The following is a 58,675-nucleotide window of genomic DNA, read 5'->3' as shown; positions in this document are numbered from 1 at the left end:
CCCTCCGTTTTCTTCTAAAGCCTGTCATTTTTGACATATGACACAAACATATGTTTTTTTAAATGGAAACCATAGTTGGCCATGACTTCATAAAAAGCGACATTTTTAAAGCTTTTCAGCGATATAAGCTATAATATGTTTTATTCGAAAAATTACAGAGTTATAGCCAATTCTTATCATTTTTAAACAATTTGACTTAGTTAGCCATGGAAACAATAAGTTTAATCGTCTTTGCTCTCAGAAATGTGAAGCTCACACATCCAAATTTTGTAAATTAAAATAAACAAAAATTGTAAATATGAATTTTTCAAATGAAGAAAAGATTATTTATTCATTTTTCAAATGAATCAATAATCTTCAGTAAATATGTAGTATTAAAAACTCTGATATACCCTTGGAGAAATGAAGCCTTCAATTTTTTACTGCAATTTCACAAAATTGAAAATATTTCAAAAACGGTAAAGTTTAAGTATGATAAACCTTTATCAAATTTACCTTTATTTTAATCGTAGAATCTAAAAATAGAATAATATACAGGGTATTCCATTTAAAAAAATACTTAAAATATTCAGTGAAGAATTTTTTCAAAAATAAAATTAGGTGTATTTAAAACAAATTTGTTTAAAATTGGGATGAAAGGGAAAATTAAAGTGTTTAAAAAATAACGTATAAATAATAAAACAGACCTATGTTCAACTTATAGTTTATCAATCATAGAGTCCTCTGATAGTGACAGAGTTGTCTGTCATTTTAATATTCAAATTTAAATTTTTGATGTCGTCTGTTCAAATTATGTCATGGGACATAATTTGAACCCTCCTGTCATGGGACAGACTTTATCCAGTGTTTACAATAAATGTAGTACGTACTATATTAAAACTCAAAATTTTGTTACACAAACTTGAAATTTCTAATTTAGAATTTAGTAAGCCTAAAGAAGTGAGAATTCCAGTCCTAAAACATTCTCTAAAAATCTGCATCTGGGTACCTACAGATAAAACTTTTTTACAGAAGCCTCAGTAAAATTTCGTTTCGGTACAACTATGGGACATAATTTGAACCCTCCTGTCATGGGACAGACTTTATCCAGTGTTTACAATAAATGTAGTACGTACTATATTAAAACTCAAAATTTTGTTACACAAACTTGAAATTTCTAATTTAGAATTTAGTAAGCCTAAAAGAAGTGAGAATTCAGTCCTAAAACATTCTCTAAAAATCTGCATCTGGGTACCTACAGATAAAACTTTTTACAGAAGCCTCAGTAAAATTTCGTTTCAGTACAACTATGGGACATAATTTGAACCCTCCTGTCATGGGACAGACTTTATCCAGTGTTTACAATAAATGTAGTACGTACTATATTAAAACTCAAAATTTTGTTACACAAACTTGAAATTCTAATTTAGAATTTAGTAAGCCTAAAGAAGTGAGAATTCCAGTCTAAAACATTCTCTAAAAATCTGCATCTGGGTACCTACAGATAAAACTTTTTACAGAAGCCTCAGTAAAATTTCGTTTCGGTACAACTATGGGACATAATTTGAACCCTCCTGTCATGGGACAGACTTTATCCAGTGTTTACAATAAATGTAGTACGTACTATATTAAAACTCAAAATTTTGTTACACAAACTTGAAATTTCTAATTTAGAATTTAGTAAGCCTAAAGAAGTGAGAATTCCAGTCCTAAAACATTCTCTAAAAATCTGCATCTGGGTACCTACAGATAAAACTTTTTTACAGAAGCCTCAGTAAAATTTCGTTTCGGTACAACTATGGGACATAATTTGAACCCTCCTGTCATGGGACAGACTTTATCCAGTGTTTACAATAAATGTAGTACGTACTATATTAAAACTCAAAATTTTGTTACACAAACTTGAAATTTCTAATTTAGAATTTAGTAAGCCTAAAGAAGTGAGAATTCCAGTCCTAAAACATTCTCTAAAAATCTGCATCTGGGTACCTACAGATAAAACTTTTTTACAGAAGCCTCAGTAAAATTTCGTTTCGGTACAACTGTTTATGGAATTTATAAAACCGTTATCTGAATAATCAAAACATAAACACGTAATATTAGAAAGATATTTAAATAATTTGATAATCTAAAAGAGTTAATTGAGACATTGTCAATACAAAATAACATAACTTGTTCAAACTGTCGAAGATAAACGATTTCAAGTGCCACTACTATGTACTATGTCTTGTAGATTACGATTGTTTTGATAAAAATAGTTTTGTAGATTATCCTTTAATTCAGAATTCTCAGAAACTGAACAGATTTAACATTTTTCCTCTCAGAAATTCTATTAATAAATTTAGACTATTTTCTCTTCAAAACATGTACACGATAAGGTACTGAAACATCTAAATATATCTCGCCAAATCCCTTTACATATAATGCGATTATTTTGGATAGATGAAATCACTGGTATGATGCATGCACAACATAATTTGGAGTTGTCAATATGACCTGATCTATTATTTATAATTTTATTGTAGATTAGTTTGACAAGTATTCTTAAATAAGTGATGTATCGTCTTGGTCCGATACATATACAGTGGCGGTACTATAGGTTATGTACAATCCGTAATGAAAGTTGATAATTTTGTAAACAAATCAACGTTGTTTATAACATTAAACTCATTATTATTATCGAAAATAAGTATTTTAATTATTTTATTTTGAATGTGGTAGACCCGAAAAGAAGAGAGTAAAGAAACCAAGAAACAACCTAACACATCTCCATCAACGGGCAAGAGATGGAGCGAGAACCTCTCACCTCTTCTCTGATAGGGAGAGAAAAAAGCCAGGATGGAAAGCCGTCAAACACCGGGAGGCAAACAGGGACGTCCCAAGCAGCATTTGGACGTCGGGACAACGTTGTGTCACGCGACCAAACGTCGGGGCGCAACGTCGGCACAACCTCGTGCCAACCCTAGTCTGCACTAGTTTGGAGAATAATTTTTGGGTCGAAACGACGTTGGATACCGACGTTGGCTAGAAGCCTAATTTAGTACAAACTGCAACGTTGTTTAAAATCACGCATTCACAGGAAGTACAAAACTAATATGTCTAAGTCGCGTTTTATCCTAAGTTGGGATAATTATAGTAAAAATATTATTTTTATGATTTAGGTAGAAACATATGTCAACTGGCAGTGAAGGAAATACAAAACAAAAGTATTTAAGTGTGGAGGATGTTTGAAGATCATAATTATTGAAACACGTTAACCGACTCTGTAACTCGTTACCCAAGGCAAAAAAGTTAAACGCAAACAACTTTATTGATAAATGTCTTGTTTCTACTTTTGAAAATACTAATGGGCCTTAAAATTAAAGTAAGTTTTAAAATTTTTCTTGATTTTTTTTTAGTAAAATGAGAATAATTTATTCGCAGTCGAAAAATTGTTTCTCTGCGTAATATTTAGGGTCAAATATTTCAAGTTAATGTATTCAAAAAGCAGGAATTGCTATTTTCGTCTCTGATATCTGTCAGGGTATTATGCTGAAAGTGTCATCTTTTGCCTCGAAGCCTTTCAGGTCGATTGAAAAGATGACATTTACAACAATACTTTGCCGTAACTTTCTACAAATATCAGAGAGAGTACAGGCATTTTCTTATTTAACAACATGGCGGTTTTTCACTTCTGTTGTTTTTTGGAGATTAAGATGGAGTAGTTCGAGTAGTCGCATACTGGACTAATAAAGTCGCAGTGCGGCCTTAACAGGTAGTATACTAGTCGCAAGATTGCCTAATTTAGTCATCCTAGAATCTAGCTTGTGCCGCCTTCTATAATCTAAATAAACGAGGAGTGGATAAACTATCGGTAATATATGTCGATGTATATTTAAATTTAGTTTTATATGTACCTTTCTTATGTCCCATTTTAATTAAGTTTTTTATAAAAAATAAAAACAGCACTGAACTGTCTGACTGAACAGAACAATGAAGTGAAAATTTGATTTAAGGTTATGGTTCAATACAGTTGCAAAAGGTAGAGACTCGACGTCCTACCAACGTAAGAATAAGGAAATCTAAACAACGTTGGAATTAGTAAAACAGACGACGTTTGCATAACGTTGGAATAGGTCCTGAAACTGACGTCGGAAAACTCTATATTGTCCAACGTTGTAACTACGTTGTCCGAATCACCTAAGCAAAAAAGGTTACAAGACAACGTTTATTCGACGTCGCAGAAGCTTCTACTTTGCTGTAGTACTAGTCCAACGTCGGCACAACGTTATAAAAACGTTTAAATTTATTTTAATACTCAAGGTAGGGAGCTAACTATTTTTTGTAACTAATCCAACGTTGTGTTTAGTAAACATTTGGTCGCAAGTCGTGAAAATGCTACTTGGGGTATCACCAGCTTTGCCGCTATTGCTGGTCAAGTGAAAATGGCGGTGCTGCCAAAGGATTTCCCAGAGGTTGCTCTGACCACCGACCAGCAAACGTCTCTAGAAGAGGCTATACTGGACGAAGTAGTGGCGATCGGATCGCAACACAACGCTCTACAAAATGTGGGTCAGCTGCGTTTTGCGGGGATACACTTTCGGGTGGGCATGATCCTCATAGATTGTGTACCTCAAAATCATCACAGGGAGAAAACATCCCTAAAGGGGCGGCCATAACGGTCTTTCTGCCGAGAGCAAGGGGAAAGACACCACCTACCTGCTGAGCCTTATCCAAGGTCAGAACTTCAATGTAAGGACATCGAGTTGGCGAGTCATCAACTCGAGGGAGGAGGGTCATGGTCAGATTCTCACAATAGGAATTGACCTCAAATCCAAGGAGGCAATAGAGAAAGAGGGACATATCCTCTATTATAGATACGGGACAATACTGGTATAAGGTCTAAGGAAAGACCAAGTTAAAGAGGTGGAGAAATGGAGACAGATCCATCGTGCGCTGAGGGGTCATGACCTCTTTTGGGTTCCATATTGTAGGACCAATTATTACCAGAATGCACCATTGGTGAGGATGGTTAGGGCTGCTAACTGGTATTGTTCTGATTCTGAACTAGATTTTTTCAATCAAAATCTACTAACCTTTAAGAATAGGCTTAAGTTGAAATTGTTAGAGTAGACCGATCTCCTGTCCTGTGATACTGTGTATATATAGACTACAGGGACCTGCAAAACGCACTACCTCTATTCATTGTATTAATTAAGAAATCTAAATATATTGTAGATGTTACTTGTTTTATAACTTATAATATTGTTAATGGAAAATTATTGTAAACTGTAATATCAGGATACTAGTTTTGGACTTTTGTTCCGTTTGTATCCTAAAGACTGAAATAAATAAATAAATAAATAAATAAAAAAGATCCTTCAGCCTCCACCTCACAGGTTCCTCAGCCGGAAGCAACCTTCTCGACTGTGAAGAGCGGCACGGAGGGCCAAACTCCAACCGTGGAAGGGTGTGTACCCTCGGAGGAAGAAAAGAACTCAGAGGAGGCTGGGAAATACCCTGTCCCCTCTACAACAGGGGTATGATGGGTTATAGATTGTGTGATGACTCAAGGAAGGAGGGCACTCTAGAACTTTAAGGTGGCAGTGATTAACCCCCGCTTTTTACTCATTCTACATTCTAAGATGCCGTGCAGATTCGTGCGTAGGCGTTCATCTTTTTCTTCCTCATCAGATGGTTCTATTAATTGCAGCGACTTGGACTGCTTGGAAGTCCTGTATGGCTGTTCAATGACGAATATTTCTCAGCCAGGATAGCTTCCTTCGGCCTATTCCCCCTTTGCCCCCCTCTATTTTACCCTGGAGAATCAGACGCTGAAAGTTATAGCGTTCTCCACGTAGTATGTGTTCCAAATAGGCTATTTTCCTTTTCTTGATGATTTCGAAGAGTTCACGTTCTTCTAGACCAACTCTTCTGAGAATGTCTTCATTCCTCACACGGTCGACCCAGGGCACTCTTAGCATTCGTCGTAGGGTCCACATTTCGAAGGCTTCAATTCGGTTTATCGTCGCTACCTTCAGTGTCCATGCTTCCACACCATATAACAAAACGGACCAGACATAGCACTTCACCATTCTGTATCTAAGGCCGAAGCTCAAGTTCCAACGTGTGGAAATCTCCGAAGTTTCAAAAAAGTAGATCTTTTGCTTGTTCGATCCTGCATTTGATCTCCTGATCTGGATCCTACGTTTCATTAACCATGCATCCCAAATATTTAAATTGTGTAACCTGCTTGATGACCTCTCCATTTAAGTAAATTCTGGTGTTCGGAATGTTGTTTCTGCTAACAGCCATAAATTTAGTTTTTTGTAGTATTTATGTTTAAGCCCAGTCTTTGGCTTTCATTGTTAACCTTATTTAGAAGGATTTGGAGATCATTTGCATTATCTACCAATTTCACTGTGTCATCCGCATATCGGATATTATTAATTGGAATGCCATTTATTTTCAAATCAGTGGGACAATGATTATAGTGGGGGTAGACAATGATTCAATATTAAAACTCAAAGTATCACTGACCGTTATCAAGTGTGAACTAAACTAAATCCTAAAACTACTGAGCTTTTATACACTAGAGCCGAGCATTCACCCGTGAATTAGTTAGGTGCAGTAAAGCATGAGGTTCTCCACTAAGAGCGTTATATGAGAAGTTGTCATATTGTTGAAATTTCCATACTAGGATTGCTAAAGATTTTATTATTGTTAGAAATAAATGCGACCTCTTTAAATTTGCGCTTTTCCAATGGAGTTCTTTGTGTTACTCTGCAAGATCCCTAGACCATATTATATCCAATTGTAACTCTGACTCATTGGGGCGCGAGGAGGATGCTCTCTCTCTCTTGACCATTCCATATGTGAAAGGAACATCGGAAATCAGTCGAATAGCTAAGCAGTATAAAATTAAAACTGTTTTTAAGTCTGGGAGTAGTGTCCTAACAAAAACAAAACCGGAATCATCAAACCAAGAAAAAGATTGCATCTGCCGTCTACATTTTGCGTCACTGATATATCCCTCTATTTTACCGTACCGAAATCTAAGAGTTCTTTAAACAAATTGAATTATTACAATATCTATTAGTTTTAGATATACAGGATGGTACGAATTGTATTCCGGAAACTTCGGCAGCATATTCTAGACATAAAAATATGTATAAAAATTCTGGACATAAAAATATGTATAAATGTCCTAAAATGCTTAGTTTCGGAGATCCAGGGTGTAGAAGTTTAATTTTTATTTTGATTTTTTCCTAATAATTTGTGAAGTAACGTCTATATTTGCATGAAAATTTGTGTCTGGGAGTTTTTTGATATGAAAAATTTGATTTTGATGTCAATATGACTCCTATTTGTAGGGGGCGCCACCTACATGTATTTTAACTGTTTTGAAGAGTAATAACTTTTCGTCCATACCTGTATAAAACTACTGAGTGAAGAAATTTACATTTCCGTGATTTTTTACGTAAAAAATGTCTCTTGGTAAAATTCGCTACGAGCAACCGTTCTCAACATATTTAGAATGGGAACAGTCAATACATGTCATTATTGACAAAAAATAAACATGTTGAGGAGATAAGTAGATAGTTATTTGACTAAAATGATAAATTTGGGAACCTTTTATTTTTTTTAATTAATCATTAATTATGATTACTTTTACTACTTTAATTACTGCTTTCTTCGAAAAATTTATGATTCTTCGAAAAATTATGATGAAACAGTTTCTGTTGAACTTTTGGCACAAAAACATTTCAAATTTATGATTTCAGTCTAATAACTATTTAGTCAACATGTTTAATTTAGGTCAATGATGACAGGTATTGATAATTTCGATTCCAAATATCTGGAGAACCATTACTCGTAGCCATGTTTAACAAGAGACTTTTTTTACGTAGAAAACATCGTAAATATATATTTTTTTTACTCAGTAATTTTATACAGGTACCGACGAAAAGTTATTACTCTTCAAACCAGTTAAAAAATATGTAGGTGGCGCCCTCTACAAGTAGGAGTCATATTGACATCAAAATCAAATTTCTCATGTCAAAAATTTCCCAGACACCAATTTTCATCCAAATATTGACGTTACATCAGATATTATTTGGAAAAAATCGAAATAAAACTGAAACATCTACACCCTGTATCTCCGAAACAAAGCATTTTCGGACATACATTTATACGAACTTTTTTCCTTATTTTATCTGCAGAATATGCTCCTGAAGTTTCCCGAATACAGTTCGGACCACCCTGTATAATCTACAAATCCAATATTAGATATCATATGCAAAAAAAGTTACCGAATTGTACGTAGAGTCTAATAATAAAATAAAAATAGGGTATACCATTAAAAAATATATGTTATATCCGCTTATAACACTTTTTGAAGTACCTTGTATACTCTACAGTAATTTTAAAATGTGCTTCTTAACATTTTGTTCTAAAAAATGTTAAAAACGTATTTTGTAAAAGACCATGATAAAAGATACAAAAATGTATTATTGTATGCGTTATTATTTGGCAATCGTTTGTTATATTCAATTACAATTTAATATATGTTTGGGTTTCTTTCACTATGATCCAACTAGCGTGTCTCGTGACAGGCTTGCTTCAAAAAATGGATAGAAGATGTCTCGCTCTCGTCTCGTCAGGTCTGGACGCACCTTAACACAGTATTGTCGACTATTTCAATCATTGTTGGTCGCTCCGTATAAGAATGAATCATATTTACACCCAATTTTTATATTATTTTTAATTAATGTTAGCGCCGCCACTGGATGCGCGCATTAGGCACTCGATGTTAAAGCTGCGAAGTAAACATAGCAAGGTAGTCGCGCGCCAAACGAACTTCTAACCATTTGAATAAAAAATGAAGTCCAGTGTAGTTTTGCTGTTTTGTTTTTTGGGATTAGTCTTGTGTGACATCCCAGATATCGATGAAGATGAATTTTTCACGCTTGTCATGAGCGTTCCGCACCGAGGTAAGAATTAAAATAACCCCAATTTTTAAGTAGTAATGTAAAGAAGACCTTTCAGAGAGATACTTGTTTTTGAAAGAGCATATATTGCAAGGAGGAAAACTATACAGTACTGGCTATTCTGAAGAGGTAATAGTCCGCAAAATTATATCATACAATCGAAAAAAAACGGCGTCAAGAAAGGCTGAGGAATGACAATCGGTAATAATTTTGGTAAGGTCAAGCCCTAGACGTCATTTACTTGGTCTGTACCCTTCTTTATTTTTTAATAATGCTTACTACCAGTTGGCCTTAAGATGGTTGTAATTTATTTTTATACCTAGTAAAAATGGTTTTTTAAATGGTGCCGTTTAATATTTGAGATAATTTTTATATATACCAGGTGTTGGTATATAGTATATATATGTTGGAGGCAGATGCCGAATTCGGCCTATATTCGAAATAATTAAACATATGGCGATTTGTCCATACTAAACTTGCCAGATGCGTGCAACTTCGTGGTTATAAATACTCTTTATATAACTTCTTTGCGGAGGGGGTTAATCTTTTTGGTTATTTTTGCTTATAACAACAAAAGATTAACACCCTCCGCATAGAAGTGGAAACCAATGCAATCAAAAAATAAAACTTATAGGAGTGAGACACTTTTGAGAAACACCCTGTATAGTGTTAATTTTGGACAAGTTTTATCTCAATTTTTAGTAAATGACGTCAAGGGCTTAACCTCCCAAAATTAATATCGATTGTCATTCCCAGCCCTCTTTGACGCCGTTTTTTTTTACTTTCAACAGCTTTTTATAATAATTTTAACTATTTTTCAGGATCTAGATGATAATTCTAAAATATCAATACAAATTTACAAGTTCTTGTACAATAGTGATGCCGATTTAGATGAGATAGTGTCAGATCTGCAAGTGGATGATACTGTATGTCTTCCTGTTATTGGATGTATTGATCCTGGAGATTCAGCTGTTAGGCCAACATAAACTAATGTATTTAAAAAATATATATATCTAGAAATTGTATATAAATAAATCATTCCTATGTATAATGAATTAAGTTACCAAATTGCTTAAAATTTGATACCATTGTTTTTCTGCAACTATTTCTCTATGAGTATAATTAAAAAACAAATTACTTAACATGATTGGTTGTATAAGATGGGCCTTTATAAGCTATTGTGTTTAAAAAATGGAATACTTTTAGTGAAAATATATTACCTAATAAATAAGCTCATAAGATATGTAAATACATAAATGGAGGTTTGTTATTTATAACTGATTTATTTATTTTCTTTTTGGTATTTTTTGTGTACGACTAAAGGAAGTTAAATTAACAGATTTTAAAATATTCAGCTATAGTTAATTCGGCTCTAAGATGCACCAGCTTGGCTATTTTATAAAGAGTCCATTTCACTAGTCCGAAAAAATAGCAAAATAAGCATTCGGCATTTAACGTTTTATGTAAACCTGTCTAGGTATTTTTACACAAATGAAGAAGGAAATTAAAGATAAAGGATTATACTATATCCGTATTGTAGCACATTTTTAGACAACTTGTTTAATTTTAAGATTTTGATGGTCAATCATCAACAAAATATTCCTTATGGTTGGACTAAATTTTCTCGAAAATAAAGACATAATTTAAAATTCCGTTACAATACGAAAATAGATTGAAGTTTTGTAATTACAGTGATATATAATTTATATGGTTTTGTAACAAACTGCTCACTATTTTATGGCAAATACTGAAGCTTTGCAAACCTTAATCAAGCCTTAATCAAAGCACGTGTGTTTGGAATTTCGGATGTGGCTTAACACGACAGGATCGGGCTAAGTTTTAGGCAGATTTCTGAAATATAATATATATTTCCTTCGGCCACTCACCCACTTTACCCGACTCCTGAGAGCGACCCGAACAGTACAGCGTAACAGGCTCTTAAGTCGGTCCCACACGATGTGTCGAACACGTTCCAACGTTGGATACATGAACATTTGCCACGTCGTGTAGGAGACACACTTGTGAACTGCAATATTGTCGAAGCCAACGTTGGTTCCAACGTTGGAATCTTCATTTGGCATAGGCTTCTGATCCCTCTACAAGTTGGCCAATGTGTTGGCCAGTGTCTCGTCTCACGTCCCGTCTCGGCCGTGTTCCGGCCTTCAGTTTTTACTCCCATTGCGCGTAAAGAAGTTTCACTTCAAAAATTCTTCAATTTTTTTTTTCTCAAAATCTAGGCGATGTGGCGTTTTTTACAAGGGTCAAAAAATTTAGTAAATACTATGAGGTCCATTTTGCGGAAAAAAAGTCGTCGGTAGAATTGTAAAATATTTTTATTAAAATTATTTAAGTAGGAGTGGGGGTAGTTCTTACCTTTCACCTTGTTAAAACACTTAGCAAAACATAGAAACACCAAATCTAGTTCAAATCGGAATATTGGTTCTTAAAATAATCTCCTTAATGCCCTCTAACGGGCAAACAAAACACTTTTGTATAGAGGTAAATTGTGTCCAATGAACTTATCTTGACTCCAAAAAAATAAGTAGTAGTTCTATATCCTGAAAATATTGAGACACCCCGTATACACACAGAAAAATATCACCGACCAATCACCGGTCAATACCAACTCCCTTTGATGTGTCTTGAAAAAACCGACAACAGATGGATCGGTCGCCAATAATTGGGCCAACTCGGCCAGTGCCGCCAACACGGCCAATGTTACCCTCTACACGTTGGCCCAACGCATTGGCCAGCGTATTGGTCAACGCACTGGCCAACACATTGGCCAACGTGTAGAGGGCTCATTTTTAAAATATCTTGAAAAAACCACGGCAAACGGATTGGTCGCCAATGCTTGGGGCAACTCGGCCAGTGCAGCCAACAGACCAATAGTCCCCTCTACACGTTGGCCCAACGCGCTGGTCAGCGTATTGGCACATGCATTGGCCAACGTGTAGAGGGGCCATTCGACAATATTGCAATTCACAAGTGTGTCTCCTACACGATATGGCAAATGTTCATGTGTCCAGCGTTGGAAGGTGTTTGACACATTGTGTGGGACCGGCCTAATGCCAAATGATCCGTCCAGGATCCGTTAAGAAGCATCGTGTAGGACAGACTTTATAGATAATCAGACAGTCCCTTTATTAAATTAGCTGAATTAAAATAAAAAAAAAATCGCGGGCGCACGTACTAAAATATGTTAATAAAAAGTTGGGAGGCAGTTCTTTTAGTTTCAAAGTAAAGGAATATTTTCAATTTTGGTCCGCGGTTATTTCCCCTATCCGCCACCTGGGGTCACGTCCGATGGGAGCAGGGAATGCAATCCCGCACCAAAATCTCAATCCCGCAAACCTGCGGGATTAAAGCAATCAATCCCGCGGGATCCGCAAAATTGCGGGATTGTAAACAATAAATTCTCCTCTTTGTACTTAACCTATTAAACTTGCTAATATATTGGTTTTATGCAATTAATCGAAATTTTAACTATGTACGACTAATCTGTATTGAAATTGAAAAAAAACAATTTGGTGGGTTTTTTTAAATTTTTTGTTTTAAGGAAAATACGAGGTTTTTTCGAAAAATATGCATTTATAGTCATACATTTGGTCCTAAATGGTACAAAAGGCATTGTACATTTTGCATAGGCCCACAATATATTGATATAGCGTGTATTTTAAACTAGCTGTACAGAAATTTGGACTGATGTATACAAGGTGTTCAAAGAATATATTTAATATTAAATAAACTTATTTATTATAATTTATCTACTTATTTTATAAATAAAAATATTATTCTGATGTTGAAGTTTTTTTTAACTTGTGTTAGCTATCTGCTTTTAGATACACTCTATATCAATAATTTTTTGGCATATGCAGAATGTACAAAGCTTTTACCATACGTATGATTAAAAATGCATATTTTTCGAAAAAACGTCGTATTTTCCTTAAAACCAAAAAAAATTAAAAAACCGATCAAATTGTTTTTTCTATTTTCAATACAGATTTGTCGTACTGTCGTACTTGGTAAAAATTTCGATTTTTTAAGAATTGTAAATTTGCGGTAAAAAAGATACTTAACTAAATTTTCACACTCTTGTAAAACACCCTCTATACGATAATTCGCTAAATATATTTTCGAAAACCACATAGCATCTTAGTCACAATAGATGCATTTAAAACCTGGTCCCAACCACATCCCAAAATCTTTTTTAGTTCAAGAGATATTCAACTTTAAATTTACCTTAAAATTTTGCTTGTCCGGCAGTTTATTTGACGAAATTGTCCACAAGTACTAGTTAAACACTTTTCTTCACTTACGCTGCTTACGCACATACGCCAGAAAGAAATCTAACAACTAACGTGTTTGTTTCACTTATTTTTAATGGCCAAGGCGTAAGGGGATTTAAGTATTCGGTTACCCAGTAGTAATGTGTCAATCCCGCAGATCCCGCACGGTAAATCCCGCAATTTTGATCCCGCGGATTCTCAGCGGGATCCCGCATTTGCGGGATCCAGCATTTGCGGGATTGCATTCCCTCGATGGGAGTTTGGAGTTCTCCACACGGATTTTCTCAAAAACGGACTACAGAAACACGAAATATCTCAAAAACTGTGACTTTGACTGATTTTGATGTTATTACAAATTTTGTTGCAAATATTATTCCTAATCTTAAATTGAAAACCGCGTTTCGCTAGCTACTGTAATTTTGGAGTTACGATTTTCTAAAATTTTTAGCCCCCTCCCATACCCCCTTACCAACCCCCCACCCCCACTAAAAACTAATGGACAGATTCTCGGGTGCCACAGTATTTTTGTGCCAAATTTGGTTAAAATCGGTTTAGCGGTTTTTCAGTTATCGTGTTACAGACGGACAGACAGACACCGTGAAAATATTTTGTATTTAGGTCATTTATGACCCAAATAACTCTCATTTTGAGTGAAATTAAAAAAATTTTTTTTTTTGGTATTAATAGCCTGCCATACCTGTTGGTATGGTCGGCTAATAAACACGAAGAAAAAAAAATAATTTAAATTTTTAAAAAATATTTTCTAAACTTTTTAAGATGAAAATACGATAAACTGAAGGATACACATAATTATGATCTCCAATTTATACAAATAAAAGTATGTCAAAAATTTACCTGATAATTTAAATATGTCTGTAAAAAATTAGCATAACAATAGTTAAAATGTATTATCAACGATATCGTTTATTTTTCGATAGGGTTTTTGAAATAAAAAACTAAAAGGTATTTCGCGTAAAGTTAACTCTTGTCAAACTATATAAAGTGCACGTTTCGAATGGCGGGTTTAATCACAGTTTAATATTTCAAGTGTCGCACGCTTGGTCGATTCAAAATAAATGGAAACTTTTTTAGCGTTCGAAATTGTTGAGTTCGAGATTGATCGATTGCTCGACAGCCGGTATTTAGCGTGCTTTTATAATATAAACGGTAAAAAAAGGAGTAAAATCGTTGTAGGAACCAAATTTTGCTTCTCTATAAAATGGTCGTTTAATAGCTCGCAGTCTAAAATTTATATAAAATTCTTGTAAATGCAGAATTCCATCGTTTCATGCAGGGATGTTTCTTTCTCAGGATTTACGATCAAGAAAAATCAAAGATTTTCCTTGATTTAAGTAAGACAATCTTCGGATTGTCACGGGTAGGTCAGTAAGCGACTATAAAAATAGGGTATTACCTCCAAATTCTTGATACCCGCACCGATTGACGTGAAATTTTAACAGTGAGGAGAGATATATGTAAGAAACAAAAATTACATAGTAGCGATGTGTGCTTTCGTGCCACCCCTTCTCGGGGGTGAAAAATAAATCACCCAGTTTAATTGCAAAAAGTAATAAAGGATGATTTCTAAGGAAAAAATGTTCTATAACATTTTTTCAGAAAATTAATATTTTCCAAGTTATTTTCAATCCTAAATAGGATTGAAAATGTTGATTTTTCATCTAAAAACTGCATATTTTTCTGCCATGTTTTATAAGTAACTCGAAAACCTTGCCTTTTATCGCATAACTCGGATAAATCAAAAACGAAGCTTTTGGAATAACAAATCGACTCATTTTTTGTTGATTACCGTAGGTGTAATAATAGCCGAGTTATCACTCTGTAATTTTTTATTTTTCGAAAACTAAAAATTGCAACCTCTTTTACTGTAAAATAATGGCGAAAGAACACTTTTTTCGAAATAAAACGAATATGACTTTTTTTAAAGTGCTTGAAAAGATGCCTTTTTAAAAGGTCTTTCCTAGTTGGCAACTCAAAAACTCGCGGAGTATGATAAAAATAAAATGGTACAAACTAGCCTCTATGCTACAAATTAGCCTCTATAGTTGAACAGTCTTGAACTCTTAATTTTTACGAAATTTTTGGGTTTTGAGGGCTCAAAGAAGGTGGTCCTTACACGCAAGTCAAACTAAAAAAAAACGTAATATCTACGAAATAAAGTAATCTACAGAAAAATTGAAAGAGAAAATAAAACAAAATATTGAAAAAAAAAGACCTTCAATTTTACTCTGTTGCATTTTTACGTATCTTGCTTAGTTTTTGAGATAGTATGTCAAGAAATTTATATTTTAATTTAAAAAAAATATGAAAAATTTCTTTTTATTTATTTTCAACTTTTTCCAAATTTAGGCATTCTAAACGACTCGAACTTGCACAGCCCTTTGTTAGTCCCTAGATATAGCCAACTGTACAGGTATTATAGTTTTTATTTTTATGATTTTAGTCATAGATTTTGTTGTTCATTTTTTTATCCGAAAAAATGACGTCACTATTTTATTTTTATCATAACTCCGCGAGTTTTTAAGCTACGAACTTTTTTAAAAAAAGCATTTAAAGGTCTTTTCAAGCACTGTAACTATATATACTGTAATTTATTTGAAGGACCTAATTCAATATGTTCCTAAGTACTTCTACAAAATGTCTTCTCAAAATTCTTAACAAATGAAGGCTTATTTCCTACCAATGGTTTCCTGCTACGTTGGCAATAAAATCAATCCCAATACTTCAGTGATAAAATGCACAACTTGAATTGTCTCTTGCCCCTGTCATAAATGCATAGATTCAAAAGGAATCGTGGTAGTCGATTCAATTTGGGAAATTTTGTCATATGGAGTTGATTCGATAAAAACAATCGTACTGATTCGTGCGGTTAAAAGACAAGAATATTAGTAGATCTTAGAGGTAGAAAGTTGAAATAATATAGAGTTTATCACGTCAAAATAAGAGACCACAAAATTGGACTGTTTGTATTTCGAAGTCACAGACAAAAACTTCAGTTTAGCTACCCATAGTTTGTCCAACGAGAGGATACACGACAGCTACAGTTGTGTGTGTCATTTTAATTCACAGGTAAATTGTATTTTCTGTCATTTTATGACCTATATTCTTCTTCTTCTTATCACGCCCTCTCCTGCCGAAGGTTGGCGATCCAAATGGCAATTGTGGCTCTGGAAACTGCAGCCCGGAAGATTTCCGCAGACGAGCGTTCAAACCATCTCCTCAAATCTTTTAGCCATGAGTTCTGGCGTCTTCCTACCGATCTTTTCCCTTGCACTTTGCCCTCTATTATGAGGCGCAGTTTTTCGTATCTACCACCTCTCATCACATGACCCAGGTATTGCATTTTTCTTTCCTTGATGGTGTTCAGTATCTCTTTTTGTTTCTGCATGCGTTGGAGTACTTCATTGTTGGTGATCCTTTGTACCCATGAGATTCGCAGCATCCGTCTGTATATATACATTTCGAAGGCTTCTATTCTCTTCTCGGTCTGTGAATCCAGTGTCCAGCTCCCACATCCATAGAGTAACACAGAGAAGACGTAGCATCTGGCCATTTGAGTTCTGTGATCCGCACTGAGGTCTCTTCTTGTAAAAAATGATTTCATTCTCACGAAGATTTTTCTCGCTTGCTCATTTCTTGAAAATATTTCTTTTCGGGTCGCACTGACTATTGATGTTAGCTCCTAAATACTTTATTGAGGTCACTTGTTCGATTGTTTGTCCCTTGACACGCAGGTGTGCATTTATTGGAGTCTTAGAAAAGACCAATAGTTTGATCTTGGAGACACTGAGATGCAGTCCAAACATCTCACTATAGTGGACTACCGAATCTGTAATGGTTTGCAGTTCTTGTATATCGTTGGCTATTATAACCGTATCATCGGCATATCTGATATTGTTTATTGGGATTCCATTGAACTTGATTCCGCCCTGGATTCGATCCAGTGCTTCTCTAAATATAGTCTCCGAGTACAGGTTAAACAGGAGCGGAGACAAGACGCAACCCTGCCGAACACCCCGTCTGATTTGAATATCTTCCGATGTTGACTGCTTTATCTCAACTACCGCCGTTTGATGCCAATAAAGTTCTGATATGAAACGTAGGTCTTGTTCGTCAACTCCGATTGTTCTTAGAATTTTGATCATCTTCTGATGATTAACACAGAAACGCCTTACGATAGTCTATGAAGCATGCAAATACATTCACATTCATGTCTCTACACCTCTGTGTCATTACATTTAGGGAGAAGAGTGCTTCACGCGTTCCGAGTCCGTTTCTGAAGCCAAACTGGGTGTTGTCCATCTGATTTTCGCACTTTTGTAGATTCGAGTGTGGATGATTCTAAGAAAGGTTTTGAGGACATGGGACATAAGACTTATCATCCGATAGTCATCACATTGTGAGGCGTTGGGTTTCTTTGGCAGGGTTACGAATGTTGATTTAAGCCAATCTGACGGTATTTGGCTTGAGCTATATAATTGTTAAATAATGCTGTTACCAAATCTAGACTTCTGCTTTCGTTATCTGCAATGAGTTTAAGTATTTCAACGTTTATTTTATCGGGACCGGTAGCTTTTCCGCTTTTCTGCGCTTTTATTGCATGAACAACTTCGTCTTTGGTTATTGCTGGAGCCTTTTCATTCAGTATGTGATCTATCCGTGGTGGGGAACAGGGTCGGTCATCATTAAAAGTGTTTCGATATATTCTTTCCATCTCACAAGCTTAGCCTTTACTCCTAGAATTATCTCGTTGTTATCGTTTCTTAGGATTGTTTCTTGGTGTTTTCTGTGTCTGTTTGTAAATTCTTTCACTTTTTTATAAACATTGAAGGTGTCATACTTTGCTTGTAGGTGCTCTATTTCTTGACATTTTGTTGACATCCAGATCTCTTTCTCTTACCGGCACTTTTTCCTAATGATCCCATTTAAACGTTTATATTCTATCGGGTTTGCCTTCTGCTTCCGTCTGTCATCCATGAGGTTAGTATTTCCTGTGTCATCCATTCCTGCTTTTTGTTGGTTGCCGTGAATCCAATATCTTTTTCCTGGATATTTGTTATTCTAGTTCTTAAATCATTCCATGTCTTTTCGACATCCTCTTCCCGTACAGGTACCTCTACCATTTCTAGTTCTTTTTCGGTCTTAGAACTGATCTCTTTCTTTTTCTCATGGTTGTTCAATAGTGCGATGTCTATTTTCTTTGCCGTTTTTTCTCTTTTAACTAAACCTAAAGTCCAGCACGACAGGGTTGTGGTCACTGCCGATGTCTGCTCCAGGGTAGGTTCTTGTTGACTTCATATACCTTTTGAAGCTTAGGCCGAGCAAAATGAAATCAATCTGATTCCTGACAATTTTTTTCTCCCTATCTGCAGGTGACCTCCAGGTGGTCACAGTCTATCTCCCCTACCGTTCCTTTCGCCCAGACCGTATGCCCCTATGCTATCCCCCTCAACACCACGGCCAACTTTGGCATTGAAGTCTCCAATTATCATCGTTATCTCTCCCTTCTTTGTGAGCCGCATTACTTCATCTATTTTGTTATAGAATTCTTCGATTTCTTGATCTGGTTTGTCATTTGTTGGGGCATAAACTATATACCTCATATTTTATAGCCTATCTAACTGTCAATGACAACACCACACATGCACGTTTTTTGATTAGATCTTCTTGGCTGCACGTACGGATTAAATATATCTACTACAGATTAGAGGAATTAATACGTAAGTTCTTACGCAAGTAAGTATTTACTAATTAGTGTGATTTTTATTGTTAAAGATTAACCAAAAATATCGTGTTATTATATATAAGTTAGTGAATAATAATTAATGACAAGAATTAAGAAGCTTAATCTTTTAATATCAATTAATTTTGATGGAATACATCAAACATAAATATTGCCTTCTATAATTGCGTACACATTTACGGTCACATGGAATATTGCTAATACCCTTGTATATGAAAAACAAGGCTAATACTATTGACGTAAAAGTGAGGTAATTGTATATTCCTGTTAATATTTGGTGCGTCTACAAATACTCTTTTGAATTGAACATATACATTGCTTTAATTATTATTGTAATATATTTTTTCTATATATTATACAAAAAAATTCTTGAAATTACAGCTGCAGACAATTCAAGGACCAGACTAGATAGTTTTTACTTTATCCGCAGAGTCATAAAAAAATATAAATCAACTTGCGAATTGCGAATATTCGTTTTTTTTTTCAAAAATCTTCGTAAGTATTATTCCGAATTTTTAAGCTTTTACAATGCCATTTTGATCAGTATCAAATGGCACAACTTTGCCTTCATTGGAAAGTCTTCGTCATCCTCTCGTTTCCGAGATCACCCCAATGATGAGGCTTGAATTTGGGAGACCCTGTACAGCGCACATAGATGTCAAGAGAGTCTATGTTAGAAAAAGTAAGCAATTAAATGTTTGTTTATAAACACAGGACATTTATTAGGTTAAAGATCAAAGTTATTACCCTAATCAAATTTAATATACAGTGTCATCTCTAAACAAACCATTAACTGGACTGTGCTAATGACTTCATTTCAGATATCAGCATTGAATTAACTTGTGAAATTGAAATTGATTTTCATGATATTCCGTTATACAGGGTGGTCCGAATTGTATTCGGGAAATTTCGGCAGCATATTTTGCAGATAAAAAATGTATGTCCTAAAATGAGGGGGGGGGGGGAGTTCTTTTGGAGATACAGGGTGGAGAAGTTTCATGTCTGGGTATTTTTTAATGTTAGAAATTTGATTTATATCGTCCTATTGCTGCCAAAAGTCACTAACTAACATTTTTCCGAACCTGAAAATTCAATCACTAACTGTATTTTGAAGCGGAGAATCGATTGAAAAAGCCATTAACTACGATTTCTGGCTATTTATGTTGTATTTTAGTACCAAATAGTTACTAACTATATAACATTTTTATGCAATGCAATTCATCTTTAGACGCGTTTTTCTCGGAAGTAACAAAAAGTAAGTTAGTGACTTTTGGCAGCAATGGGACGATATATCAATCCCATACCTATTTGAGTAGATATCATACATAGATCCCATTACGTTGAGTAGATAGTTACTTGCGACCGAAATAATAAATTTGGGATTTTGTTTGAATTAATCATAAATTTTTCTGCGGAAAATGATTATCAGATTCTGATTGCAGTCTAATAACTATTTCGTCAATATGTTTAATTTATGTCAATGATGATAGATATTGATAATTTCGATTCCAAATATCTCGAGAACTATTACCCGTAGCAATTTGTACCAAGAGACCTTTTTTACGTAAAAAACGTCGTAAATGTATATTTTTTTACTTAATAGTTTAATACAGATACGGACGAAAAGTTATTACTCTTCAAACCAGTTAAGGTGGCGCCCTCTACAAGTACGATCAAAATCAAATTTCTCATATCAAAAAACTCGTAAAAAAATTTCGTACATGCATATTTTTTACTCAGTAGTTTTATACAGGTTGCAGTTAAACCAGTTAATAAATATGTAAGTGGCGCCCTCTACAAGTAGCAGTCATATTGACATCAAAATCAAATTTCTCATGTCAAAAAACTCCCAGTCACCAATTCTCATCCAAATATTGACGTTACTTCATAAATTATTTGGAAAAAATTGAAATAAAAATGAAATTTCTACACGCTGTATCTCCGAAACTAAGCATTTTAGAACATACATTTATACCAACTTTTTTACTTATTTTTAACTGCAGAATATGCTGCCGAAGTTTCCGGAATACAATTCGGACCACCCTGTATAGGTTATACTATTCAAGCCAGTTAAAAAATATGTAGATGGCGCCCCTTATAAGTAGGAGTCATATTGACATCGAAATAAAATTTCCAATGTCAAAAAACTGCCGGACATTAATTTTCATCCAAATATCGACGTTGATTCAGGAATTATTTGGAAATAAAAATGAAACTTCTACACCCGACACCCTATATCTCCAAAACGAAGCATTTTAAGACATACATTTATACGCACTTTTTTACTTATTTTTATCTGCAGAATTTGCTGCCAAAGTTTTCCGAATACGATTCGGACCACCCTGTATATTGTACTGATTACAAAATACGAAAATGTAATTTGCGAAATGATTGCTATTATTTGCTAATGCTAGAAGCGGCTAATTATGAAAAGTTTCGCAGTTATTTGTTTATTAATTAGTGCCATTTGTTAATCTAAAAGTTAAATAACATTATTATATTATGTTATTTTATATACAGTTTTACAATATAAAAAGTCCGTATTTAAATGGTTTATTTATTTAATAATAATTTGTTTTTGTTATTAATTTTATTCCGTACAGGAAAATTTTATGTTTAATTGGTATGTAATGCAATTAGTTTCTGAAAATTAATAATTGTTTTATAAACTTTTCTTAATACGATTTATTATATTTGTGTGTAAAATACTGAGAAATTGTTTATTTACTAAACAAATACTTGTGGCTTGGACTTAAATTATTTACCATTTATTGGTGCTATTGTTTTTCTCAAGGTGGGATAGACAAAATTGGAAAGAATTTTTGATAGAGATTAAAAAATTAAAGATCAAGTTAAAAAAATTAGATCACTCTGTATATGTAAGCTTGCGCCACAGCCTATTCGGTACAAGGGCCGGCCAAGAGTACGTGTTTTATCGGCATCACTGTAAGTTAAATTGAAGGCCGAAGGGCTGTGACATAAAAATCTGGTGACGTCATCAATTGAAGGCCGTACATTTCTTGATCAGTGCTGTTAATTGGCGGATATATGATATTTTTTGTTACTGGATATATGAGGAGTTTGAAATTATTATCCAACATTTATAAACTATAAAATATGTCATATTATCGTATACAGAATAAGTTCAAAAAAATCAAATTGCATATTTTTAAAAATTATTTTTCAACTATTTTTTTTTTGATATGGCGTTTCCTACAAAGTTTATTTGCTTATACAGGGTGAGTCTTAAATAAGTGCCAACATTTTCAGGGCTGGTAGATCTCGATAAAAAAAACATATTTTCTCTTTATCGTTTTTCAAATAAGTCGAGAATAACTGAGGTATTTTACTTTCAAAATTTGAAAAAACTTGATTTTTCGCATAAATTTTGAGAACCACCGTATCTTTTCTGGGTCTTCTTTCTTGTAAATTTAATCTACTACCTATGTTGCTATATTACTAAAAATTAAAAAGATGATTTCCAAAATTTTTTCAAAAAATTCCAATTTTTTAAGAAAAAAACTGAAAGACGTGTTTCTGGGGTCGAAATATATTACCTCTAAAATATTTGCACATATTTAAGACTCACCCTGTATAGTGAGAACCAAAAAAAAATATATTTTTTCCATAAGTAATTTAGACTTAAAATTAAAAACCAGTATCAGGGCAGTCGCGAGGGACTCTTTGCAATAATTCTCTTATAAATTTACAAAAAATAACTACTGGCCTTAAATTTTCAAATAATTAAAATTATTCAACAGAGTTATGAACGTCAAATATGTGCTAAAAATATTTTATTTCAAAATTAATCATAGCTTTCCAAAAAAGTCCATAAAATTGGAATCGTTAGAAGAAACAAAATTAAAAAAAGTACTACGCCAAAAAAACTTGGTATTTAAAAAAAACTATTTCTTTCTGATTCTTTTTAAATTTATTGATTACACATTAGTTATCAATTTTTTTTATGAAAAAATACCTAATATTAATTTAATCTGTGAATATATGTACCTGATTTCTACCAGAAAAATATTTTGCAAAGTTTTCCTTCACCATATTGTCATTAAAATAATTTTAAATTTGTGGTCTTCAAAGTAAATCATACCGTTGCGTTCACTAAAATAACTTTAAAATAAATAAATACATGAATAAAACAATAAAACTTATTTTTTTAATTAAAATATGACGTTTTCTTTGTTGCAAACATGCAAACTGTTTTAAATTTTAATTCAAATTAATAAAAAAGTTTGGGCTCAACCGGGATTTGAACCCGGGACCTCTCGCACCCAAAGCGAGAATCATACCCCTAGACCATTGAGCCGTATAACAGATTACTTTAAACGCTGTAGAAATTATGACGCCAGCTTATTTTTCCCAATTTTAAATTAATCATTTTATTTATAAATAAAGATAAATTACAATGACGATTTTCGATTATTCGCAAAATTGAATTCGAATGAGTGTAATAAAAGATTGCGTCAAGTGATATAAATTCGTGAATTTTAAGGTAAGTCTAAACATGTTTTAATTTTTTTAAACCTTAGATACCTAGTATAATAATTTTAGAAATTTTGTATTATTGTGAAATAGTTTCATAAAATTTGTCCACATTTGAAATATATTATAATCTGAAATTGATAAATATACTAAATATATTTTGAAACAAAGTACCGTTATGATCGAATAAAAATGGCGTCCAGTTGGCTTGGAAATGACGATCGATGACATTTCCCATATAAATTTACATATGAAATGACAGCGATCTTCATTTCATAGCCATCGCTGACGCCGTGTTTATTCGATCATACGGTACCTATTAGTGCATTTTAACATAAAAATGGAACACAATGCACTGATAAAACGGAAGTGAAGTCAGCCATATTGAAAACTGCGTTGTTCTACCCTTGTTTAAATATATTAAACAAAAAGGTTCTATTAAGTTTCTTGATATTTACCGGGTGCGTCTCAAAAGTGGCTCACCCCTATAACGTTTTTATTTTTTCAGATAAAAACGAGATTTGGTATGTTAGTATATGACATAAATTAGGATTGATTGACGTATTCAATTGTTTTCGGTCACTTCCTGTTTCACCGGAAATAACTACAACTTGTGATTTTTAAATGACACCCTATCGGTATTTTTTTACTTTGTTTGATAGAAAATGACACTCTGAATAGAATGACATATCATAATATGGCAACTTTTGACATTTTCGCATAATGGTTTATTTGAAATTGTGACATGCGGTTCATAACGACAATTTAACTCGAAATACCAAGTGTGTGATACCAAATTATTCGTATGAATATGCTTTTTCCAAATATGCTAATGAGCCATCTTGTTCCATTTAAAAAAATAGAGATATGATTTTTTAAGTGAGGATGTCAAATATTGACTTATGATATGTCATTCTATTCAGAGTGTCATTTTCTATGGAATAAAGGAAAAAAAAAATACCGAGGGTGCGATTTAAAAATCAAAAAGTTGTAGTCATTTCCCCAAGCAGCATTTGGACGTCGGGACAACGTTGTGTCACGCGACCAAACGTCGGGGCGCTACGTCGGCACAACCTCGTGCCAACCCTAGTCTGCACTAGTTTGGAGAATAATTTTTGGGTCGAAACGACGTTGGATACCGACGTTGGCTAGAAGCCTAATTTAGTACAAACTGCAACGTTGTTTAAAATCCTAATTCACAGAAATACAAAACTAATATGGCGTCTAAGTCGCGTTTTATCCTAAATTGGTATAATTATAGTAAAAATATTATTTTTATGATTTAGTTAGAGATTTATGTCAGATGGCAGTGAAGGAAAACAAAACAAAAGTATTTAAGTGTGGAGGATGTTTATAATTATTGAAACACTTTAACCGACTCTGTAACTCGTTACCCAAGACAAAAAAGTTAAACGCAAACAACTTTATTGATAAATGTATTGTTTCTACTTTGAAAAATACTAATGGGCCTTAAAATTATAGAAGTTTTAAAAATTATCTTGATTTTTTTTTTAGTAAAATGAGAATAATTTATTCGCAGTCGAAAAAATTGTTTCCGCGTGTTTTTTAGGATCAAATATTTCAAGTTAATGTATTCAAAAAGCAGGAATTGCTATTTTAGGAACGAAACATTTTCTTATTTAACAACATGGCGGCTTTCACTTTGTTGTTTTGGGAGATTAAGATGGAGTAGTTCGAGTAGTCGCATACTGGACTAATAAAGTCGCAGTTCAGCCTTAACAGGTAGTATACTAGTCGCAAGATTGCCTAATTTAGTCATCCTAGAGTCTAGCTTGTGCCGCCCTCTATAATCTAAATAAACGAGGGAGTGGATAAACTATCGGTAATATATGCCGATGTATATTTAAATTTAGTTTTATATGTACCTTTCTTATGTCCCATTTTAAATAAGTTTTTTTTATAAAAACAAAAACAGCACTGAACTGTCTGACTGAACAGAACAATGAAGTGAAAATTTAAGATTTAAGGTTATGGTTCAATACAGTTGCCAAAAGGTAGTGACTCGACGTCCTACCAACGTAAGAATAAGGAAATCTAAACAACGTTGGAATTAGTAAAACAGACGACGTTTGCATAACGTTGGAATAGGTCCTGAAACTGACGTCGAAAAACTATATATTGTCCAACTTTGTAACTACGTTGTCCGAATCACCTAAAGATCACTTAAGCAAAAAAGGTTAGAAGACAACGTTTATTCGACGTCGCAGAAGCTTCCTACTTTGCTGTAGTACTAGCACAGTACTAGTCCAACGTCGGCACAACGTTATAAAAACGTTTAAATTTATTTTAATACCCAAGGTAGGGAGCTAACTATTTTTTGTAACTAATCCAACGTTGTGTTTAGTAAACATGTGGTCGCAAGTCGTGAAAATGCTACTTGGGTCCTCACTCTTGTTTCACCAATTATTTTAATATGTCCCAGCAATCTTAGTTTTTGTGCGTTTGTTACTCCCGTTATACTCGGTACACCATATAGTTGCTTTATTTCTTTGTTTGTTCTTCTGGTCTAAAGGTTGTTTATCTTCTTTCCTCTAAAAATCGTATTCAGAATCTTCCTTGAGGATGAGAGGGTTAAAAAGCGCAACAGTCGAAATATTTTTTGAAACCTCAAAATGTCAAGAATGTACCCAATAGTTCCGTAAACGTTATGCGGTTGATGGTCTATCCTACTTTCTAGAAATATTTATACCCAAAACCGGTAAAATAAAATAAACGATTTACTACAAAACTTTTTATTTCAAAATATAAGCAAACAGCAAGTAAACATAAAAAAACTAATCATGTTTATCGCATACACAGCTATTTCTTGTACCTAAATATTTCTTTTAAAATTAACAATCTTATTAAACATTGTGGCGATGGACAAATATTTTTTAGATTGTTTGTTTGGAGTGTAAAAAAGAAGACTTTTTCAATACGTGAGAGAAAAGATAAGAAATCAATCAACGAACAATCAACGAACCATCAGTGACATCTGAATATGTCATTGGTACGATCTTAAACAGGAATGTCCTCTGAAATAGAGGACGGTTGATAACAATAGTATTGAAATATTTTAATTGATAATAAAATATTGTAGATCTCTACCTTTCGTATATAAATTCAAAAAATCTGTTTATCTACATAGGTCAAAAAGGACAATAGCCAAAAACTAGCTTCAAAGGAACCACAACTCTGGGAACGATAAACATCTGGTGACACTACGTGTATCAAGTTCATTGTCACAGAAAACATCCATATTCCGGGGAACCACCGGACCCCCAACATCCAATATAAAAAGATCGATAACTGTCCGTGCGCCAGTTTCGTAAAGTGGCCCCGTAGATAGAGATTACCGATAAAATCCTCACGATAAAAAGAAACGCAGATATGCCTGAGACGACCAGTGGAGATATAGGCGGTGAAAGGAACAACCTGAATTACCTGCCTTTTCGTATATTCAATTTATTCATTTTGATTGTCGCTATGGGAAGAATCGCCGGAGCGGATACGTACGTCGACGAACGAAGCAGACTGATAAACGAGGAAAAACGGATTTTTATGGTAAATGGTGGAGGAAATCTTAGCGAAAAAGAAGAGGTTGTTAATCGGTTATTGTTGCGATGGAAAAAAGATGAACTGGACGAGTCGTATAAGAATTCTTCGAGGTTGGCGGCTAGCGAGAACTTCTTAGTGGCCAAAGATGATATTGAACAATCTAAAGTAAGTATAGCATGCTCAATAATTATACCTATGATCGAACGATGAAATAGTTTATATTGGCAATTTATAAACCCAATCGCGTAATTCAATTTATATCAATGTTATATTATCAGCTACCACCGCCAAAATAACCGCAACTTTGACCACAAAAACCTGTTAAACTAGATATGGTATTGTAAAGTAATGCGAACAATAGCAATCTCATATTTTTTACTTATTTTGGAGGCTTCTTGAGTAGGGTGAATATGTCAGTGGTCGGACAGACAGAGTTTAGAAAAAGCTGATTTTAAATTGTTGATTAAATTTTCTTTATTGGTTACATTTAAATGACGTTTTATGTAATAGATAGTGTGGTTATTGGGCTTCACATTAAATATAACAGTTTTTTTCATAAACCTACCAATGGTTTTATTTTTTAGGGTTCCGTACCCAAAGGGTAAAAACGGGAACCCTATTACTAAGACCTCGCTGTCTATCTTATGAACCGTTATAGGTAGACAGTTGAAATTTTTACAGATAATGTATCTATGTTGCCGCTATAAGAACAAATACTAAAAACAGAATTAAATAAATGTTTATAAATAAAAAAGTACTTTCACTAAACATTATCTTTTAAGTAAGAATTTTACATAGAATCTTTCAAGTCCTCGGTGGCCGCGTGGTTAAAGCGGTAGGACTTTACGCTGCTTTGAAGGTAATTTGTGGCTATGACGTTGGAGCCGTAGTAAGGCTGGTTCGAATCCTAGTCAAGACTTTTTTTTAATCGTTTTTTTTTAATTTTTACATATGTTTACATATTTATTTTTACTTTTTACATATTTATTATTGATTAATACAATTTTTAGTAATGTGTTTCTTCATTTTTTTTAAATTACTTATACGCGCATTCAAAATTTCAGCTAAATCGGAAAAAAAGTTTATAATAATATAGTGTCTAATGTTGTATCGATAATGAATGTTACGAACCCTTCGTGCGCGGGTCCGACTCGCACTTGACCATTTTTTTTTATATGATAAAAGCGCTGTTTTGTCAGTAGTCAGTAGTCGGAGAGCCAATGTCCGCCCGGGTAGCATATTTGTATGTTGCACACAGATTATCCATTCGGAATTAGTCGGGTATGCTGCGATTCGGCGGTATGTAAGTTATAGTCGGGAGAGCACTTTCTTGGATAAAGAGAGTGCAACATACAGAAACATTGTAACATATGTATGTATATGCCAGTTTAATTTTTGGAGCTTATAGGAAAAATGTTGTACCTAACACGAGATAGTTAAGTAAATAACTATATTCTTTTATGAAACACGCTTGATAATTTATGATATTCTCAGTGTCTAACGTGTCATACCTACTTACATTTAGTTTTTCTAAGATTTTCACCAGTTCTAACATTGTCGATAACACTAGTTCGGTCTACTGAACTAAGTGCGGTAGCTTCAATAGTGGTAGGTATTAATGCTTTGCTGTTATATTGTAGAGGAAGAATTAATTCAGAATTTGGTTGTTTTCCAGTAACAGCAATGTAATAAAATTTGAATTTGTTTTCAGCAGTCATTGTATTGCAAATATTTAAGATATTGAATTTTTTTATGGCAGATGCCTCATGGTCACAAAACTTACCATTAAATCCAACTGGACAAGAACGTTTACACACAGTCATATCTACCTAATAAATACTATCATAATTTTTTGCAATTTTAACCCGGAACTCCATGGTAGTTAAATCCGATGACACTACTTTAGTTAAATCCGATGACACAAGCATCATTTGTATCAATCAGATATCTATACAGGGTGGTCCGAACTGTATTCCGGAAACTTCGGCAGCATATTCTACAGATAAAAATAAGTAAAAAAGATCGTATAAATGTATGTCCTAAAATGCTTAGTTTCGGAGATACAGGGTGTAGAAGTTTCATTTTTATTTCGATCTTTTCTAAATAATTTCTGAAGTAACGTCAATATTTGGATGAAAATTAGTGTCTGGGAGTTTTGTGGTGCGAGAAATTTGATTTTGATGTCAAAATGACTCCTATTTGTAGGGGGCGCCTCCTACATGCGATGCGTTTTGATTGTTTTGAAGAGTAATAACTTTTCGTCCGTACCTGTTAAAACTACTGACTAAAAAAATATACATTTCCATGACTTGTTACGTAAAAAATGTCTCTTGGTAAAAATCGCTATGAGCAACCGTTCTCAAGATATTTAGAATGGAAATAGTCAATACATGTCATTATTGACAAAAAATAAGCACACGATGAGTATAGTTATTTGACTGAAATAATAAATTTTTATTTTTTTTTAATTAATCATACATTTTTCTGCGAAAACATGATGATTAAACAGCTTCTGTTGAACTTTTGGTACAAAAAAAATCAAATTTATGATTTCAGTCTAATAACTATTTAGTCAACAAGTTTAATTTATGTCAATGATGACAGGTATTGATAATTTCAAGTCCAAATATGTCGAGAACCATTACTCGTAGGGATTTTTATCAAGAGACCTTTTTTATGTAGAAACAGTTGTAAATGTATATTTTTTTACTCAATAGTTTTATACAGGTATGGACGAAAAGTTATTACTCTTCAAACCAGTTAAGACATATGTAGGTGGCGCCCTCTACAAGTAGGAGTCATATTGACATCAAATTTCTCATGCCAAAAAACTCCCAGACGCCAATTTTCATCCAAATATTGATGTTACTTCATGAATTATTTGAAAAAAATCGAAATAAAAATGAAACTTCTACACCCTGTATCTCCGAAACTAAGCATTTTAAGACATACATTTATACGAACTTTTTTACTTATTTTAATATGCAGAATATGCTGCCGAAGTTTCCGGAATACAGATCGGACCACCCTGTATATTACTTCTTTTGAGACGTTAAAAATTAAATCAAGTATTCTTTGACTGAAGTATTCTTCAAAGTCATTTATAATAACACCGCATAACTGAGTTAAATTAAAGGCTTTCGTGCGTTCCATGGGGATGTCTTTTAAAAGTCGGAAAATTACCTGAGAAAAATTGTTGGTGTCCGTTCCCCTCAGAATCTGCGTTTTCCTGTAGTACAAACACCATTATTTATCTCGAAGGAATAACTTTCCTGTATATTTTCTTAAGTTCTCATGTTTACATTCAGTTTATACAGTACATTCACATATACGTCATTTTTACCTCACAGGCAAATAAAAATTAAAATTTAGTCAACAGTAATTCAGTCAAAATTCAAGATACACATATACAAGTACTCTCACATATATAATTTAATTTTGCTCCCATGCTATATCATTAAAAGGGTTGGAAAATATAATATAGACAATACCCATATAAGTCGCCAATTCACAAAACAATTATTTATAATAACGCCAACACTTCTCTGTCTGTTGCACTCGCTTTATCCAAGAAAGTGCTCTCCTGAGTATTACTTACATACCACCGAATCGCAGCAGACCCGACTAATTCCGAATGGACAATCTGTGTGCAACATACAAATATGCGCCCGGGTAGTTACCATAAGTCAGACACTTTGTGATTGGCTGATTCTGCACAGTTCCGTATGAACATATACCGTTTTTTCTTATATGTTATCTATATGAAAAAATCATCTTTAGACGATACTAACGCGGTTCATAAAACCACGTTTCCATTAGTTATATATCCGGCAAATCAAGGCAATGCCAAGAATAGCTGCAGAAGATCGTCTTCTCCCGAATCAGCATTATTTACATATAAACTCGTCCGATAAAATTATATACGAGTTTATCGGACATCTAAATTTAACATTATTAAATATTAGAAAGTATCCTTTTTTGTTATTTGAAATAAAAGTTTAGACTAGTAGTAAATATTACAGAGATACTCCTCATTTGAAAGTCTCCCTCTAATATTTACTACTGGTACAGGAGGTCCAAATTTTTAATCGTATTAAAGGAACCAAATTTTACTTGTCTTAATCCTCTGTTTGTATTTATTGATGAGCGACGTGAAGTCCAGTTTTTAATGGTGTATTATGATTTTTCGGATTTGATGTTTAAAAGTTTTTATTTTCATTTCTCAAAGCAAATAAAACTGTATTTTTACCATAGATCTAAGAATTTTCAAGAATTAATAATTCTGTATATTCAGGGTTTTCTAGACGTCTTGATTTGAACAGGGTTGACTCCATAGACTTAGAATAAAATATAGACTGAGCATCTCATTCATAAATAGCTGGAAGATGCGGACAGACAACGTCTTGTTATTGTTGTGTTATTGTTTTTGGCTCTAACGAGTGCGACACGAGCGATAGATAGGCTGTCTCCGTCGTAACGGTCGTTTCCTGACGGCTCTGCCGCCCAACGCAACACTGTCTTTTGTTTCTTCAGTGCACCTGTACTCTCCGTATCATAGGCGGGTATTTTTTAATTTTAATGAAGCTATAATTCAATTAAAAATATATCGTATTTAAACTTTTTATATTATTAAGATTTAGGATAAAGAAAATAGTTTAATATAAAGCAAAGTTTAGGAGTTAGAAAAAAAAAAATACGTCTTAGAGTCTAAAAACGATAAAAATAATAAAGTACGTGTTATAGAAGAAATTTTAATAATCGAAATTATTTAATTTTTGAAATTGATGATAAATTATTAATTTAATAAAATATTAATTTTAGTCAAACATTTACAACTCTAATATTAATCAAAACAGGATCTATTCTATAGATATAATAGAACAGAAAGAGAAAAAACTTTATAATTGTTTAATTTTTTTTTCCGGTAAAAGTGATGTCTTATTATGTAAATTAGAAAAAACAGGAATCTGTTCCATTAAAGCAAGCTTTTAGGAAGTGAATAAAATGAAAACTACATTTATTTAACTCGTTACTGTCTTTATTATAGAGTAAGTATAATAATGGTAATGGTGACTATACTTTATTCAATGGAAATATGCACCAAATTCAAACAAATATAAAAGGCATGAGTATAAACAGTATTACTACAGTAATATTGAACATTGGTTCAAAAATATTACATTAATATAATACAATATTACTGTAGGTATTACTGTCAACGTGCAAGCTTGTTTGAAGCTTGATGTATTTGTATGCGCTTGGTACATCTTGGCGTTGGAAAATGTATAGAAAATTATTAAGAAAAACTAGTACGTAATGGGGGATATCTTGATATACAGAGTGGTCGGAATTGTATTCAGGAAACTTTGGCAGCATAATCTGCAAATAAAATCAGTAAAAAAAATAGTATAAATTTATGTCCTAAAATGCTTCGTTTCAGAGATACAGAGTGTAGAAATTTCATTTTTATTTCGCTTTTTTCCAAATAATTTATGAAGAATGTATTGATTAATTCGTTTCCAAATATCTTGAGAACTATACTTGTGGCGAGTGTCAACAAGAGACCTTATTAAGTAAAAAACGTTGGAAATGTAAATTTTTCTCAGTAGTTTTATATAGATACAGACAAAAAGTATTACTCTTCAAATAACTTAAAAAATATGTAGGTGGCGCCCCCTATTAGTAAAAGTCAAATTGACATCTAAATCTAATTTTTCATGTCAAAAAACTCCCAAACGCCAATTTTCGTCCAAATATTGACGTCACTTCAGAAATTATTTGGAAAAAAATCGAAATAAAAATGAAACTTCTACACCCTGTATCTCCGAAACGAAGCATTTTAAAAACTTACAAGTTCATTTTTTTAGAAAGCCAATGCAACATTTCTGAGTTTCAAATAAAGATAAAAAACAGTAAAACATATAATAATAATATGTAAATTATTTTCTTGGATACATACATATATGGCAAATAATAACAGATTGTTTTATTAAAGATTTACGTTTTGGTTAATTCTAAAACTATCTTCAGATTATATGTGATATTACTTAAGTGATATTACATTATAAAAGAAAAAATGAAAATTATACCTTATAATCGAAAAAAAACGGCGTCAGCGATGGCTATGAAATGAAGATCGCTGTCATTTTATATGTAAAATTATATGGAGTATGTATCGATGGTTTTTTCCAAGCCAACTGGACGCCGTTTTTTTCGATCATACGGTATTACAAATTAATAATAGATTAACAGTCGAGAAAAAAAAAGAAAAAACTCTAGGTAAGTACTGGATAAATTTTAAAATGGCATATTTATTTTATCTTTGTTTAATATAAAAAAAACGAAATATCTACCTGGTTTACATAACCCTGTATAATTTGTGAAATAATAATGGACAAAAATGCAAGCGGTAAGAAAAATATTTACAAAAAATATGTACTTGTTTACATTTCTGGACCATTGTTCGTCATTTTTGTTATCATAATGGTGACCCTATCATAAAAACGTAGTTATTTCTATACCTGATGTGAAACTATAGGGAAAAAGTAATGTTTGTAAAATATTTTAGTCTTGAAAAAAAATAAGGAATGTTTGGTATTTTAAAATGTTTGGTAGCTTGTAATTTTTTCGACTTTCTCGATTGTTTATAGTTTATAATAAGCCTTAAAAATTGTTGTTTCATAATGGAATATCATTCTGGAATTCCTGTATGTTATTTTAGATTCTAAGGATGGTTTTAGAATAAAAAGAAACACATTTTTCATAAAAAAAAGCATTAAATTAACCAATGCCCAAGAAAATAATGTGTCTACTTCTTATGTACTTAATAATGTATCTACTCGTTATATTAATAACGAGGTTAGTAAGAACCTTTACGTAAATGATAAATATAAAAAATACAGATTTTCCAGGGTTTATAATTTACTAAATTATTATCTAAATAAGCGCCTTTCTACAACGCCACTGACGCCAAAATAGTAAATTTGACTTACCTGTGGAATGTTGTTCCAGGACTTAAATAGTCCAATTTCTTACAAATTTGGCACTGACGAACCATGTTTTATAGTTTTTAAATAAAAGTAATCAAAATAAACACTAAACCGACACTACACACTAAGAAAATCGAATCCAAAAAAATACAAAATCAAAACATCCAATAAAAACAATAAAATAGCCATGGAGAAACTGTGACAACAAGGTTTTACGACACGTGCTTTACTCTACTATGGCTCTACTACGAGAGAATAAAGAATGAACAGGCGACCCGGCGATTGATGGGTGTTGCCAAATTGTAAAGAATTTGTCATTTTTAAATAGTCTCCGACTTATAATTTAGTAGTATAGGGACTATTTAATACATCTTTCTACTATTAAACACTACTTTATTAAAATACAGTTTTAATATCTCAATATATGTGTAGAACAACAAAAAAAATATTAATAATATTTTAGACGTGACAACATAGGCTGGAGGCGAAAGACTCAGACGGCCGAGGTCAGCTGCACCCAGGAGTAAACATGTTTACAAAAATTAATATTGGACCGCGCTTAAATGTAAATAGTGTAGTCTATATTTTATTCTAAGTCTATGGTTGACTCTGTTTTCTAACAAGTGCCTCTTTATTTATCGCGGCTCCAAATTTGATCACTAATAAAGATCCCGATGTTTTCTATTTTTTAGTAAATCTGAGAAAACAGCATTTAATATAAATATTGTTAATATAAAATTGTTAAAAATATACTAAGACTAAATTTTGGTGTTAACATTGTAGCATACCAAAAAAAAGATTGTGTGGCACCAACCATAATTTGTTAAAAGTAATAATTAAACATAATAGGTATGTATACATATATATTTACTTCTGAGTTTATTAGATATTGCTCAACATGATTTAATTTAATTCAATTAAAATAATTTTAATGTTTTTCTTAATTTTGAGTTTATTATTTTATTTATTCATTTACCGTGAAATATAGGTCTACAAGTATTAATAAATTATATCAATAATTTATGATTATTGATATAATTTGATACTGATGAATAATAAGTGTTTTAGATATTGAAAGCCTTTCCCAACCAATGCATACCAACTAACTAATTACTCATTTATTAATTATAAAGAGTAGATAAACGACTTGAAATTACTGTATATTTACATTGACGTCATTTTCATTTAAGGGATTATCAAAAATATTATTTTTATATATACTAATGGAATATTTTGTAAGTTCTATACCTAGTGTTACAGTAGGCTAATTTCCATTGTAGGCTAAGGCACGCTTGATCATAAGATTATTTGATCATATTGTATGTTACAAGTCAGTATGGTGCCCTAATTCATCCTTTGACTTTAATATTAAACCAAATTATTCTACTAAAGGATAAAGAATAATACAAGTTAAAAAATAATATTACTAATTTGTTAATATATCATTTTACAATAGTAAATAGTACTTAATAATAATTAGTTTGTGCGAGGTAAAATATATTTTAACTATGTCATTAATATCACAATATGTGAGTTTTTTTGAATAATTTTAATGAAATATTTTTAAGCTTAATACCGAGTGCGTCTTAAAAGTGGTTCACCCCCTATAACTTTTTTAATTTTTCATATAAAAAAACGAAACTTGGTATGGTATTATATGACCTAAATTATGATTGACGCATTCAATTGTTTTTGGTCACTTCTTGTTTCACCGGAAATGACTACTTTTCATTTTTAAATGGCACCCTCGGTATTTTTTTACTTTATTCGATAGAAAATGACATTCTGAATAGAATGACATATCACATGTCAACTTTTGACATTCTCACTTAAGAAAAAATCGTATTTTAAATTTCAATCTAGAGTGCCATAGCTATGTTAAAAACACTAATTTTTAATGAAGGGGCCTCTGAAAAATAGATTTAATCGTCCAATGCTTTTAGTGTTTTGTCCTGGCCAGTTAAAAGATGCCCTAATTGTTTATTTTCAATCATAACTCAATTTTTTAAAATGGAACAAGGGTGGCTCATTAGCATATTTGGAAAAAGCATTTTTTTATGAATAATTTAATACCACACACTTGGTATTTCGAATCAAATTTTTGTTATGAACCGCATGTTATAATTTTAGATAAACTATATGCGAAAATGTTAAAAGTTGACATATGATATGTCATTCTATCAGAGTGACATTTTCTATCGAATGAAGTAAAGACATACCGAGAGAGCCATTTAAAAATCAAAAGTTGTAGTCATTTCCGGTGAAACGGGAACTGACCAAAAACATTTGAATACGTCAATCAATCTTAATTTATGTTAAATACTAACATACCAAAAAATCTCGTTTTTCTATCTGAAAAAATAAAAAAGTTATAGGGGGTGAGCCACTTTTGAGACGCACCCGGTATATGGACTATATCATAAACGCCATAACTACTAAAAAAAAATAAACAGAAAGGTAACTTTAAAAATTAAAGATAAGGAGAACCTTATCAATTTTCAGTTAACGATGCATTTAACCAATAAGAAGAGAGAGATTTTATCTCTATATAAATATATACACCTTTATGTTTAAAAGCCTTAGATTGGTATTTTGAGTATGTAATTATTCAACTGTTTTTAGAGTTTTGCTGAATAATGTTTGTATCTGACACTTTGTATGTTTGTATCTGACACTTTGTGTATGTGTAACTTTCTCATTGCTTGTAATTCAACAGTATACCAAAGTGCGACTTATGAACATGGATTATTAAAAATATTAAATAATAACTGCACAAATTTAATTTGCAAAACTTGACTTTGTATACAGTAAAATATTATGAGAAGTGTTTATGATTTTACCATCACCTGCTGGAAATACAAGGTTCAATTTAGTTGAATAAAATTGTCCAACGGAATTGAATGTTGAAAGAAGTTGAGAGAGAATTAATAATTTAATAACTACTTGGTTACTTTGGAACCGCCATAACTTTCATAAGGTTATGTTGATTAACCAGTTAGCAACCCGTCATAGCAAACCCTTTACCTTCAATTTTCTCGAAAACCATCGCTCTGGGCGATGTGCAACAAGAGTACCTTTTTTGTAGGAAAAGGTATGTAGTTTTCAAAAAATTAACTCACGTTGCAAAAAAATAACCTCAAAAAAGTTATTCACGAACCAACCCCTTACCCTTGCAAAAACTACCCTTTCCGCTTTTTCAAATAATTTTTCAGTATCACCATTTGATTTAGGGTCAAAATTTATGGCAGATGATTTTTTTTCGAAATTTTATCTCGTTCTTTAAGCCTACAATTTTAAAACAACCGTTTTTTTAAATTCACCCTTTCAGTGCCCCTCATCATCATCATCATGTAGCCATTGTTGTCCACTGCTGAACGTAGGCCTCCTCCATATTTCTCCATGTCTCTCGATTTTGGGCCGTCATCATCCAATTTCCAGCAATCCTCTTTACATCATCGGTCCAGCGTGTCGGTGGTCTGCCTCTGCTACGTTTATCTGCTCGAGGTCGCCATTCTAACAATCTTCTAGTCCACCTGTCTTTAGATGTTCTCGCCACATGACCTGCCCATCTCCATTTCATTCGAGTTACGTGTTCTACTATGTCTTTAATTTTGGTTTTTTGTCTGATAGTGTTATTAGCAATTTTGTTTCTTTTAGTTATTCCAAGCATGGCTCTCTCCATGGCTCTCTGGGCTACTCTTAAATTTTCTGCTGACTTTTTCGTTAATGTTAGAGTTTCCGCTCCATATGTTATTACCGGCAAGACGCATTGTTCATAAACTTTCCTCTTCAAGCATATGGGTATATCACTTTTAAAGGTCTCTTGCAGTTTGCCAAAAGCAGCCCAATCCAAACCTATTCTGCGCTGTATCTCGTGTGTTTGGTTGTTCTTTCCGATTTGTATTTCGTGCCCGAAATATTTGTATAGGTATATGTGTTTCTTTTATGTCGGCGTCACCTATTCTGATGTTCTGTGTCAGCACTAAGTTTGTCATTATTTGCGTTTTACTCGTATTTATCCGGAGACCGACTTTTAATGAGGCCTGCACTAATTCTTCGAGCATCTGCTTTGAATCTCCGATGTTATCTGAGACAAGGACGATGTCATCTGAGATGTGTCAACCTTTCACCATCGATATTTATGCCCCTATTCTCCCAAGAGAGTGATTTCATTGCGTATTCAAGGACAGCTGTAAAAAGTTTAGGCGAAATAGTATCCCCTTGTCGAACTCCGCTGCCTACCTCAATTTTATCTGTTGTTTCGTGAAGTTTTACAGTTGTGGTGGCATTACTATATATGTATTCTATAAGCCTTGTATACCTATAATCTACTCTTCCCTGCTCCAATGCTGCTATTATTGATGTTAATTCTACTGCGTCAAATGCTTTCTGGAAATCAACGAACACCAATGCTAGGGGCCTGTTGTATTCCACAGATTTTTTTATCAGTACTTTAATTACTTGAAGATGATCGTTTGTTCCATAACCTTTCCTAAAGCTTGCCTGTTCTCTTGGTTGATAGAAATCTAGTTTACGTTCGAGACGTTTAGCAATGATTTTGGTAAACAGCTTATTCAGTGCCCCTAACTCCCTTAATATGCATTTTTCGCCCTATACTTATCGGAACTTTTTTTACTCTTTTTAGGAGTACTATCACTCCCCGATTTTTTTTACACCATTTCAATGACACCCTGTATAACTTTTTCAACTAAAACATAATCTATATTTTCTAATAAATCTACATTTCGTGTCATTAAATCTAATGACACCAAAAAATCTCAATAATTTTATTACTTTTTGCCAATTTATCTATATCACCTTTAAAAACTGAAACTAAACGTTACATCTAATTACTATGTTATATATGTTTTAGGTATTCCAGCTTATCAGAAAACTACCTAAAGGATCATCCCTTCACACCCACTTTTTAGCAGGCGTAAATATAGACTGGATAATATCTAATATAACATACAACGACAACATCTACGCCTGTTACTTGAACAACATATTCAAACTAAGAGTCTTACAAGATCCAAAACAGGACGCAAATTGTTCTTGGAAGAGCCTGAAAACTTACAGAAAGGAATTCGCAGATGAAAACAAAAGTTTTGACGAATTTTTAAAGGACAAAATGACACTCGGTATTGACAGTCTGAACCAAAGTAGAGAGGAGATTTGGAGTAAATTTAAGAATACATTTTCGACACTGTACGATTTGGTGGCGTATAGGCCAATATTTAAACGGTATATTTATAGGCTTCTAGAGGAACTTTATGAAGATAATGTGTTTTATACGGAGTTAAGAGGTAGGTCTCAGACAAGTGATGTTGACAGTTTAATAGAAAATGTATTAATTATATTTGATTTATTAAATATTAAGTAGAGTATCTATAAAATTGGTTTGAAATGTAACTTATTAAAATTAAATGTATTAAGGAGATAAAAGAGTTGGGTTGATACATTTCTTCTATGCGGTATTGCCGGATTTTGCATCAAAATTTCAAACCGCACAAGTAGGCGTTTATGAAATGTTGCATCTAGAGTTGGAATTTTATTTTCCACCTTTGAAAAAAAAATTAAAGAAGAAGTATAATGCTATCTATGTATTCATGCATGGTAGACGGACAAAGGGCTCTAGGGTGGCAATCCTTGACAGTTCCTTTTGACATACATTTGAATTTGATTTGAAATTTTGTGGATTTGTCAGTTTTTACTGAGCTAATTTTATGTTATTTATTATTTATTCAGCTACTGATAGTTGTTTAAAGGTTTTAAATCTTAGAAGGAAATAAACCGTTGTTGTACCGTAAACCATAATCTGTACGTTCGTTGGTTTATTGACCCCAAAATAGTTATAGTTATTTTTTCGTTTGGATTTGGGTCAAAATAAAACTCAGAAGTTTTAATTAAGTATAAAGTCGACGTTTTGGTATAATATACGAGTATAATGCCTTCCTTAGAACTATACTGCTTTTAAAACTCTGGATCATAATGTGACATCACAACAATGGTCAACATAAATTTGACGAAGTTTTAAAGTTTTAAAAAAACAGTCCTGTGGAAGGCATTATAGGGGTGGTATATTTCGACCCCAGGGACACGTCAATGAGAGTTTTTTCACAAAAAGATGTTGAAAATCGTGCATTCTCTTCTAACTTTTCCTGTATATTTTAAAAAACTCTTTTGAACTGTCTGTTCACGGCAAATTTCCCCACTGTATAATTTCTTAACCTCTAATATTACCATAGTTACGGCACTAAAAATAGATTCAAATACAGCAAAAATCGGGTGGCTCTGAAAATTTTTTAAAAACAAATCAATTTTTTTTAACTTTCAAACTTGAAAACACGGTTATTTTGGGCATATTTGAAAAACGGTAACGAGAAAATATGTTTCGTTTATCGAGGTCTAACAGTCCTGAAAAATTTGCACTTATTTAAGACTCATCCTGTATATGTGGACTTGTGGTCAAAAAGTTGACTTTTTTTGTCCTAAGTTTTGTCGAGTTGAAAAAAAAATACGAAAAGTAAATTTTTAAATACACCTACAAGGATAGAAATATTCTCTTGAATTCAAGAGATAACAATCCAAACTCATAAACTTCTCTTGCAAAAAAAACATTTATTTTTCATTTGAAACTACTTTAAATTAAATGTGTAATAGTTAAGTAACCGTTATCTCTGTTGAAGAAATTAGTTATTTGAACCAAACTATCACAAAATCAACATACATTATACATTAAACTTTCTTGAGCTCTCGTGACTCAAAAGAAAACATTTTTATCAGTCTTCTAAAAGAAGAATGTTTTCTTTTTCCTAGTTGGTGTAAATTTTTGTTCAAGACCCACTAAGAAACTTGTCAAATATTTTGATTTCTGAATATTTCGCGTTAGAAGCAATATTCTGTAAAGATTATTATACAGGGTGGTCCAAACTGTATTCCGGAAACTTCGGCAGCATATTCTGCAGATAAAAATAAATAAAAAAGTTCGTATAAATGTATGTCCTAAAATGATTAGTTTCGGAGATACAGGGTATAGAACTTTCATTTTTATTTCTATTTTTTTCAAATAATTTCTTAAGTAACGTTAATATTTGGATGAAAATTAGTGTCTGGGAGTTTTGTGACACGAAAAATTTGATTTTTATGTCAATATGACTCTAATTTGTAGAGGGCGCCACCTACTTATTGTCCGTACCTGTATAAAACTACTGAGTGAAAAAATATTCACTTCCGTGACTTTTTTACGTAAAAAATGTTTCTTGGTAAAAATCACTACGAGCAACCGTTCTCAAGATATTTAGAATGGAAATAGTCAATACATGTCATTATTGACAAAAAATAAACACACGTTGCATATACCGTATGATCGAATAAAAACGGCGTCAACGATAGCTATGAAATGACGATCGATGACATTTCTCATATAATTTTACATATAAAATGACAGCGATTTTCATTTCATAGCCATCGCTGACGCTGTTTTTATTCGATCATACGGTATATAGTTAGTTATTCGACTAAAATAATATATTTTTATTTTTTTAAATTAATCATAATTTTTTTTGCGAAAAAATGATAATAAAACAGTTTCTGTTGAACTTTTGGCACAAAAACATTTCAAATTTATTTTTCAAAAGATTTCAGTCTAAGAACTATTTAGTCAACATATATGTTTAATTTATGTCAATGATGACAGGTATTGTAACGATTTCGTAACGATTTTTACCAAGAGACCTTTTCTACATAAAAAACGTCGGAAATGTATATTCTTTTACTCAGTAGTTTTATACAGGTGTGGACAAAAAGTTATTACCCTTTAAACCAGTTAAAAAATATGTATGTGGTGCCCTCTACAAGTAGGTGTCATATTGACATTAAAATCAAATTTCTCATGTCAAAAAACCTCTAGACACCAATTTTCACCCAAATATTGACGTTACTTCAGAAATTATTTGGAAAAAATCCTTTGAATAAGAAGACTAAGGAAGGAGCATATCAAAAATATTAGGTACACCGCGATGGGCCTCAAATATGGCCGACTTAAATTCCGGTTTATCAGTGTCGTTCTAATTTTATTTAAAAAATGTAAAACTATGATGTAGGGTAGACGTGGGGTAGACTCAATAATTTGTTGTTTTATTTTACGTTGTGAATAAATGTTGGTAGTTATTAAAATTGTTATAAAAATATATAATACTAATAAAAATAGATAAGTTATAATAAGTATTTATTAACACAAACATCCGATACGCTACTGAAGCAGGTAAGTCATATTAACGTATCTAAATTCTTTGACATCTAATCTTTGACAAGTAATAAATAAAAGCTAAAATGCAAGAAAAATATATAATTTAGTTAATTTAAGTGAATTTCATAAATGATCGGTTTACTACACGTATGTATATTATATAGTCACTTACTAGCGAAAAGTTGTTCCATTATTTCACTCAATTTCTGCCGAGATCTACCGCACGCTACACAACCAACTATTTTAGAGTCTCTTTCGATAAATCGCGATAGTGTCACTGTTAATTTAAGTTCTGCCACAATTTCCATCTAGATTTACTACCTTTATACAACTATCAGTAGTAGAATAAATAATAAATAACATAAAATCAGCTCCGTAAAGACTGACAAATCCACAAAATTTCAAATCAAATTCAAATGTGTCAAATGAATCGTCAAACAGAACTGTCAAGGATCCCCACCCTAGAGAGCTTTTATGGTGTCTTTTCCGCCCACCATGCATGAATACATGGATAGCATTATGCTCCTTCCTTAGTCTTCTTATTCAAAGAAAAAATCGAAATAACAATTAAACTTCTACACCCTGTATTTCCGAAACTAAGCATTTTAGAACTTTTTTACTTATTTTTATATGCAGAATTTGCTGCTGAAGTTTCCGGAATACATTTCGGACCACCCTGCATTTATCTAACTATACAGGGGTTTTACGCTAATGACGATTTTTCAAGATATCTATATAATCTAGGATAATCTTTCTTTTCCAGGAACATTCATGCCATTGTATGAAATAAACGGAACCACTTACGACACTAAACAATTCCTGGAAACCTTTATCGAAACAGTAGCCGAATTTAAGGAATCCCATCCGAAATTCGTCGGAGCCAAGTACATTCATTGTTTGTACAGGGGCGTAGACAATACCACTTTGAAAGCGGGTTTGGAACAATTAATTTACTTCAAATCGCTCTTCCCAGATTTCATAGCAGGTAATTAGAAATGTTTCCCCAAAAAAATTATATTAGGTGCAATATTTAAAAATTTTATGTGATGCGTTAAGATAGGTATACAGGGTGTCCCAGGCTGAGCATGCATTAGAAGTTTCTCGTGAACCACGATATCTAGATCGGAAAACAATTTCGTTGTAAAACAATGTTGTGCAAAATTGTTTGCACATCTAGATTGAGATCTATCGATTAAAAATATTTTCAATATGGCGGCACTTCCGGAAATACCGAGAGAATAGAAAGTATAATTTTTTAATCGCTCAATTCCATGCCAGCCACATGTCTTCTCTTTATGGCACAGTGGCTGTGGTAATCACTAAATTTGACGTATGGGCTATACAAATTTCTTTGACAGGCATTTTTTTCGTTCAAAAATTTTAAATATATATTTTTTTTAAGAACGGTTAATGTTAGATATAGAGTGTTTAATATCAAAATTCGTAAAATTTTACATAGAACTTAAGTATGTAATAAAAAATGGGGGCACCCATTTAAAATAAGAAAGTTATAAAAAATGTTAATGTTTGAATTAAAGAACATAAAGATTATTTAGGAAAGAGCGACTTTCACAAATCTAATATTTGTCAGCATTCATGGGACACAGGGCACATAATAGATTTTAACAACGCCAAAATTATAATAAAGGAAGCGATAGTCCCTAAAAGAAAAATAAAATAGGCTTTTTTTAATACAATCTAATAAAAATAAATGTATCGCTCATGCATCTCTAGATGTTAGTAATGTATGGCAGTCGCTCCTTTGATTTTAAAGAACATAACATAAATAAACATAACATACATAAACATTAAAAATATACAGACCCAACAAGCAAAATTTATTGCTGGAACATTGCCAAAACTTCGCAAAGCAAGGTGTAACATTGCTTTTTTCATTGTAGGGAGGTTTATGCAAGGTTTCAGGGTAGCTTAATCTTCCGCCAAATAATATTGCAGAGCAAGGTTGCATTTCACAATATTATTGAAACGTTGCTAATGTAACGTTCAAGAAAATACTAATTTGGGATGTATTAGCAATACTGTTAATTTTACGTCAATACAATATTGGTAAAATTATATTATTAATTATAATTAACTGACTTATTGCTAAAATAATATAGCAAAAAATAGATAATGTTTGCATTAAAAAAACATTTCATTCATCAGAGGGAAAATATAAAAATTATTTTTTAATATTTACTTCTCAATTAATGAAACAGTTTTTTTCTTGCGAACATTAGCAGTTTTATGCAATTTTATGTTAACAATAATACATCAGTAATAAGGTTATAATCAACAGAAACATTAATTGATATTAAATTGTAGACTTTGAGATAAACAACATTGATAAAAATATCTAGGTATATCTCTATATCCCTTGACTTAGAAAAATTAAAAATGCTCGGTAAATATATCCCTACCAAGAAAGTCGAATTTGTCAAACAAATTGAAAAAAAAAACAAACAAAAATTAGAAATTTATCACTTACTTGTTTCAAAAATACTGTGAAGTACTGAGAACTTAATGATCTTTTCTGAAATAATACAAAATATATACGTACAGTATAAACATTATTTTATATTTCTTATTCAAAAATACATAAGGAAAGTATAACATTAAATGTATGTAGAAGGAAAAGCAAACTTATATTTTAATTGATTTTTTGGATTTTTCAAATTTTGTCTTCGCATGTTGTTCAAATTTCTCTTCGGTAAAGTTTTGAAATCTATATCCAATAATTTCTAAAGTAGTAAAAATAAAAACAATCAGTTGTAATAAATATAAAAAAGCAATGAGAAACTTACCTCTTGTGACAGTAATCTTTGAGGCCCCTTTATGCCCTTATTTTAAAAATTTCAAATGATTATAACGTCATTAAAAAAATATTATTGAGAATAGTTAATACTGAATATTATTTGTGATTTTATCATTAGATTGATATACTCGTATCCTGATTTTATCTATTTCAATTTTCAGTTGGCTAAAAGCTAACCTAAAGCATAAAATTTAGCTTAAAAACAAACTAAACTAAACAAAATTTGTTATACTTATTCATGGCTAAGTATTATTAAAACACACATAATAATAAAATTGTACTTACATTTACATTCATTAAAATCTCATTCGAAAAGCATAAAATGTGATACCAGAAACGTAAAAAAACAAGTGCGTTAACCTAACCTAACTTCTTATGCCGTATGATCGAAAAAAAAGACGTCAGCGATGGCTATGAAAAAAAAATCGCTGTCATTTTATATGGGGAATGTCATCAATATTCATTTCCAAGCCAACTAGACGCCGTTTTTTTTCGATCCTATGGTATATTTGTTATATTATTAATTAATATTAACTTGCGCGGATCTCTCATTTGAATCTTTGTTGCAATGTTGCAGAAAAAACGTTTTAATCGCCATTCAAAAACAATGTTTCTAGCAAGGTTTTATCAATCACGACACAACGTTTAGAAATCAACATTACAAAGCAAACTGTTTGGGGATTGACTGCAATGTTGCAAATGTAATGTGAGTTTTTTTGCTTGGTGGGAAAGTTTAAACCTTTTTTGGTTTTACCTTATTAAGTAATTAATTGTTATCAGGTAGTAATTGTTAATTTTGAATTTTAACTTGATATAATGTCATTTTAACAGAACGTCAACGGTTTTTGTAGACGTGGACGTATCTGTTTTTTTTTTAAATAAAGTGTTCTCGAATAGTTGCATTTAAATATTTTAAATAGTTTCTTTTCTTTATTCTTTGTATTTTTTTGATTCCGAGGACGGAAAGAGATATACTTTCCGAAACGTTAAGCATTTTTTGTTCGCTAGGCAACTTTTTTTATCAGTAAACCTAACTGCTGACAATTAGTCTCCGTTGGATTAACGCAGTAGTGTTACAAGAAATATTTTTTTTTATTTTGTAGATTTTCTTGCAGTGGCGAAACACCCATATAGGATTTAAAAAATTTAAATTAAACGTAGTAATGTTTAATTTCTTTTTAAGGATTTGATTTTGTTGGACTAGAAGAGGATGGCAAGGAACTGGTTGATTTCCACGACGAACTTCTTGGTGTCTCTCAAGATGTGAAGTTCTTCTTCCATGCAGGAGAAACATTCCAATACGGCCATACAGATCTAAATCTAGTCGATGCAATTTTATTGAACAGCAGTCGTATAGGACACGCTTTTTCTTTAGCTAAACACCCTGTATTATTGAATATAGCTAGAGAAAAAGATATTCCAGTAGAATTAAGTCTAATATCTAATCAAGTATTAAGGGTACGTATCTTCTTTTTAATATACCAAATGTCAAACAAAAATGAATCTTAGGTAATGTCTATACAATGGTCTATGCCTGTCACTTGTCACCAGCACGGCAAGCAACAGGAATTAACAATTTTCTTTCTTTGATTTTATTCAAGCCAATGCAATGCAATTATATAATTTTTCTTATGTTTAATACGAATAAAAACGTAAAAAAATACAATCCACTAGTTAACCACTCCAACACCTTGTAAGTAATGGTCCGAACTGAATTCCGGAAACCTCGGCAGCATATTCTGCAGATAAAAATAAGTAAAAAAGTTCGTATAAACGTATATCCTAAATACTTAGTTTCGGAGATACAGGAGTTTCACGTTTATTGCAATTTTTTTCCAAATTTTCTGAATTTTCAAAATTTCTGAAGTAACATCGATATTTGGATAAAAAATTAGTGTTTACGTAACGTTTTTTACGTAAAAGAGGTCTCTTGGTCAAAATCGCTATAAGCAATGGTTCTCGAGATATTTGGAATCGAAATTATCAATACCCGTCATAATTGACATAAATTAAACATGTTGACTAAATAGTTATTAGACTGAAATAATAAATTTGAAATGTTTTTTGTGTCAAATGATTAACAGAAACTGTTTTATCATAGTTTTTTCGTAGAAAAATTTAAAAAAATAAAAAGTTTCGACATTTATCTTATTTCAGTCAAATAACTATCTACTCAACATGTTTATTTTATGTCAACAATTTCCATTCTAAATATATCTTGAGACATTTTATACGCAGAAAATGACGGAGTAGTAGACATCGCAATCAAATTTCTCATGTGAAAGGACACCCAGACACCAATTTTTATCCAAATATAGACTATAGTTTAGAAATTATTTGGAAAAAATCGAAATAAAAATTAAACTTCTACAACCTGTACCTCCGAAACGAAGCATTTTAGGATACACATTTATACCAACTTTTTTGCTTAATTTTATCTGCAGAATATGCTGCTAAAGTTTACCGAATGCATTTCGGACCACCCTGTAGATTAATATCATTTAAAGGCATAAACATCTACTACGAAAATGATTACTAACATATTAATTATTTTTTAGTTAAATGATGATCCAAGGAACCACCCTGCAACTGTGCTATTATCACAAGGATATCCCGTTGTCATATGCAACGATGACCCATCAGTATGGTCCGCCACTGGGCTCAGCTACGATTGGTGAGTAACTATTCATATTTTCCTACAATAATTACCTTTTTACCTCATGAATACCTTCTTACAGGTACGTGGTGTTTATGACAATGACCTGGAAAGAACATGGCTTAGAAATACTAAAAATCTTTGCCCGAAACTCTATACAGTACAGCGCAATGTCAGACAGTGAAAAAACTGAAGCGTTTAGTATATGGAATGAAGCATGGAACGAGTTTGTGGACTTAATGATAGAAAATTTGAACAAACATTAAATAAAACAACTTGTTTTTGTTACTGGGTTAAAGTTCTAGTCAGATATTGAACTAATTTGTAAATATTTATTTTCGAAAAATTTGTATGATGCAAACTTAAAGAATTGATGATGCAATTAACGTATTTTCGATGTTTTCAATGGAAATTTGGTCATACGGTTTTGTTTTGTCTTGTCATATCATTTAAATCAATTATGAGTGCATAAATTATCATGAGTGCAGCTAGTATACATATAGGCAGTTTATTTGTGAAGAAAGTATTACACGTGTCTTTGTATCTACTGTAAATAAATGCTATATTTTCGATTATGTTGATGTTTCATTTAAATGTCGCATGAAAATTGGGGTATTGACACTGACCGAAACGTTGTGTAAGCAAAAATAAATAAAGACATGGAAGTCCAAAACTCTTTTAGATTTAACTCTGATTGGCTTCCTTACACGATCGACCCTGTATAAAACGTTCTTGTACAGGGTGGCGCCTCTCATACGCCGCGGAAGCTCCAAGGAGAACGACAGTTTGTATTGAAATGAAATTTTGTGAGCATATGTAGGTTAATTCAGAGCACTTTTTATAAATATAGAGAGTTCTACAGGGCGTCCCAAAAAAAGTTACATCAAAGTTGTGTTTTTTGTAATGGAACACCCTATATATTAATTGATTTTCGGATTCCTGGAGAAAAATAAAGGTGAGTTTTATAAGAGAAGTACATGACTAAAATGTAAGGTTTTTGACATATTTAACATTTTCTAGAAATGGAGAACAATTTTTAAATTACAATAAAACCTACCTAAATTGGAATTTACCCGGTATAGCCTAATATATAGTAATTGTATTTTAAATCAAATTAAAAGTTGATCCAAAAAGTATAGTATACAGGGTGAGACAAAATTAATATTGAACATTGGTCATCTATAAAAGCATGTTACTCTTTTATTTTAAATGAAACACCCAGTATATTATTCCGATATTTAATGGAGAATTCGTGTCTCTTCAAAATACTATTAAGGTTGCCTACCCCTCAAACAAATATTTTCCTAGATATTTTCATTTACATGATTTGATCTGGGTAGATTTTTATTATTTCATAAAATCTAGGTGGCTGTGATATGTCTGAAGTTACTTCAACATAGCTGTCTAATTAGTCCAACTTTAACAACTAGCTATCATTTTGTGTCAGTTGAAACAAAAAAAATCTCAGAAATTTGCCGAAAATGCAAACCTATCCTACATCAGAGAGAATTGATATGATTCTGTTAAGGTGGCACACACGCAAGCTTGACAAGCATGCATGAACAATCTTTTTGTACAAGCAAACTGTAGCGTCTGTAGATCGATCTGTAATGAAAATTTGCGCAAGCATTTAAACTGTGCAAGCCGCTTGATGATTGATTGACTTTGAATCATGCAAGCTTGCTTTTAAAAGTGCGTAATATTCCATATTAATTTCAATTTGGTTTAACATACAATGGTTACTGTAATTAAATATCAGGCTATACAAGGTCAACTAAAGATAGATAGCTATTATCGAAATTTAAAAAATTTACTCTTCTTTTCACAAAATGTGAAATATGTCAAAATCCTTAGATTTTGATTTTAGGTATATGCTTTTTTAATAAAACTCACTTTTATTTTTTTCTTAGAATCCGAAAATGAATTAATATATAGGGTGTTCCATTAGAAAAAACACAATTTTAATGTGTAACTTTTTTAAAAGTCATACATTACATCGAAATCGAATTTCTCATGTCAAAAAACACCCAAACACCAATTTTCATTCAAATATCGATATTATTTCAGAAAAATAATTTGGAAACAATCGAAATAAAAATTAAATTTCTACACACTGTATCTTCGAAACGAAGCATTTTAGGACATGTATTTATACGAACTTTTTTATTTATTTTCATCTGCAGAATATGTTGCCGAAGTTACGTTTCGGACCAACTTCATTATAGTATTTCATTAAATTTGAAATATTTTTCACCACACTTTTTTCTCATTTATTGTGATTTTTTTGGCACACTCCTGTTTAAAAAAAAAATTATATATACAGGGTGAGTTTCCTACGATATTCTCTATGGGTATCTCAGAAACTACTGGAGATAGAGAGTCGGTTAAATGGGGAAAGAATTGCAATTTTGTGGGGTCATAAATATGCGCCTTTCAGATTTTTGAAAAAGTTCATGGCTTACTAGATATTTCGAAAAAACCAATTTCGGCTATTTTAAAAATTGTTCCTAATTCCATTATAAGCTATTTTAGACAAAAAGTTTTCAGATAAAAGTTGTAGATAATCACATCCTTAATGAGACTGTGTCTTCCGTTTTTTTTTCTGAAGCCTGTCATTTTTGACATATGACACAAACATATGTTTTTTAAATGGAAACGATAGTTGGCCATGACTTCATAAAAAGCGCCATTTTAAAGCTTTTCAGCGATATAAGATATAATATGTTTTCTTCGAAAAATTACTCAGTTATAGCCAATTCTTATCATTTTTAAACAATTTCACTTAGTTAGCCATGGAAACAAATTTAATCGTCTTTGCTCTCATAAATGTGAAGCTGTCACATCCAAACTTTGTAAATTAAAATAAACAAAAATTGTAAATATGAATTTTTCAAATGAAGAAAAGCGTGTAGGATTATTGGTTCAACTTTTCTTGACCATACATTTTCGTGGATACGTTGACCGGTGAATGTTACATTTTTTAGAAAACGGTTTTTAAGACATGTTAGAAAAGTTAAATTTAGTTATAGCCAATTTTTATCTTTCTTCACTAATTTCACTTAGATTGCATGGTATTCTTATTCTGTTATGATTTATAACTTATAAAAAGTCAGAATATATTACTAAACGTTTCTTTACAATTTACATTACACAAACTAATACTTAAAAAAAAAATACTACATACACTTTAAGTCATTTTAGAAAATGTTCAAAAAATCCGCCATTGTTTTGAGTTGCATCTTTTTAAAACTGAATTACTACCTATTCTCACAGAAGGACCGGTCGATTTAATTCAACTTTTCTCGTACCGCTACTGCGAGTGCCTCTCTTAATTCATAAGTTCTTTTGTAAACCTTATTGTTAACTATACCGCATAACATTTTTTTAAAATGGATTGGTCAGGTGATCGGGGAGGCCCATGCAATTAGTCCACCTCTTACATAATTATTTTATTTGTACATAATTATTAAATTGTACATAATTTTTAACATTTCTTTCATTATGGGGGGTGGGGGGTGGTGTGTTATAATGAAAGTCATTTTGGAACCACTTTATTGATGCGCGAGTATCTACACACTTTTCTTCATTTGAAAAATTCATATTTACAATTTTTGTTTATTTTAATTTACAAAGTTTGGATGTGACAGCTTCACATTTCTGAGAGCAACGACGATTGAACTTGTTTCCATGGCTAACTAAGTGAAATTGTTTAAAAATAATAAGAATTGGCTATAACTCAGTAATTTTTTGAAGAAAAAATATTATAGCTTACATCACTAAAAAGCTTAAAAATGGCGCTTTTTATGAAGTCATGGCCAACTATGGTTTTCATTTAAAAAAACCTATGTTTGTGTCATATGTCAAAAATTACAGGCTTTAGAAAAAAACGGAGGACACAGTCTCATTAAGGATGTGATTATCTACAACTTTTATCTGAAAACTTTTTGTCTAAAATAGCTTATAATGGAATTACGGACAATTCTTAAAATAGCCGAAATTTGTATTTTTCGAAATATCTAGTAAGCCATGAACTTTTTCAAAAATCTGTAAGGCGCATATTTATAACCCCACAAAACTGCAATTCTTTCCCCATTTAACCGATTCTCTATCTCCAGTAGTTTCCGAGATACCCATAGAGAACATCGTAGGAAACTAACCCTGTATTTAGGGGAAATAAAAAAAAGCTTTTTGATAAATATTCTTTATTGATTATCGATATACACAGGTCGGAATTATGTGAAAGGTGTCTTAAATATAGGTTTCTATATATACAGAGTATTTTTACTAGTAAGAATATAAATATAACATTTATTGTTAAGTACATATTTACTTTTCCATCACTTCCGTAGCTAAATTACTACGATTCCTTGATTGGATTGATTTTTTTTTGTTATTAAAACATGAATATTAAATGTTATATCATGATTTGTTTTAAGTATTTTTACGTATTTCTTGGGTAATAATTCGTAATTGTAGATATATTTGATGTTAACTCTGTAATTATGAAATTATTGCATTCTGATTTATTTTAACTATAATGCTCTTTAATTTAAAAATATTGTTAAATAAAGATTTGACATTTCTACTGAAAAATGCATTTTCTTTTTATTTTTTGTTACCTATGTTACTAAATTTCTTTTTATTCTTGTGCAAAAACGGTTTTATGTAGATATATTTGCACATATAAAAAGATATATTATACAGGGTGTTTCAAAACAAATGCGAAAAACTTCAGGGGGTGATTCCTTGTTCAAAATAAAGGGTAGTTTGCTTTATAAACGTTGGGTCAAAAGTCAACCATTAGGGAGATATCGCGTTAGAAAGATGGCGGAAAAATAATGTTTTTATTTTTTATCTTGAAAACGAAAAGAGATAGACTAATGAAATTTTATGGAAGCATTACTGTTATGAAAACACACTTTCAGGTAATTTTTTTATTTTTTTAAAATGAGTGGAAGGGGTTGAAATAAACTACCCCTATCATTCTTGTTAACGAAATTTAAAGAAAAATCTTATCAAACACATGCAAATGCTTTAATTTGGATAGTTTAGTTTGTTTAGAAACTTTTTTACCTCTTGTGTTTTTTGATAAAACTCACCGATTGGAAATTAAAAAATAAAATGTAAAGCATTACATGTCAGGACAAAAAACATTTTTAGATTAAGAATCTAGTGATAATAACGATAATAATAATCATCTAGATAATAACGTATTGCAGTAGAGTAATGTCAAATAAAATAATATTAGGAACATCCTAAAAAGTAACAGCGGCCGACTAGATTTTTTCCTAAAAAAATTACAGCAGCCCACTAGATTCTTTATCAGAAAATGTTTTTGTCCTGACATGTAATGCTTTACATTTTATTTTTTAATTTCAAATCGGTGAGTTTTATCAAAAAAATACAGGAGATAAAAAAGTTTCTAAACAAACTAATCCAAATTAATTTTTTTGCATGTGTTTGATAAGATTTTTCTTTAAATTTCGTTAACAAGAATGATAGGGATAGTTTATTTCAACCCCTTCCACTCATTTTAAAAAAGTGAAAAAATTACCAGAAAGTGTGTTTTCATAACAGTAATGCTTCCATAAAATTTTATTAGTCTATCTCTTTTCGGTTTCAAGATAAAAAATAAAAACATTATTTTTCCGCCATCTTTGTACCGCAATATCTCCCTAATGGTTGACTTTTGACCCAACATTTATGAAGCAAACTACCCTTTATTTTGAACAAGGAATCACCCCCTGAAGTTTTTCGCATTTGTTTTGAAACACCCTATATATCTTCTTAGTTTTTTTGCTTACACATTTAAATGTGAACAACTGGGTGTGTATTTATTATTACATTTTTTTGTTATTTTGTAAATTTTATGTTACATTTTTATGTTGGAATAAACACTAACTACGAAAACTAACCTATTAATGTAGAAAAGTACACTTTTGGTTTTTTTCCAATTCGAATTTTTGACTTGTGTGTCCAATCAATCGAAAAACAAGCTATGCTGCTGTGAACGGTTTGTTCCACAGAGTAAGAAATATACAGAGGTGATATATTTTTGAAAACAACCTTTCTGTATCTTTGTGTTTAGACCTTTGAATAAGAAGACTAAGGAAGGAGCATATCAAAAATCTTAGGTACACCGCGATGGGCCTCAAATATGGCCGACCCTAATTCCGGTTTATCAGTGTCGTTCTAATTTTATTTAAAAAATGTAAAACTATGATGTAGGGTAGACGTGGGGTAGACTCAATAATTTGTTGTTTTATTTTACGTTGTGAATAAATGTTGGTAGTTATTAAAATTGTTATAAAAATATATAATTCTAATAAAAATAGATAAGTTATAATAAGTATTTATTAACACAAACATCCGATACGCTACTGAAGCAGGTAAGTCAAATTAACGTATCTAAATTCTTTGACATCTAATCTTTGACAAGTAATAAATAAAAGCTGAAATGCAAGAAAAATATATAATTTAGTTAATTTAAGTGAATTTCATAAATGATCGGTTTAGTACACGTATGTATATTATATAGTCACTTACTAGCGAAAAGTTGTTCCATTATTTCACTCAATTTTTGCCGAGATCTACCGCACGCTACACAACCAACTATTTTAGAGTCTTTTTCGATAAATCGCGATAGTGTCACTGTTAATTTAAGTTCTGCCACAATTTCCATCTAGATTTACTACCTTTATACAACTATCAGTAGTAGAATAAATAATAAATAACATAAAATAAGCTCCGTACAGACTGACAAATCCACAAAATTTCAAATCAAATTCAAATGTATCAAATGAATCGTCAAACAGAACTGTCAAGGATCCCCACCCTAAAGAGCTTTTATGGTGGCTTTTCCGCCCACCATGCATGAATACATGGATAGCATTATGCTCCTTCCTTAGTCTTCTTATTCAAAGGTTTAAACAAACACAAGATATAAATGACTTATCATCATTATATCTTTATTAATCTTTGGTTTATTCCGTTTTTGTAAAAGCTTTGCAATGCAATTGCTAATTTGACAAAAAAACATATTCTTGGTTTATATTTGTACCATCTAAGTGTTCCTATTTCTTTGATTAAATTGGGTTTTGCATTAAATTACAAATATTAAAGATGGAAAAAGACTAGATGGCTAAAAAAATGTTATATAACTATACTTATTATTTTTTTTTAATTTAAGTGTAAAACCTGATATTTTTTAATTAAAAAAAATTTTCCAGCAAGTCTCCAAATTATTTTTTTTTGTGACGCTTATGAATACAATCTGTCAAAAATGTCCATCGAAAATAACATAAACATTTATTTAACCGTAACTTTGGTTATTTAAAATATAGATCATTACAAACCATTGTTTATATACCTAATGCTTACTGTATACTTTATTTACTTGCCGTTTTATTTCCACAACAGAATATAAAGCGGTAAAATGCTGCAAACGCTTCAAATTAAATTTTAAAATAAATTTAGATGTGCTGGTTTTAATAGATAAAACAGCATTAATATAAATAGCTGCTAAATAAAATGAATGTGTTAGCAATATAGATTGCTATTTTTTGGGTTAATATACGTATAGGGTGTAAATATACAGTGCATAATAAATTCACTTTGTAGTTTCTAGCTAAAACATTTCAGAAAATATCAGCCAGTAAAAAAGTGGAACACGGGGATAAAAAATGTTCATAAAGAGTAGGTAACTTGAAATAATTAAATACATTTTTTAAAAATGTTCAGTTTATAAATTAATCACTTTATTACTCTACGGTTTCATTTGCACGATATGTTTAAATCAGCACGACATTAACTGTTTACCATAGCCACCAAGATCACCCAATTTGTCACTCTTTGAACATGTCTAGAACATGAAAAAAAATAAAAAGATGGAAAAGATATAAGGCTCATCAGTAATTTGTATTGGAACCAAAAAGTTGAAATTCGTATACATAGCGTGGGAGTAACTGGAGATTTTGAAGTAAAAAGGGGGTAAGGCAAGTGTCTCCAATGTTGTTTAATTTATATGTGGAAAGAGAGCATTCACTGAGTCAATCTCCGACAGTCCCACTAGTTTGAAAATGTCATTCCAATCAATAATATCCGATATGCAGATGACACAGTGATATTGGCAGACAATGCAAATGATCTCCAAATTCTTCTAAATAAGCTTAACAATGAAAGCCATAGACTGGGTTTAAACATAAATACTAGAAAAACTAAATTTATGGCTGTTAGCAGAAACAACATTCCGAACACCAGAATTTACTTAAATGGAGAGGTCATCAAGCAGGTCACACAATTTAAATATTTGGGATGCATGGTTAATGAAACGTGGGATCCAGATCAGGAGATCAAATGCAGGATCGAACCAGCAAGATCTACTTTTCTGAAACTTCGAAGGTTTCTCACAGATATGAACTTGAACTTCGGTCTTAGATACAGAATGGTGAAGTGATATGTCTGGTCTGTTTTGTTAAGCAGAACGGTTCTTGTGCAGTTAGTGGAGTGTTTGCCCCTTTTCTAGCTAGATCGTTTACTTTTTTATTGCCTTATATCTCTTGGCGGGTTAGCGTCCCCCCAGAATTGGACTTTATTTTCTTTGCCTAATTTGTTCAGCTTCTCGAGACATTCTTTGATTAACATCGAATTGATGGTTTTACTGGTCACTCAGTATAACTCTAAAATTTTGTGTGGGTCCCTTGCCCAGGACCAAGGATATAGGACACCTACACACACCGGAAAAATCTAGGGATATCATTTTATTAAAGTTAAAAATAAATGTTTTGAATAAACAACCACATATTTGTAGGCCGATTCTTTCTACTTCGATTGAAACGAAGTAGGTACACTAGTTATTTCTAAATTTGGGATATTTGCAGAAGTGTTGGTGCATTTTTTGTCATATGTATAAAAAGCACCTAGCATCAATTGTTCGAATTTAACCTGTACTGGCTATGTTTTTATGATAACTGGCAAGAATTCATTCAAATTACTCTGTTTAGTATTAAACGACATTATGGAGCGTAGACATCTTAACAGAGACGAAATGCCTTTGCCATGGGTATGCTCGAAGCTGGAATGCGCCAAATCGACGTAGCTAGAGCATTAAATACAACGCAAAGTGTAATATCGCAATTAAGTATACGCTACCGTGAAAGTGGTGATGTTGCTGAAAGGCACACAGGGCGACATCGCATTACTACCCCTCAGCAAGATCATTTTTTACAATTAAATGCTCGACGCCGACCGACTCTTATAGCAGCAGAGCTTAGTTTAATTCTCCAGGAAACACATAATGTAACCGTTAGTCCTGACACTGTTCGCAATAGATTAAGCGAGGTCAACTTAAGAAGCAGACGCCCCTGGAGAGCTCAACCCTCAACGAGAGGAAATCGAGAAGTACGATATTTGTGGGCTCAAGATCATGTTCAGTGGTCGATTGAACAATGGGTCAATGTTCTCTTCACGGATGAGTCACGCTTTGAAATTCATTCGGATTCGAGAAGGCTTAGGGTATGGAGAGAACCGGGAAATCTTATTCGGTTGGATCATGTTCAGGAAGTGCGTCCTTATCAAGGTGGAACAGTTATGGTCTGGGGAGGAGTCCAGTTAGGCCGAAAAACCGATCTCGTTTTTCTTGAAAAGTTTCTAACAAGAATCATACATCGTGATTTAATTCTTGAGTCTGTCGTGTTACCATATGGCAATGATTTTGGGAGAAACATCATTCTCATGCATGACAATGCACTACCTCATACAGCCAGAGTGGTAAGTGAGTTTATCAATGCTCATCAATTAAACATCTTACCCTGGCCGGCACAATCTCCTGACCTCAACCCCATCGAGCACGTATGGGACGCGGTCCAAAGAAGAATTTTGAGAATGGGTATGCCTCGTGAAACTCGTAGGGATCTGGTTCGGGCCGTGAATGCAGCGTGGCAGGCTGTACCTCAAGAAGAGATCGACAACCTGATCAGGAGCATGGAGAGACGATGTAGGGCTGTAATGAACAGTAGAGGAGGCCATACCCTTTATTAAGTAAAAATGGTTTTATCTTTTTTTTAATTCACAGTTTAGAATAAAAAAATATGTGTGTATTTTTTTGAGTTCAATAAAAATCAAGGTAAATTTGAAAAATTCGGTAAATTTCGCATTTTTATTTCCAATGCGTCCTGTAAACTATTAGTTTATTTTAATTTTATTATAAAAGAAATGCAAATAATAAAATTACTGACGATGGCTGGATAAAATTGTAATATCCCTAGACTTTTCCGGTCTGTGTAAAATGATAATTCTACCAGCAGTCTCTGCTTTACAGAATAGTTTAACTTAATAGAGGCAGATTGTATTATTACACCCTATACATACTATACAATCTAAGAACATCACCTAAAATCTGATATTGAAAAAATTACTTACATTAAAAACACGTGTTCTTGGTGATAGTGGACCCCCTTCTTGGTATTACTAATATTATTACCTCGGAACGACTCTCCCGATAAGTGATATGCCAAAAAACCTTTTACATTACAAATATATATGTACAATTTTTACGCATATTGAACGAATCACAACCCGACTGACTTCACTGGACTTCATCGTCCAATTTAAGTCCTGTGCACCCTGTGTAAAATTATCTTAGGGACGCTACTGGTCGTGCTTTGTGTCGTGACTTCGGGTGTTTCCGGTGTACATCGGCACTTCAGTACCCACTGGACGAGGACTGTGATGAGTCGGGAATCGTCTGAGTCGTACTTGGGTGGGAATTCGTCCGCCCAGAAGTCTGATGCTGGTTCCAGGTATTCTGGAAGGAGATCGGTTGGGTTCTCTGATGATCCAGGACCTGAAAGTAATTTTTAAAGGGAATTAGTATTTTGAAATATTGTGTATACAGGGTGTGTCTTAAATAAGTGC

The 58,675-nt window shown here is 32.3% G+C and overlaps 3 protein-coding genes, 1 long non-coding RNA gene and 1 other non-coding gene across 7 annotated transcripts in view; 2 read left to right on the top strand and 3 right to left on the bottom strand.

Moving 5' to 3' along the window:
* The first annotated feature begins 8,766 nt into the window (after positions 1–8,766).
* On the top strand, positions 8,767–10,228 carry LOC115887633. 2 transcript variants are annotated; one of them, XM_030907098.1, is made up of 3 exons: positions 8,767–8,951; positions 8,998–9,077; positions 9,770–10,228. In XM_030907098.1, exons 1-3 carry the CDS (start codon positions 8,840–8,842, stop codon positions 9,932–9,934), a joined length of 357 nt encoding a protein of 118 aa, XP_030762958.1. In that variant the 5' UTR covers positions 8,767–8,839; the 3' UTR covers positions 9,935–10,228. The 2 variants fall into 2 exon arrangements, with proteins under 2 accessions (XP_030762958.1, XP_030762959.1); XM_030907099.1 differs by having other exon boundaries at positions 8,771–8,951; positions 9,007–9,077; positions 9,770–10,000.
* Positions 10,229–23,244: 13,016 nt separating this feature from the next.
* On the bottom strand, positions 23,245–23,316 carry Trnap-ugg. Its single transcript has one exon. It is a non-coding gene; the product is annotated as a tRNA-Pro (tRNA).
* A 94-nt stretch (positions 23,317–23,410) lies between these two features.
* On the top strand, positions 23,411–48,336 carry LOC115887581 (adenosine deaminase 2-like). The gene is made up of 7 exons (XM_030907042.1): positions 23,411–23,502; positions 26,641–27,215; positions 38,913–39,345; positions 43,054–43,275; positions 46,289–46,563; positions 47,664–47,779; positions 47,844–48,336. The coding sequence occupies exons 2-7, from the start codon at positions 26,883–26,885 to the stop codon at positions 48,025–48,027; spliced, it is 1,563 nt and encodes a 520-aa protein (XP_030762902.1). The 5' UTR covers positions 23,411–23,502; positions 26,641–26,882; the 3' UTR covers positions 48,028–48,336.
* Positions 32,071–34,130, bottom strand: LOC115887582. The gene is made up of 2 exons (XR_004051117.1): positions 34,043–34,130; positions 32,071–32,429 (listed from the first exon to the last, which is right to left on the bottom strand). It is a non-coding gene; the product is annotated as an uncharacterized LOC115887582 (long non-coding RNA).
* Positions 48,337–58,010: 9,674 nt separating the features above from the next.
* Positions 58,011–58,675, bottom strand: part of LOC115887573 (CCN family member 1) — a 340,204-nt gene continuing 339,539 nt past the window's right edge. For both annotated transcript variants that reach the window (XM_030907032.1, XM_030907033.1), the window contains exon 9: positions 58,011–58,604. In XM_030907032.1, the coding sequence (XP_030762892.1) occupies positions 58,369–58,604 (236 nt within the window). In that variant the 3' untranslated portion in view covers positions 58,011–58,368. The remainder of the gene's footprint in view (positions 58,605–58,675) is intronic.

The sequence above is a fragment of the Sitophilus oryzae genome, unplaced genomic scaffold, assembly GCF_002938485.1.
Source record: "Sitophilus oryzae breed Bouriz unplaced genomic scaffold, Soryzae_2.0 scaffold_578_pilon_pilon, whole genome shotgun sequence".
In the NCBI taxonomy this organism is placed as follows: Eukaryota; Metazoa; Arthropoda; class Insecta; order Coleoptera; family Curculionidae; genus Sitophilus; species Sitophilus oryzae.
This window is presented reverse-complemented; position numbering and strand designations above follow the sequence as displayed.

Excerpts from the sequence above, each read along its gene's own strand:
- LOC115887633 (XM_030907098.1), top strand. The coding sequence starts at position 8,840 with ATGAAGTCCAGTGTAGTTTTGCTGTTTTGTTTTTTGGGATTAGTCTTG. Across the intron at positions 8,952-8,997 it reads CATGAGCGTTCCGCACCGAG|ACCTTTCAGAGAGATACTTG; the intron begins GTAAGAATTAAA and ends AATGTAAAGAAG. Across the intron at positions 9,078-9,769 it reads GTACTGGCTATTCTGAAGAG|GATCTAGATGATAATTCTAA; the intron begins GTAATAGTCCGC and ends ACTATTTTTCAG.
- LOC115887581 (XM_030907042.1), top strand. The coding sequence starts at position 26,883 with ATGCCTGAGACGACCAGTGGAGATATAGGCGGTGAAAGGAACAACCTG. Across the intron at positions 27,216-38,912 it reads ATGATATTGAACAATCTAAA|GTATTCCAGCTTATCAGAAA; the intron begins GTAAGTATAGCA and ends TATATGTTTTAG. Across the intron at positions 47,780-47,843 it reads ACTGGGCTCAGCTACGATTG|GTACGTGGTGTTTATGACAA; the intron begins GTGAGTAACTAT and ends ACCTTCTTACAG.